Here is a 72,089-nt window from a genome sequence, read left to right as displayed (position 1 = left end):
GTAGTATACCACAATATTGTGTTCAGATATTTAATGTTCCTAAATGTCACAGAAATTATAAATAATGTTGAATGACGAGTTAAAATAAGAATTGTGATGGGTGGTTACGAAAGCAGTTCTGTTACGAACTTGAATGTTAAATAACATCCTAAGATAGATTTATCTAAATTGGTAAGGTCAATGACATTGTCTTTATCTGTGTAAAAATATAGAAAAAGAATTTTTTGTAGCCCAAATAGATACAATGATACATATACATTATGTAATAAGAGGTGGTGCTTTCTCTATAATTTATGTCTTCTTCACTCATTACTTACAAAAACGAGCTGAGGATTTTACCAAAAGTTCCAACAGCAGCAGCAACAGCAGCAGAAAGATTTGGCTTTTGAATATATTATATAAATGTATCATCACTATCTTGCGCCTTTAACCACGGTATAATACCAATGCCCTAAAATACCATAAGATTCTGTTAGAGACAATGTAACATACAGTATTTATTTGATTATGCCCCAAACGAAACTGTTACTTTCGTTCAATTTGGAACTTATTACCAGACCACCAAATTTGCCCATTTATGGGCACTATCATCTTGAATACACAGCAAAATATGCAGTCCTCTTTAGTCTAGATAAACATGTGTTGATGTAGGTTTGGCGCGATATTATGTAGTAGATTGGGCTTGTTACAAATTTAATAATTGAATCAACTCATTCATAATTTTCAAGATTTTGTAAAAGAAATATTTTCCACTGTTTTGACTTTTAAGATACTTTGAAAAGTTCAACAAAGTTCGTCTTACGTAGCTTGAAACACCTGCAGTGATTTGAAAAGCGCGTATATCAAAACACATCTTAAATACATACACAGTGAATACAGATTACTCGCTACAGTTCACCTCAATAATTCACAGTAAGTGTTCAAGTGTGAATAACTCTTTAATTCTTTCATCCCGATGACTTATGACGAGTATTCAAATTAAAATTTCAAATTCCATGTTTATCGCTTGAGAAATTTTGAAGAAGTTGGAATAATGTAACTTGTATATTGATGCGAGGAGTTTTTTACCAATTGAATTACCCGGCCTGAAATTTAATGAAATAGATCTTTTGCCCCAACTGTCATTGAAAGTTATAGCAAGCAAAGTTTTCATGGTTGTATTTCTTAAAATGGTCGAAAGCTAACATTGTCTGTCGGACCACAGTTAGTTTAAGTTCACTCTTGAAACAATTTGCAGCTAAGGAATCGATGTCAACCTTTTGCAGTTGTGCCATCTCGGAGCGAATATATGCAATAAGAATCTCATTTCTGGAGATGTTATGTAAAATTCAAGAAGTTATTTTAGCTTAATCATTAAAAATTAAGACAATTAAGGACGTTATATGTTTTCAGTTATGATATGTTTTCGGATGAAAAACAGAAAAAGTAGGCCTATGGAATGAAACGGCTTTGTTCTCCTTTCTGACAAGTCGCGACAAACTATAGTTCCAATCAAGACAATACAAAACACATTTTATCAACATTAAAAAGCAGCAAATTTGTGTAAATTATCTCTTTTAATGGTATTGAATTTGGTGATGAAGTTTGTACTAGTGTTGTTTTGGAATCAATAAAGCTCATTATTAGACCTATTGTATGTGGTATTACTGCGGAGAGAGGTCGTTATTAAACAGGTCTTATCCAAATACAGACGTGAAGCACTTGCTATAAAGAGGGAAATGAAACAACTATTGTCCTGTAATTAATATCGCTTATATTACTAACATGTCATGTCTTCATTCAGTGGGTGGAACTAACTACAGGAGGTTTCGAGATATCGGTGCTTATTCACGCAGAATGACCAAACACCTTGGGCAATGCATTTACGATTAATTTCCGATAAATGTTTGAAATAAAAATGACTGTCATATGTTGCATACAATGTGCACATAAAGCAAATGTATATTGTCTACTAACGGGGTTTTCAATTTCAGATCCAAATCATCTACATATGGATACTAAGCTGGTAACTTCAGAAAATCTCTTCGGGAGCTAAGTGGCATACCATTAGAAACAGCATGTAATTCTACAATGATGGCAAACAGTGCGATTGATTCCAAGGTTAATGTAGCAACTTGTCCTGGATAACCTCAGCCATTATAATGACAAACGTTGAACAAAGCCTTTACGTTCCTGAAAGGTTTTATCATATTTGTCAATAGACCTGTTATGTTATACTGAAAATATATTGTAAAATACTCATTTACAAATTTATTACAACAATCAAAACTCAGTTATTACATGATCATTACGTAAAGTAAGTGTTAAATTTGTTTAATAGAGAACATAGCAGGTCTTTCACAGAAATTAACCGTAATGTGATGATATTGACAACTTTCACTGGGTTAGAACTTCAATAAATTACTAAACAAATACAACTATATTGTTATACAGGTGAAAATCTAATAATATTTAATCAGTTAAATTGATGATGACAATATTAGTCAGAAAATGATACTTTTTCACAATACAAGTTGGATCTGTTGGTCCATAATTGGAACTGCTACTAAGTGTATTGGACGTTTGCTTACTAATCAGGAAGTTGTTGGCAAGTTCGGGGTTTAAAAGCATATATTACAAAAGCGTCAAAGACAGTAACACTCCATTGATGTCCAGTATAAAACAAGGCAGTAAAACATGAACACTACTTTTTAGTCACATTATTTGATGGGTAGATGAATATGGAATTGTTCTCAATAATTTGAACTACCGCAAACATCGAAAACCAACACATTACATCCGTGGCATTTGTCACGGTACAGAATAATGCCTCCAACTTGAATACTTAACCGATAAGAAAATTGGTCACAACCATCCTAATTCCAGACAGGGAAATATCTAAAATAGTAAAATTCAACTTAAACATTGTGTATTCTTGAAGTTGGACCATGTTGAGGATGAGATTCGGCAAATAGGGTTCTATACTTGGCAAGATGGACAAACATCATTTAAGAATACAATTTGAAAAGATTGCATCTATTTATCATCTGATCTTGGGTGGCCATTATCTTCTTTTCAGCCACCACCATTACGTCGTATTACAGGCAAACATTAACATGGCAAAGGAAATGTAGAAATCCACCAACTGTGAATAAATGAATAATATTTTCATATTTTCTACCAATTTTTCAAAAGAAATTGTTAGCCAAAATATCTTTATTGTACCATGACCCAAATTTGTATGAATGTCGTCTTTTACATCTAATGAAGCGAAAATATATATGATTATCATTGAAGGTTGAATGATATAGTTAGGATGTAAAGATAGTATAGAACGAGAGTGTTTGTGAAAAAAATTAAACATACGCATCAAAAAATCTTTGCCCTTTTAAACTCGTAATTTTTTTAAAAGAGGATGTTCCTAACCAGATAATTTATGAACGATCTCTGAAATTCAACATAGCCTACTTATCTTTGATATCTAATGATCTAAATGACAATAATATACTGGCTCTCTTTAACCTTCTGAATGATCATGATGTAGTAACTTTCTTTAACCATTTTTGAAACCATGATCTGAATGACGATAATGTACTGGCTCTTTTAAACCTTTAAAACCATGATCTGAATGATCATGATGTACTAACTCACTTTAACCATTTTTGAAACCATGATCTGAATGATCATGATGTAGTAACTTTCTTTATCCACTTTTGAAACCATGATCTGGATGATCGCAATACTTATCCTCTTTCTATTCAGGACATGTAAAGATAATGTTATAAATATTTTACACGAGGGAATTGAACTCCTATTAATTTTCATTTCATTGCACAATTTTTAAGTACTCGTTTTAGAGCACTTATTTAAGGCCATATTCTTCCACTAGAACCGTTTAGAAGTTATATTGTGAAAACAATAAGTGAAGTCTACGAGGCGTGTTATGTTAACAATCGCCTTTCTCCAATCTGATTAAACTTCTCTCTATGATCAAGTACTGGTATATAGTTGCTTTATTACACTGGAGAGGATTTTATGCAAATGTTAGAAGCTTTAAATGGATTTCATTTCCTACAGCTTTCTTTCGAAACTATTTACTCATTAGCTTAGCTAATTAACATTTAGTAGGCAAAAACACGTTCAAATGCAAGGCACACAGCTTCAATTCAATATGAGACAGTTCAATATAACCAGGTCTGCCTTTAATTGTAATGGCCCAATTAGCTGGTCCAATATCGTTTATAACGCCCGCTCGCGCCATCTACAAATCAATATCTAGTCCGCAATTTTGTCATATCCTTAATTGTGGATAAATAAGTCCTAAGTGTGTTGATGGCGAGTAATGCACTATTTTACTTTCAAGAGGAATTAGAGATATTAAGCAGGGTTTGGAGTGGAATGAAATTCCCAATCACTTGTCACAAGTTAGAGGAAAATAGAGTTTCGAGCTGCCAATCGCCACACGATATTTATTGCCTCATAACCGCCTTGTTTAACTTTCTGAAATTGGTTATAGTTTGTTCACCAATAATGGCTGAACCGGAGAAAAAATTTTCTCCGGGTAGGCTATTATGTTTTCATTTTAGGAAGATTATACTTCATGTCAAGATGATGCCTTATCATGTAGGTCAGATCTATAGGTGAGAACTGTTTCACATCCTCCAAGTTGGTCAAGTATCATTAGAACAACTAGATCAGGCAAAAGAGGCTCGGTTTTTATTTGTATTTCAGTCGACCTGTATCAGCCTGGACCCCAATGAAAATCCTATAACGGATTACCAGCTCAATGGTTCAAAAAATGCGCCAATCTTTGCTTTATTGAATAGCTTGTATGCATACACAATAAAATATCCAGTACGATAGTACGACATTATTACTGTAAAGTACGTTATAATAGTAAAGTTTCAGTGATATCTGTGTTTACGCTCCTGAAAAAAATGGATTGCCCCTTAAAAAAAATCTGATTATTCCATCAATGCAACCAAATACTATACAGAATTGCCCTTCCGGATACATTACATGTTACTCAAGTCTGGTTACGAGCCTGTGTGTACGATGCTTATGAGGTTAGACTTTGTTCCACCATTCGATATGAACTTACAGCAACTATCAGTACGATATTGTTTTATTCCGTTTCTAAAAACATTTGTGGAATTCAGGATGGAAAACATTTATCACTGTACCGGGGTAAATGGTGTATATTATGCAATGGAAAGTGCATTCACAGAAACGGACTATAGTTAGTTTTCAAACCGCAACTAAGTGCTGTAGTTCTTCGAATGAGTTGCTGACTAAATTAAAATTGACAACTGTCTTGCTTTAATATGTTTCAAATTAAATGCCTCGTTTATGTGACAGTGCCGTTCGAAATAACGGAAATAGTGCCATTACAAGACGTGATGGGATACTAAGCTAGCACGTGAGATTAAAGAGAAATTGAGCTGTAAATCTTTCTTTACGCTTTGTATTCCCGCCGTTTTTGTCAGGGTATTATTTTTCAATATTCGTGTACTTTGATCAAGCAATGTGGTGATTAACAATCGATCTAAAATCCTGTCTGAAAGCTGGTAATGACTCTTTAAATCCAATTTACTTTTCAAGGCTTATATATTATTTTTTATTTGTCCATCTAAAATAATCATTTGTTTCAATTTATCGTACAAGTATTATTTACTGTAAATACTCATCACGATTCCTTTTAGGTATATTATGAAGCAGTTAATTTGGAAATAAATAACATTATTTGGTGAAGTCTGTTTCTTGTGAGTTTGTTCTTATGTCTTTAATGGTATTCCTTATGGGAATAATATAGTCCCTTTTTTATTTTCTTACTATACAGGTGTCTTATTGAAAAATAAATCGGTGCAACTATACTGCTATAGGTTTGATGATTGAAATGGACATTTAGATTGTCGCCACCGCTGGTGGGTGAAATTGCAGGTAAAGCAGGAGTCGGATTTTAATCTTGAAAAGTATTGATATATTTGATATTTTCCTCAGTGTTGTATACAAAAAGTAAATATGATAGAGTAAAAAAGAATCCTGTTTTTAAAAAAGAAAAATATTGCTTTTTATGCAATTTCTCGATTGACGTTTTATCAAGGCATTAAAGTGTCAAGAAGTGGGTGATTGATTTTTGAAGTAGAGTTACGAGGTGGGTTTGATTTCTATCAATTATCATTGATCCCTTTAAACAGTTTAACCAAATATCTTTAAGATGTGTTCAAATTAAAGAAAATAAAGAAGCAATAGAAATAGAGGGGTCGAGATTGGGTAATAAATGTAACGTTAGCGGTCCTCATTTGGCCAATTTGACAAAAAGGACAGCGTAACAATTAATGTGAGAGGTTGGCACATCAGGACGTTATAAATTTATATAACAAAGCGAGAAACAATAGAGAAGACAGAAGTATAATACAGATGAAGTAGGCGATTAAGATATTTTGGGAGGATGACAGTGTCAAACTAGCTATGAAAGAAAACAAACGGGTGTCTATCCCATGTTGCACGTGTTTCAAAGATTTCTGGCCGATTGAATTTTTGGATTGGTCTATACAACTAAAGACTTAGACCATATTAACGTGATTTTACGCATCTTGAATTGATAAAAGAATCGCACTCAGAAAAACACTTTTCATATAACTAGTTGAATGGTTATAGTTAATGGGTAACCATCTAAATCTATTCTTTATTTTATCATTTATTTTACTTAGTTGACAATTTTCATCTACTTAAAAACAGAGTGGTTGAAAATTAACTGAGAATGGAACACTTTAAAAAATATCAAAAAGGTCTACGAACCATCTTCAACCAAATGCTTGTGTTTAAAGTTAAAAGGAACATAGAGATTAGAGCCAACACGGATAGTCTTGAAGGTTTAGCAGTTATTTCTCTAAAAGATTCGGAATCTTTGTAGTAACATATCTTAGATAAAATCAGTGTGGCTGCCAATTAGGTTATTTAACTTTTCCGGTTTCAGTTTAAAAGTGCTGCTTGGCAGAAGGCTGGCAATAATACAAGTAAAGAGGGTACTTGCTGGTGGGTTATGACTAATTATTTGGCAATGTTAAACAACAATACATCTATTTGCTGTATTAATGTTCAAAAATTATACCAGTTTGGGTTTTTCAAACCCCGACTTAAAAGTATGTAAAAATGAATATTTCACTTATTGTCACTCTGTTGTAAATGGATATAAGTAACGATATACACAATACATTTCCGCCTATTTTTCTCCATAGAATCTTCTATATTGTATATCAAATGGCAAGAATAATAAGACAGTGCATTGTTATTCTTACCAATACATATTGATTGATTTATAGGATCAGATTTTACACTGATTATATGCTTGAACTGTTTCATTCATACTGTATCTAATTTAGACAAGATAGGGTGAATGTAGGCTTCTAACGACACCAATTTGCACGGGGCAGTGCCCAATTCATTCATTAATACTGTCTAGTTTGTATAGTTCTTAGTAGACAATAACTTATTCATTGTTGTGAGATAGTTTAGCATACTGCATTGGAATCAACTATTTTATATCGCCTAGCTGATATTTCATATATCACTAAATTTGCTTAGCATTTTCATGCGAAATGTTTTATACCACAATTGTACCATTTGGAAAAAGACGTACGTACACAATGTACAGGTAGATAGTAACTAAAAATGCAACTCTCAAAGTGTGTCCAGATTACAAAAAAGTTATAACCTTTGCGTGAGTGTTAATTCCATTGCATCTTTAATATTTATTTGTGATGATTACGGAGAATAAAAATAGTAAAAAAAAATAAAAATTACTGGTCTCTTTCTCAAACCAAGATTCTTCTGGCAAATATGTTACACGGTTAGACCTAGTCTGATCGAAAATGAAACTTATTTTCTCGAAATATCATTGTGACACTTTTTATCACACTGTTTTATATAATTTTGACTGCAGGAAACAGTAAACCATATTGGCATCATATTCTATGCATTCTTTATATTACATGCTAATTGAAATCTATTTAAAAAAAATAAGAAATGTGAATATTAAATGTTAAGAGAGAGAGAATAAATGGAGGGAAGTTTGTATAAGATTACTTCTAGTTGATTGAATCCTTGCACTGACTATGATTTATAGTTACCTTTAACGACAAGAGGTTATGCCCTTTTACCCACATCTGTATAAGAAAAGCTTGACTGCTGTATTTGACTTGGTGGTCCAACTTTTGACACCTGCATCGTTTCAATACAATTGTGGATATTTGTGGTTGGCAGTGTTAAATGTTTTACATAATAATGAGGCAATAAGGTACCCATACAATCCATTTAGTGTGTATTAGAAACTAATTTGCTAAAAAAAAGTTGCAAAGGCTTTCTGGCTCTATTCATTTCTGAAATTTCACCAAATGCTAGTGGTAGTCAGTAAGATAAGATTCAAATACAAATCGCGTTAACAACCCCCGACTGTCACAAGATAGACATTATCAAATTTAAGATAGTAAATAGATGACAAGAATCAAAAATATATTTCTTGTTTTGGGCGGCTTTAGAAACTTTAATAATGTACATTACAATGCTGAAAAGTCACAGGAGATATTAATCCTGGTTGCAAAAAAAGTTCAAAAGATGTTATTATTCCTTTAAATCCGTTCAAATTGAAAATATCGATGAAATAAAATATTCTAATTAATTTATTGAAAAACATCTCCTACTGTGAGGATCGTCCATATTTGTCAATTTGTGAATGGTTTAGAAGTCAGTTAAAAGTTGATTGATGAGAATTTGAAACCAGGTGGAGAATTGAAGACCACAAACTGTAACCACACGATATCAATTCTATTTATTCTTCATGTAAACTTTCAAACACTTGCAAACTCAAAAACGCTTTCATACGTCTCTCGAAAAAAATTCAAGTGTCGTTTCATAAAGTCTTCCGCTCGACTGACTCTGTAGTCATCTCAAATCATGGTGATTATAATTTCACCAGACTTTCTATTTAATCGTGGAAGAATAGAAAAACCTTATTCATGAATTTGTGTGACAACAATCTCAATGTTATGCTGCCGATTCCATAGAAACAAATTGAAGCAAATAGCAGAAGAAAAGGTGAAATAATTTAAACAGATGTTGATGATAAACGTCTTAGTAGAATAGGCGGAGATTTTCTTTTCAATTTATTTGTTTCTTTCGCTTATTTTCTTCTGTGACTAAAGGTGGGCTCGGTCGATTGTCGATTTAAAGCATCTTATCTGATCCGTCGCAGTAGAAGTAACTATTTTGTCGAGAAATTGGCGAACTGCGATCAACTGCATGGTCGCAAATTCCGACCACTCTGGTCGTCGACCCAATGTTTACTATAGAAAAAAGCCAGCGAGTAAATCTGAATCTCTCAGTAAGCAGTCTTTAAAAAAATCCGGTTGGTCCATGAATCTTCATGGCGCAGAGGCGAGATTTTGTCCTTGATTTAGAATTTTGTTTACTTTGCCAACAATTATTAGGAGAATTGGTAGAAGAAAGGGTATACAGGAGCTGAAAAAAATCACAAGATGGGCCTGTATTACCTTGACCATACATTCTATAAATATATATAACCAACTGATATTTTATAACATGTAAGCTTTGATTTACAAGACATGTCATATTTCTAAATAAAATCATCATTTAAAATTTACTGTTTATATCTCTAAGTACTTGACTTAAGTTATAAAATTTCAATTGATGTTGTAAATTTTCAAATTTTATGGTATTAGTAAAATATATTATGATTGTTAAAGAGTTGGATAGTTATCTTAAAACCATCGGCATGAAGAACTGGTAACATAAAATCTAGTAAAATATTGTACTAAGTACATTTTTCTTAAAGCGTGTATAAACTGAGTTGCAAAGACCATCACGACATGCTCCTGAAGGTTTAGCATTCCTTGCTTCACCAGTCACAGTATAAATAGTAGTGGAACTCTTTTCAATAAAGGCTTTGTCCTCAAAGTCTGAAAGATCAAAGAATGTACTTTGAGTCTTTCCATCTTATGTGGATCTTTTGAAAGGCGTGTGGAAACCTGAGTCGCATAGTGTCATCTGGTTTCTGAAATAGGTAGCATACCACTGAAAATGGCGTATCACTACATTTAGGATAAATACATGTAGTGTGTTTGAGTCCTTTAATGTGTTCAAGAGTTTTTAGGTTTGCATCATTGGAGACTTGATTGTAAAAGAATTTAAACGGCCATATATCTCCGACATGCGTGTATCATCGTTTCATGTATTTATTACAAATGATAGATTTCATTAAGTTTATATGAAAACAAGTATGGACTAATTGACTTGTTGATATTATATTTAATGAAATTAAATAACTGCTTCTTTTTAAATGTCCTATACACCATTTGACATTAATATCGGTCATATCTACTTAGAATAGATGTATAAAATTCGACGAAGTATTTGCTATTTAGTGCGAACTATTAATCTTATCTTTAACAAGATTAAAGTATGGTTGACAACTAATTGAGTAATAGACGACTATAGTGGAATATTTTAGTCAACTCATAATTACAATGAACTAAACACCTATAATCCAACTATAATATATTTACCCAGGCATGTTTTACTATAAGCTTAAATCAGTACATAACTTAATCTTATTCTTCCACCGTGAAAGGAGGCATACAACCAGGTGAACCTCTTTTATAAGCCTGTAATAAAATTTGACTGTACTAACTTTTAAAAGGTTTGCATCTTGTTGTGAGTAAATATGTCAAATAGGTGAATCGGAGGGGTGCCTATTGAATTATAGTCGGGTGGCTTTCAGTCCTTACTGAATAAAAGTAAACATATCTAACAATAAACCCACTGAACTGCATGGCCTGGGTAAACACCAGGTTACTCTTTGAATTGTCTCCCTTTAAGCTAAAAGCCATAATAAGGATTGAGGGTTAACTACCTAGGACTAAAAGTGTCAAGATCTTCGTCGACCCTACAAATGTAATTATTACTATTAGCTATTTGTAAAAATGTCTGCTGATGATAAAATAATAGTACAGTGCTTGTAAATATATAATCACAATCATTCTTTACTACTTATACATCTATATTGTACATCTAGACAGCTGTTCTTAAGGACGAGGTGCTTTGAGGGAAGAAGGAATTATCTAGTTTAAGTTTATACATTGAAAGGCCAGAATGTACACATCAATAAGTGTGTCTTATATCAAAAATTAGTTTTAAAATATAGTTTATCTGATTTAAACCGCGTAAAACAATTTATATATCATTTGCATTACTACTATTTAAACATTTAATTATTTCATTAGTCCACATAATATTAATATAGATAAATACAAGTGTTGCGTGGTTGTTGATCGAATTCGGGAATATTACGAAATGGTTCTCTTCTGGATGAAATTGAATTTTAAGGTAGAGACGAAAGCAGTAGGCTATCATTCCAAAACTTTGAAAGATGATCTGCTGTGTATAAATCACGAATCTTATGCAAAAATCAGTTTATTCGTACGTTGTGTATCTCATCATCTTGTCCAGTTGACATATTTATTTTTAAATTGAATTTATTCTATTGAATTTCTACCAATGATACTATTGTTCATTCACGCTTCATCACAGCTGAGTCCAACTCTTTCGTATTATTGTACAATAATAGTCTTAGTTTAGAAATGGTTGAACTATGAAAAGGCGTGGTTGATGATTTATTGAGATCAGAGGGTCAGGATGTATAACAATTACACAATGTCCCAACCCTGATTAAAATACATCCTTATTATACTGACCATTCTTCATCTTTAATTGACCATTATATGATGTGAAATTCAGCAACTGGACTCAAGATGGTCAATTATTCACCACATCAAATTAATTCAATTCTCTCATTATTTCCCCTTTTTACCCTTTTTAGACCAAACTTTCTTTATGGCCAGAAGAGAATATTTAAAGCTCATTTCCGGATCATATATCATATTTTATAACTTTTGACTATTGTTATCATATTTTTATGAAGTCCCTTTATATTTCCTTCATCTTTTGAAGCTTGTAGAGAAGTTTGTAAGATGGCTTTGACAAATGTTAATTTGTTGAAGGTACAGCTTAAGGTCTGACGGATGTATTTGAACCAATTATTTAGGAAAAATCGTTGACTTATCAAGTTTGTTTTCAAAATCAGGCACACTACACCACAATTCTTTGAAAATATTCCAAATATGGCCATATTCAAATTTCAAACAATTTTCATCCAAAAATCAAACAGAAATCATATGATATATATAAATCATCAGTATATTTTCTTTGACAACGGCTCGCGTATTTTCATCGCTTATACTAGATAACAATTTCTGTACCATTGTCATAGCTCAAAAGAAATCTTTGTCATAGCTCACCTTCATTGGATCAACTTTACCAGAAGATTTTACTATTATCTTGTCCAGTAATAACGATAACATATAATCTGAGGACATGACTCACTGTTCACAATGAAAACAAGTGAGACAGAAGGACCCAGATCTTGAAAGTTATTAACATGAGTTAATTCTCTCCAATTATCTTTCTCGTAAACTTTACTCAGCTATTCAATCAAGTAGACATCAAGATCAAGTCACAAGTCATTCAACTTGAAATCATCAACAATACCACTCAGATAATAGTTTGCCAGTCACTTCTGTAGAGTTCCAAACGCTTCAACTTCCACTTGGGATAAGCACATCTTTTATTCCAGAGGTGCTATATTATTGTGGTCCTTGAACAACTCGAGGCATCATATTACCTGCGTGTTGAGATATATTAATTCTAAGCTATGACTGACTCCCTGTGATAAAGAAAGGCGACCCCTGTTAAAAGGGTTTTAACGCTTATATCAGGTTCATACCAATCAACCCCCAGACTATACTATTTGATGTCATTTAGTAAGAAAACTATCAAAGATTTCAACAAGGTTTTTATTTGGCCTTTTATAGTTTAAAATGGAAAATGGAGGAGTGGGTTCAAATCCGCTACTCCTCGAGATTTTCCCTACTGTGTCCATTGTAAAACACCAACATGTTGTTTGTGACAGCAGAAAGTCACCCAGAACAAAAACAGAATTGGAGGATTTTGGCTGAAAGAATACAGTTTTTATCAATATCTTTATGAATTGATAAACTATGGTCGGGGACATTGTTGAAGGAAGCTGGGACATTATAAACATGTAATTTAACATTTAAATAACCGCTGAGTGATTTCAACCCTCCATTTGCTACTTAAGTGGATATACAAGTTTACACCTGACGTATATGTATAGTGTTTGTAACTGAGGTGGTATTGTGCTCTCACTCACTAATTTGCTACAGTAGAGGGACCATTAAGAAGAGAAGAACTGACGGCTCTGGCACATAAAAGAAAACACTTTATGGAGCGATCTACCCCCTGGAATGTCGAGATGACAACATCATTACTTGGTATGCCACACGAATAAAGGGGTGGGCATTCACAGCTGGACCTCTCTGTTGGTGACATATACAAATATTCTATAGTAAAAAACAAATGTAAAATGTTTTGTTATTATTGGATATTAAGATATAAATAATGTAAAAGACTTACCAGTTGGGTGGATGGGAGGGGTAGATTCACTGTGGGATTAACATCAGCTTCTATACCTGCACGTGTTAGGGAAGGTCAACACGTGGATACTGTAGGTAATCGAAGTTCGAACACAGAAAGTCTGAAGTAAATATGATAATTAAACCATCATACCTTCATATTCCCGTGTCAGTTGCGTGAGAAAAGTTGAAAATTTGATGAAGTAATAAAATAGTATTTAAAAATTCAATGAAAGACAAAAGCACGTGAAAACACTTAATAGACTGAAAGATTGAAAGCTCGTGAGAACATTCACGCATCAACACTCTAATGCACGTGCTATTCAGAGAAATAATTCACGTGAAGTTTTGAAGATGATGATAATTAAACAGATTGTTAATGTTTCATCTTTAGTAATTAACAAAAATCTTTACTCAAACAAAAATCGATGCTTTCTTTCTTTCCGTTTGTCTGTCTTTAGTATTTACCTTCTCAGGTGAATTTCAGTCAGTTTTTATTTCGTTAAGTGCTTTTCGATTGTTTACTTTTGTTATATTTTGAAGACAGTGGAATGAAGAGCCCTGAAAGAATTCACCTGTAATCAATTTGATCTTAAAAGGATTGGTTTAAAGAATGAAGGTTTAAGCACTGGCCTTAGTGAATGGCAAGGAACTGGCTCTTTAGCTCCTGAATATTGTAAAGTTCTGATTCTATTTATGTTACAATTGTAAGTTGAAGATAGCTTGCCAGACAAGGTGATATACGCCCACTGAAAGCTGTATTTGAATTGAATTTAATTAACGCACCATGTAATAAAGCACGACAGCCATCTCTAGCTGAAATATTATATTATGATATGGCGTTTCTATGAATCATTAGTAGGAGGGGCCACAGAATTGTCAAGGGGGATTCAATGATAAGAAATTTGAAACTGGTTTGGGTGAGGGTATAAAGTATCTGCAGGCTTCGACGCCACCACTCCCTCCCCCATCCTATTTAATACTAGAAACGTCACTATTAGGTCATTCATCTCGACTAGAAATTCGAGAGTGTTTTACGGCAAAAATAGAACAGAACCAAGGGTCAAATTGCGTAGAATTTTGATTATTTTTCCACAGTATAAGCTCAAAAAATATATCACAAAATTGAATGAGAATTGAAACACTGTAAATATTTAAAGTCACTTATATAAAACGTGTTTTAATTCTTCTGATTACATTTCAATATATCTTTAAAAAATTTATCCTTGGCAACGAAAGGTGTATGTGAAAATATATCATTCTGTATCATTTCACCATGAATAGATGCTATTTAGTAGTCATTGCAATATTTAATGTCTTGCTTACTGACCCTTAAAATTAGCCCCAGTCATTTCAAACTAAAGCACGTATTATTAATATTAGCTTAATTGATATTTGACGTTCTTTGTAAATAAATGAGAAACAAACAACAGTGTTCCAGGTGTTAAGATGCATAAAGCCAGGAGGTAGGAAGAAGCATGTCGGTCGTCCACTTTAACTGACCCTTGGTCAGCGGCAAGATCAAAGTAGGCGTTACCTGGCTAATTGTAATAGGTGACAATAATTAGTTAATAAATACACCAAGAGTGTCATATTGGAATAAAATAGCTATAGAAGACACGATGAAGATTGTTCAGATCGATATGGGGTATGTTTATCTACATTATTCTTCTGTCATCTTTTTAATAACTCAACATTAACTCCTTTAAAGGTTATTATGTATCAAATAGCTTGCCCCGCCTCAAATCTTCAACTATTCTTGAAACAAATTCTTCAATTAAGCTGTCAGTGCTTGATATTTTAAGAAACTATATTGCAAAATCTTCGAAAATATATTACACAGCCTTATTCAAGTTGTTAGGCTACATGCCATGCATTGAAATTGGCTACTCATGGATACAGTATATATTTTAATCACCGGGGAATCACCTTTCAGTCACTCGTCTAAACTGCATAGGTAATCTGTGACCTTTAATTCCCTACCAGTAACTGTTGCTATTTGTCTCATTGTTCCGTTCAATGCCGCAGTGTGCAATAACTTTAAGTAAGTGTCCACGTTTCATTTGTACGGTAAGAAACTTTGACATGCGATGATACGTATGTAATATAGATAAAGACTTGAGTTAGTTGCATCAAGGGAGACAACAATATGACAATAAGTAAAATAATTATAGCCAATTACATGTCATGATAATGAAGAATGAGGGAATTTTAATAGAATTTTCAATATAGACATATCTACTATTCACAGGTGTTCCATAAATCACTTTTACTATTTACCTATATCACTAAGAGGTGTGAAAATTGCAGGGGAGTTATAATATTATGTGTGTCAAAATAATAAATCTTGTAGATAAAATATATAGTATATCCAACGAGGAAGTATCCAAAAAATACCTAATAATAATAATTGACAAAAATATGTCAATAATTCATTAAGACACACATGGTTAAATATGTCACAGTGATGTAAAATGATAGGCTGACCAGGAAGAATCTCCACGGAAATCGATATAAAAAATCATTATAACATGTATATGTACCACAAAGCAGTATCGATATTGAACATCCATCAACCACCAATGTATACATATAAAGGGAGGTAAGCCTATGGATGTGTCAATTCAGACAACAGTTTTATTTTCATCTCGCTGCACACAAGTTTTGTGATCAATGTTATAAGTAGACACAGTAGACCTTTCAAAATTCCGGAACTTTTATTAAAGATGAACCTCAATGCTTTGTTTACTTGCAGGGAAGGAAGGAATAGAAATCTCAAGAAGTTGTGCACGTCAAAAATCATTCGAATCGCGAAAGAAGGCTGATGTGAATATCCAACAAAGCGTGGTCCGTGCCGTTCTCATTAGCCCAATCAGTAGAAGTAGAAAAGTAAGGCGTAAAATTCCTATTGCAATCCTTCATTCGAAGCAGGTTACCTAGTTTCAGTTTACCGCTTTATCGACTGCCTCAAAATGCTTGTTGGTTAAAGAGACTGTCTCCTAGGAGTTACAAATGTACTAAAAATAAGTCCAATTGTTATAAAATAACCAATGCCATGATAAAACAGTTCTGCATACCAAACGTTCTATGTATGTACCCTATATCATGAGAACTTTCCCCGCTGTCTTAAGATAAGAATAGACCGATGAAAGGCCAGTATAAAAGACAAAATAACTGATTGCCTTATCTTTACATAGACCTAGATCCCATCATGAAGTATCTACTCCTTGCTTTAACGGTTACAGCTGTAGCAGGACAACTTCCTCTACCATGCAGTAAGTTGAATTTTTCAGGCATTTATGATATCGGACCGTGTATACTCTGACTCCTATCTTGCGTCTAATTTTGATGGACATCACCAAGGGCAGCCACAGCTCTGGGAAATAAAGAAGTAAGTAAAACTGCAATGGTTTCCATCGTAACATAATAGTAATGTAGAAACTGTAATGAATGTCCTCAATAAATCTGGAAAAACATAACCGAAAGCCACCATAAACTAATCTGTGCTTGCTCTGATTATTCTTCTCTTTACGTTTTATTTCAGCTTCTCCAAGACAATTTGAGTCTCGATTTGCAAGGGTAAGTATCTTTAAATTTACGACCAACACAGGTTATAGAGTTGAGATATACAATATTTCACTACTTTCAACATCTGTTAGGAACAGGGGTTCGACATGAACAGATAGATATATGGGTTTGCTTTTGATCAGATTCTATAAATTGTGAATGCATGCTCAACTGTTCAGTTTTCCTTTTTAGTTTGACCGTGAAAAGAACTTTCAGGAGTTTGCCAAGGTTAGTTATGATGAGGATCAAAAGAGAGTCAGAGAGATCGAGGAGGTAGCAATTGGATCCACTAAAGATTACTATGATGTTCTCTATCTTCATAATATCGTAAGTAATGTGACAATTCCAATTAATATAATTATATATTGTTTGAATTTAGGTTTTGTTTTAGAGTGCATATGTATGTTCAGAATGTTTCGTTTCAGTGTGATGCTGATGAATCAGTAAGTGCACTGAAATTGTAGTATTAAAAAGAAATGAAATTCATTCAAGTGTTGAATAGCTTAGTAAAGTTATCATTATCTTTATACTTCCTTTCTATCTTCCAGGGAATTGAATACAGGTTTAATTTGAGAACACGTAAATGTAATGTTACTACCATTAGTAAAACATTTATACCATTCAGTGTACCAGGGTTTGCTAAATTCGCTGGTCAAGGTAATATTGGTGTTGCTGGTTTCACCAATGAACATGTCGATATTCAGTTATTTGAAGGAAAGACACCAGAAGGACGTAAGATTTAGAAGACAATTTTTTTTACAATTAAACAATATGGCAACTATTGTGTCAACAAGCTATGATGGACAAGTAATATAAATGACACGTTTCATCACAATAAAATCTATATTTCATGTTTAATGTTATACATTCAACAAAGAATCTCTTCTTATCCAGTACAGATTTTGCTCTTATATATTATATTATAGGTCATCATTAAAAATTCGTGCTTTGCGTTTGATTCGACTACGTTAAAGTGTGCATTCAAACTTTTCAGATCCTCTGTTTATAAGTGTAACCTCACCAGACTGTTTCCCAGTAAACTTTGGTTATTACAGCCCAACTGTAGGATACGATCATAGAAAGTAAGTAAAATTTGTCATCAAAACCATGGTTGCACCTGCTTCAAAAAAGTGTTTACACAAGGGTCACCAAGTGAAGTTGATAGTTATAATTAGATCTTGGTGAATATATTGTAGACTGTTACCCTTCCAATGCAACTGATCACACAACTAAATGGTCGATGACAGCCTCCTATTGTTTGTCAACTGACCAGCGTTTTCAGAGTGTCCATAATTCTACTGTTTTTTTTAGGTTCTGACATCAAAATTAGTTTTGTTGAAACTATTTATTCCAGGGATACCGAAGGACCAATTGAAAGTATAATCAGACTCTATTTATATAATTTAGTATTTCATCAGATTAAAAGTATCATTAAAAATACATTTCTACTTTCAGTTTCTATGATGTGACAGTCGGTATTAGAGATCCAAATGTGTTTATTCCCCCAAGTGAATGTATTCAATAAATAGTGTTTAAATAATATATGTATCAGTTTCTATTACATTAGTCCATTTACTACACGCCCCGATTCTGTCTGCTGTTGATGTGGTCAAAAGCTACTTCAGATTATCTAAATAATGAACCCGTCTTAATTGAATAAAAATAACACATTTTCGGGTGATGAAATAAAAATCCGGGTCTGTAATAACACTGCTAATATCACCACTGCCATGACTAGTCAGGTGGTCCAGATTTAACTGAGGCCCAGTGCTGATGATCGTTGGTCGATCCGAGTATGGGCTACACTTTATCCCTCTGTGCACTAAGTGGATGTAAAAGTACGAGCGTGGTGAGACTGACTTGCTTAACAAAGGCCATGGGCGAGGGGGGTTTGGGGTGATGTTTGTTACTTTGTGTTTATCCTTGTTGTTTACACACTAGCAGTGCAAAACATAATCCTTGCTGCCTTCGACTTGCTGTGTATCCTCTCACACTAAATATTGTCTTGTACTTGCTGTCTTCGACTTGATATATATCCTCTCATACTAAATATTGTACTTGCTGTCTTCGACTTGATGTATATCCTCTCATACTAAATATTGTACTTGTTGTCTTCGACTTGATATATATCCTCTCATACTAAATATTGTACTTGTTGTCTTCGACTTGATGTATATCCTCTCATACTAAATATTGTACTTGCTGCCTTCGACTTGATATATATCCTCTCATTCTAAATATTGTACTTGCTGTCTTCGACTTGATGTATATCCTCTCATACTTAATATTGGACTTGCTGTCTTCGACTTGATGTATATCCTCTCATACTAAATATTGTACTTGCTGTCTTAGACTTGCTGTATATCCTCTTATACTAAATATTGTACTTGCTGTCTTAGCCTTATTGTATATCCTCTCATACTAAATAGTGTACTTACTGTCTTCGACTTGCTATATATCCTCTCATACTAAATATTGTACTTGCTGCCTTCGACTTGATGTATCCTCTCATACTAAATATTGTACTTGCTGTCTTAGACTTGATATATATCCTCTCATACTAAATATTGTACTTGCTGTCTTTGACATGCTATATATCCTCTCATATTAAATATTTTACTTGCTGTCTTCGACTTGATATATATCCTCTCATACTAAATATTGTACTTGCTGTCTTCGACTTGCTGTATCCTCTCATACTAAATATTGTATTTGCTGTCTTAGACTTGATGTATATCCTCTCATACTAAATATTGTACTTGCTGTCTTCGACTTGCTATATATCCTCTCATACTAAATATTGTACTTCCTGTCTTAGACTTGCTGTATATTCTCTCATACTAAATATTAATAATTTTACTCGCTGTCGTCATCGACTCGATATTCGCCCTTCCGGCTAAATATTGTGCTGGCTATTTTAGACTTGCTGTATACATTCAGAATTATGCTTGCCGTCTTATGCTTGGGCTAAATATTGTACTTCCTGTCTTAGACTTGCTGTATATCCTCTCATACTAAATATTAATAATTTTACTCGCTGTCGTCATCGACTAACTGTACAGTCGTCATTAGCCCATATGGTGCAGAACAGTAGGACGTAAAACTCCATTCAATCATTTTATTTCGACTTGCTGTATACACACTCGTGCTAAATATTATGCTTGCTGTCTTCGACTAACTATATACACACTCGTACAAAACTTTGTGCTTATTGTTTTCAGCTTGCTTTGTACATTATTAAGAATTATGCTTGCCGTCTTCGAATTGATGTACGCCCCTTGGGATAAACATTGTGCTTACTGTATAGCCTACATACAGAATTATTCTTGCCTCTTCGACTTGATATGCGCCCTTCCGGCTAAATATTGTGCTGGCTATTTTAGACTTGCTGTATACATTCAGAATTATGCTTGCCGTCTTATGCTTGGGCTAAATATTGTGCTGGCTGTCTTATAATAATAATAATAAACTCTTTGTTTTACATGGGCCAGAATTAGGCCCAATACACAAGGACATGGTCCTGTCTAACATTCAGCCCAATATATAAGCTAAAAGTCAGTGAAAGAGCTGCAAGCGGGCTATCTTCGACTTGATGTATACGGTACTCGTACCAAACAATGTATGAACTTTTTTTGAACAAGATGTACACACTTTCGAGTTCTTGCTGTCTTCGATTTGTAGTTGCTGAATTTGGTGTACAGGTTTAAGTAGCAAAACATTATTTGGCATGTAATTTTATACAAGCATGGGCATGTGCTGCACGATGGTTTAATAAATGAGCATGAATAATCTTAATTGATGCCGTTAAGAGTAACCACCAATGCACAGACTCATTGTCCTTGTCCTTCCATTTGTCTTTTCTCCCATAAAGACGTAATACGTGTTCACAAAATGCGGTCAAAAACTGTGCATGCATTTTTTTTAAGAAATTGGGCACAGATAAAATTTGTCTGGCATTAGTGAACTCTTTGACACCTTATCATGAGATTAATCCACGTGGACTGAAATACTTCATAACTTATCATTGACCTACAATTTAACAATCTTATCTATCAACCCAGCAGTTGGTATTCTGTCAGTGTGTTCCACGTCTTCAGATCATCATGAAGGTTCTTTTAGTTTTCTGTGTTGCTGTAGTTTCTGTTTTGTCACAGACGCCTAACCCATGTGGTAAGTTGACACTTATACTTCTCTAGTAACATTACTGAAAGCACATGTCTTTTGGTCTGCAATTTTGTGATTTTCATGGATTCTCGTGAACTTTAAGATTAAAATTTGTTCTTTGGTCATTTCATGAATAAATTATGTTTTATTTCAGTATCTCCAAAGCAATGGGAAGGTAGACTGTTCAGGGTATGTTCATTTTAAGCATTAGGAATTTAAGGTCGTTACATTGAGGTTAAGCAATGTTACGAAAGCACAAGCACAGGCATGTAGTCGTAACCTCTAGTGGTAGAGCAATGTTTGTGAATTTAGTTTGAATAATAATATAGAATATATGAAATGCAAATCCATAATCTTCCGAATCTGAAATATATGGAAATCATAAGCATTATGATTATTTTCGGAATATTTAACAGCAAGGAATATATTTTCGAAACAAACTGAGTTTGTGAGTGTTTATATAAACTCAATACTTGTAAAAGTTATTTAAATGAAGCTTCTTCGCCTTTGGTAACATCAGAAAAGTTTGTAGTAAGTTGTCTTACAGTGGTTGTTTTGTTGCAGTATGACCGTAGCAAGAATTTTCTTCAAAGAGCCAGAATTAGTTATGATGAACTTGACAGACGTGTGAGAGAAGTTGAAGAGATTGAAATTGGTCAAACCAGAGATTACTATGATGTGCTTTATCTACATAACATTGTAAGTTTGTCTTAAGCCAATTTGGTTGATACATTACATTTTTTGTTGAGATAATGTATCAGTTGTAAGAGGGAAGTGGATTGAAGTGCCTCGAAATGTTTGTTTACGACATGGGAATCCAATTTCATTTGGAATAGGGATGAATAAGTTTCAATTTATGGATATTATTCACTTCGTACATAAAAGGTTGCTTCATGTTTATCTTCAGGGAATAGAATACAGACTGAACTTCAGAACCAAAAACTGTACTATTACTCCATTAACACGACCATTCATCCCTGCTGGTCTGCCAGAAGATGCCAAGTATCGTGGTGAAGCTACTATTGGACCTGCTGGTGTACCAGATGAGCATCTTACCGCTGTTCTCTTTGATGGTGAATTTGAAGGAAGTAAGTATAATAAGACACCCAGCGTTCTATTCGATTGGAAGTACACATAGCTGTCAAATGAGAGCATTCAAAGAAACATTTGACCCCTCTGTCTGCATGTTGCGTTTGTAAGATTTTGGTAGATCGAGTACTGATTCTAATCTTTATGATACCAAATCTTCAATATCAATACTCTGCTGAATATATTTTAACTTTTAACATGCTAATTCTTTCAGACCCCTACTTTGGTGCTGTAACCTACCCATCCTGTGCCCCAATTGAAACCGGTTTCTACAGTAACAGAACTGGAACTGTTCATTCAACGTAAGTATACAAGTCACATAAGGTCAAATGGTACTTAAAATTCTTTAAAAACGCAGTTTATCGTCAAAAGGTGTACTGTTATCATCGACGTTTCAAAGTTTGTACATACATGTATCTCAATTTGCTTGCATAACATATTCCAGTTTCAATCCATCTGAAGTTTTTAGGCTGGACATCTGTGTCATTCTAAAACACAATTGTTCTCGAGATTTTCTCTTGTACAATTTCTGTTTTACTTCTATTCTCAAATAATTGTAATATGGTTTCTTTATTTCAGCTACTTTGATATTACTCTTGGTATTACTGATCCTAGTGTATTTATTCCACCAAGTGAATGTACCAGTTAGACATCATGTATATCTAATATAAAAAAATAAACATCCTCATTTCTTGTTTAGTTCATTTTTGTTCGGTTTGAAGGGTAATGTTATTGATTTAGTCGTCAACAAGCCCTTGCTAGTCCATCTCCAGTTAATGGACTTGCCATGCTAAACTCTGCATGTAATCTTCAACATTTTGGTCACAGAACATTAATATTATAATAATATTGTACCTAATGTAACACAAGCCGCTAAGTCCACAATGTGGGAGTATTACTAATTGATAAATGATCACTAAAAACTGATCCATATATGGATCGTATACCTATCCAAAAGTCCACATGCTGGCAAAATCAAGGAGGTATAAGACATGGAAAGAGCCCATTTGCCACATTCATTCATTCAACTTAGAGAATGAAATACATGCCAAAATCAGGTGTCAACGGAAAGAACAAGCGATTTCTACCTTGTGCTCGGTGCCATCTTATATAGAATTCACCTTTATTCAATTGAGATATTGACATTTAAATAACAGCTTTTTGCTATATATAAAGTTCGACATGTTACGGTTGATCACATGGCATCAGTAACTTCCTCATCTTTTGATTTGTAGACAAAATATAAATAAGGTGCAATTATATCAGGAAAAGTACATACTAATTTAATTAGCTTTAAGGAATAGAAGCAATTTGACACCATTTTACAGATTAGATTGACATACAAAACTAAATTTGACGTATATATCTGAACCTTTCGTCAAGAGGCATTTCAGATAAACTGTAATCTTTATCTTGAGATACATTGAAAGCAATGATCCAGCATTAATATTGATATTATAATGAAAATCGTACTGAACGCAATAAAATGTCCTTCAGCAAACCGAGTAGAAAGCAGGACCTTATTCTCAATTTAAAATCCTTTTACAAGCGGAAAGCTAGATAGATATAGGATTTATATAAAGTCTAAATTAAATTCTGACATATTTTATATTACATTGTAATTAGAATCTATTTAATGCTAGTTTTCATTTAAAACATGGTTCTACCATTCAGAAACCCGTCCCCATTTGACTGAACTTTGAACAAGAGATAGTCAATTATTTACATGTCAATTTTAACAGATACGTGTCTATGATCCAAATTTTAACTATATGCGTAAGTCAGGCCACCTTATATTAAATTTTGGGGTGTGTAAAACGTTCTTTTTCAATAAGAGAGATAATGTCCTTACATGCTTTAAACATCAATACTGTCCACAATACTGATGCCGTGGAATATTCTTTTGGGCTTGCCAGTTTTCAGGAAATAACACGAACATGTCACAAATAGCTTTAATATCAACTTAAATACTAGAAAAATACACAATCATAAAAGAGGACACACTCAGTACAGATGTAACGCAAAATTGACAAGTGTCGGTTCAAACGGAAAAGTTTGAATGGTTGTATACAGTATTAACTGTAGTGTGAAATGCTCTTAATTGTAAACCTTCGTACTAGTCCTATTTCATATTACTTTTTTTCGAAGTAATCTTAGGACAAGTTTTTAAAAGGTTTTTAACACAAGTGCATAAATCGTCTTTTTTGTGTATTTTAAGATAAGACAGAAAATGAGATCTTGGCACCTGGTTTAAGAAGTTTACATGTTGGAACAAGAGCAGTTGTCTGTCAACATGTTAAGGTGGTTGGTTTGTTTCTCTCTTCTTGTTTGTGTTATGTCTCAGACACCAAGGCCATGTGGTAAGATTATCGTTTGGAAGAATGTAAAATTAGTTTTATTTTAAAGTCTTCAAGAATGAAACAAAATTGTTTTACATACACACTTAAAAATAGTTAAAATACCAGGTAAACCTAAACTAAAGAAAATCTAATTTTGGTTTTGTAGAAAGTCCGAAGGCGTGGGAAGGAGATGTACACACTGTAAGTTTAAATTTTCTACTTCTATTGAGATGGGGGTGTTGTGCCAAACTTTTCTCGAGTTGGCTACTTTTTGAGCTTAACAATTTGGAAGGTTAATTTATAACTACCTATCCTTTTACATGGAAAGGTGAGCGCATATTCTAGTTTGTTGGTCGTTCCAATTCTCTTGCCGTCGGTCTGTTATGCTGTATTTCGCTATGTGCTTTCTAGACAACTTACCTAGACAACCCTTTATCCAGTTTGACGAGTCCAAAAAATTTAGAAGAAATGCCCGAATCACCTATGATGAAGAAAACATAAGAATCAGAGAAGTAGAAGAACTGGCTATTGGATCTAAAGATGATTTCTTTGATGTTATCAGACTCTATAGGGAGGTAAGAAAGTTACCCTTTTTCCCAGTAACGTCTCAAATATAAAGAAATGTGACCGCTAAGGACTAAACGAGAGACGCAAGATCGAGGTTACGGCCGCACCCACTCTTAACATGGTAAAATACTTTTATTGCCAGACATACACAATTCTATAAGTGTGTTGTCATTTCTTAAGTTTTAGTTTAGATCTACTAACATTTGTATTTGGAACTGCCAGATTGAGGTTGAAATTGTGGTCTATCTGTAAGGGACACTACTCTATAGTTCTCAGTTCTCAACTAGATGGGTGGGGGAGAGGGGCGTGGACTTGATCTTTTGGGTTCTCTTCTGCATTCTAAGATCCCATTGGAAATGGATTTAATGTCTGTTATTAACTTTTTCTGAGGTATTTGTGCCCGTGGACATGGTTCAACCAGAACCTATGGTAGTTCAGTCACTACTTGTTTTACATTTTAGGGTGTTGAATATCGCTTAAATTTAAGAACCAAGGTATGCAACGTCACAACTTTAACTCGACATTTTGTTCCCATTGGGTTCCCACCAAATGCAAACTTCAGTGATTCTTTTGTCATTGGGATATCAGGGTTTCAGGATGAAGAAGTGAGTGCCATATCTTTTGATGGTGTTTTTGAAGGTGGTAAGTATATTTCGTTTTTTATGCGATTAGCATTAGTATTTTAAGGAATACTATTAAGTGCTGGGCAAATCTAAAGAAGTGCATTTAGACTTAATATCAATTTTTATATCTCAAACCGTGGTAAAATACTCAAGATTTTCAGTAATGCATTCATTAATTTGGTCGGAAACCATAGGCTTGGTGTAATAATATATTTATTTTTCATGTTTATAGTACAATTCTATGGTATTGTAACAACCCCAGATTGCTATCCTGTTCATCTGACCACTCAAAGTCAACAATTCGGTTTAGCACAAAGTCAGTAAGTTATCTGTTGATTTTTGGGAAAACGATTCATACATAATAATGCCAACTTAATATATCATATCCTATTGTCGCGGTCGACTTTGCTTTCTCTCTCTAGCGCTGTAACTTCCCCCCAACCTCATTGCCAAATTGCTTGGATTACTTTGCTCTGTCAACATCAAATTTGATAATGTGTCTTAGATTTCGGGCTCCCAAGCGCTAGTTTTCAAACAAACAATAAATGAGATACTTTATAACATTACAAAGAGTTTATTTCCGGAAATTTTTCTCTGTCAAGATATTTGAACCTATCGTAATGAAAAAATGTCTATATAGATGCGATACACAAAAAATCTCATATCACACAACTCTACCACAGCTGACAATGTCTTCTGGTATTGTATATAAATTAGTGTCCAAAAGAAACGATACCAACTTATTTTCAAAATTGTTTTTTACTAAGTGAATTGTCTAATATGAAAACATGCCAATTCGTATTGCACATCCCAAACACAGCATAGTCGATAAAAATACCGGGAACACGTGATCACTTCCGGGAAAAAACGTAAATTTCATGAAAGTGACATTTCCCTCTCTAGCATGTTCTGCATGTGCATAAAAACTGTATAAAACGGCTGATCAGACACGTTGATATCACAGCAACAAAAAGAACACAAGATATGCCCCGTTTGACAGCCATCGAGAGAGAGAGAGCCGTTGGAATGGTCCAACAAGGAGCGACAAACGTCGACGTCGCCAGAAGGTTGGGCTGCGCACGCATCACTATCACCAGGTTGATGCAGCGGTTACGTCAGACAGGTCAGACGTCAGACAGGCCCAGGAGTAGAAGACCACGAGTAACCACGCCCCGTGAAGATCGTTACATTCGGGTATTACACCTGAGGAACCGCACCGTAACAGCGACGTCCACGGCAACTACAGCACTGGGACACAGGATCAGTCGACAGACCGTCTACAGGAGACTACGGCAGTATGGTATCCGGCCACGTCATCCCTACCGCGGACCGCTCCTGACGCCTCGACACCGGAACAACAGACCGATCTGGGACAGGCGAGTTCGAAGTTGGCAACGGCGGGACTGTACACGTGTTATGTTTTCTGATGAGAGCAGATTCCTCATCTTCAAAAACGATGGACGGCAGCTTGTATACCGACGATTTGGTGAACGTTTGGCGCCTAACTGTATCCAACAGGTCCGGCCGTTTGGAGGTGGAGGGTTAATGGTGGCATATGTGGTGACGTCAAAACGAGGCTTGTCGTAATTCCTGGAAACCTGAATGCACAGCGTTATATTGATGGTGCCCTTTATTCAGCAACAGCCTCGTGGGCTCCTTTTCCAACATGACAATGCAAGGCCACACACAGCAAGATTGACACAGAACTTCCTTGCCAACGCCAACGTACAGGTTTTGCCATGGCCCGCATGTTCACCGGACATGAATCCCATCGAGCACTTATGGGATCACCTCGATCGGCAAATCCGACGTCGCCGTGTGCCTCCAGTAAACGTCCAGGACTTGGAACGATGTCTCCTCGAGGAATGGCAACGCATCACTCCCAACGTCATCATACGTTTGACGGCATCAGTCCGTAGGCGTGTTCTGGCATGTATTGATTCTCACGGTGGACATACCCGCTACTAACTTGACGTTGTGACGTGTGGTGTGACATTTCCCGTTGTTTCTGATCAGTGCTCTAACGAAATGTTCTTTTTTCGACCCCACCCATCTTTAAAGGCTTGTCATATTGGTTGTACAGATGTTGTGAAAGGATTTCTCAAACACCAATCCCAAACTTCTGCATTGTTTAGTTTTTCTTTTATGTCGTTGCAAACAGGTAGTATCGTTTCTTTTGGACACTAGTTTATGTTCAGAATAAAGAGAGCCAATACAGCATACGAGCAATTGTCACCAGCATTGCCCAAATCTTAAGTAAATTGTTCAATTGTATGTTTATGAAACGTCCCCAAAAAAGTTCACGAACATTACCTACTATCGCCTATAAAATGTTTCTAGAAACCTTGTAAAATCCACTATGAATTAACATTATATTTGTTGTATTTTCGTAGAGTTTTGGGTTATTATAGAAATCACTATGGATATACTTTCAGATATTATAATATTAAAGCTGGAATACCAGATCCTAATGTGTTCATACCACCTCCTGAATGTACTCGTAAATAAATGTAATCTCGTCAAGCAATATAATGTTTCTGATTACATGATTGCCTTAATTTCTACCGGGATTTCCTTTCACTGAAGCATCATCAACAAAATCTGAAATAAAAAGAAGCCGTTGCTGTTTTAACAGATTGATTTATATATGGTTCACATCACAAGAGCTGGGAATTATCACCATATGTCAACATAAAATTAACTGATATGCTATTCGCAATCTTACGGACATTAATAAACCTAAAATTGGTTGAAACACATTACCTTTAATAGTGGAAGTTTGTCTAGCATACAGTGGCTTGTCTCTGATAACATCACTGTAACTAGTATATTCTTTATGATATACAGGTCGACTTCCAGGATAATTAGATTCATATTCAATACGATCTCTTATCGGGTACTTGGATTGGTAACCTAATGGTTCTTTATAATACCCACTATTGTACCGTCGGTGGTAATTATTCTGATATCCACTGAAATGTTAAACATGGAAAATTACTCGACCATTCTGTAGCTAAAAAGGGTTCGGGGTTCTTAAGCAAAACAAACCATAACAATAAGTAATATTGCGACGGTAGAAGTGACTCGCCGACGAAAGTAATAATATGTCTTTGAACGACTCAATATGTTTTGTACTAACTCAAACGTGGAATGGGCATACAATCTTCAACTTCAATGCAATTTTTGACGGAAAACATGGCATAATTAACAATAAACAAAATCTGAAGAAACTTATAAATAAAATTACTTACTACTCGTCAGAAGATGGATAAACACTCGACTCTTTTCTGAAACCAAGAATACGCTTTCATGATGTTATCCAAAATAGTTTCATTTGTGAGCCTACATAAGCTTTTAATTAGCAGAATACTATAGGTTACAGTTAGTGGAATAATGCAAAAGATAGTTACCCTGGTCCACAGCAGTATCCAAGCAACATCCTTTTGATACAGAAATAGAACGCAACCAATAGTAATATCAGTAGCACAATGGCCAGAACAACAACTATAGCTATATTTGTTGGTTGATCAAAGAAGGTTTCTTGTGTCTTGGAAGACGCAGTAGGGGATAAACCAGGTTGGTCACCAGTCGCAGTAGCTGATGATTGTATACTAACAGGTACGGTAACGTCACTTAGAAAGCGGACTATTATGACCCCAGTTGATGATAGTGGCGGAGATCCTTTGTCTGTCGCTCGAATTGTAAGTATAGCTGTAGTGTCTTGCATTGAGCTTGGAAATTTCTTGGTGTAGTGTACTTGACCAGAAGCTACAATTGAGATATTAAATTAAAAAGCGGAAACCAAGAAAGTGTATTCTCCTGGTTTATTAAAAACGTAACTGTCGGCATACACAAGAAAAATTAATTTTTGGAATTAAATATAGAATTTCACCAAGTTTATAAGTGTACTCTACGAGTTCTGTCGTACTTACGTAGTATGGAAATGAAATCTGAGTAGACAGAGGGGTTAATATTCAACAAAGCAAACTCAATCTCACTATTCGAACCGCTGTCATTATCTGTAACTTGTAATTTTCCAACAGTTCCTAAAGTATAAAAAAAAAATTGTTTAGTTACTTTTATTTATTAATACATTTCTATTTTTTTTTTCGGTAATATACAATCTGTAGTCTAATTAGATTAAATTTTATGGTCAATTTTTAGGTCGAAAGGTAAATTTGACGAACGTCTTTAAACCCTAACTGAATTGGCTATATTAAAAATAAAAGCTAATGAAAAAACAAGGAACTAAAGTTTTGTCTAATTTTAGTAAGGCTGGGTATCAATGGACGTTTTGCTCTTAATAAAAACATATTGTGAACAAATCCCTAGCATATAAACAACTAATGGTGTATAATTCTGACGGATAAATAAACATGTATTTACCAACAGTAGTTGAAGGCGTTACATCAACGCCCTGATTTGGCAAAAACACAGGAGAATTGTCGTTCTTGTCCAAGATTGCGACCATGATCTGTGCGGAACTCGATTGTCCGGCACTGTCTGTAGCTTTAATCTCAACCTGAACACTGCTAGGCATAGCACCATTGTCCACATCATAATCCACAGAGAAAGTAAGATATTGAGCATCTGGTGATGTAAATTGAAATCGTTGACTTTCAGCATTATTTACTATAGATAGAGTGAAACTATCCCCTTCTGGATCGTTTAATACCATACCCAGTTTACAGGTTGATACCCGTGCCTGCAATTCATAATGGAATTTTGGATCACCACGACTATTAGTTGTGGCTACTAAATAACCCATGAAAACGCCCGATTCGAAAACCAAATATACTACTCTCCATCTTTCGTCTGGAGAACATGTCTTTATTGGTACATGAGTCAATACAAGTGATTCAATTCCGAAAGGTTCTTTGCTAATACATTTGATCTGGTGTGACATGTTGGTTTTCGCCTTGTTATCAAGCTTTATAGGAACTGGACATTATAATCATATTCAAGATATCAACATTGTGTGCAACAAAAACATCCACGGCATATTTGGGCATTTTCTAAGAACATGTTACACCTAAACTTCAAATTGGGCTATATACAGATTGCAGAAGTCGAGTTTTGAACCATTGACATGGGATTGCAATTCTACATTAAAAGTCTTCCAATTAAGGGCTATTTTCATGGTCGGGTATCTTACACAGCTTTCATTAATTCTAATGATGTTAAAGTGGATTACCTGTGATTCAGTAAGTTGACAAGGATTAGGTTGTGTAGTAAATACTGGTGGTTCATTTATATCAGTGATATTAACAGTCAATATATCAGTACCATCAGAATACAAATAATCATCAAATATAGTACACGATATAGAGAAGGATTTAATAGATTCGTAGTCCAACCTGCTCGTGCCATCTGGTTTACCAGCTACATAGATTCTGCTTCCTAGAATGTCAAAAAAAAATATCTGAACTGTCGAAACCTTTATGTTGACAAGTAAAATTAAATTTGAATCTCTGAAAATGAAGAAACCAATTTCATCTGTTTTGCAAGACGCGTACCGGTACATCACTTAATTTAGGATTATTTTCATGAAGTTAAAATATATGGCACTTCTTTCAAATATTAGTACACGATCATATGCAAAAGAGTTTAATTTCACAATATATTTATTTAAATGAGCTGATGGGCGTCTGTTTCTTAAATTTGATATTGGTATTTTAGACTTATAGATATTTCTCGCTCACTGAATAGAATATTTCTGTTCATTGAAACACGCGTCCAAACAAAAAAGGAAGTGTAGATTCCTTAGATGAAAATTGCCAGATAAAATATATCTAAAAATAATACAGATCGACAAAACCTTGAATCTATATAAATTGTATTACCTAGAGTAAATACTGAAGCTGAAGTAGCAGGAGTGACTGTACAGGTAGGGTTGAATATCTGAACTCTATCAACATCATTATATTTTAATAATATCAACTGAGTTCCAGCTGGAGTATTTTCAGGTATAGATATACTTTCTGGTAAATTTGTAATTTCTGGTCGCGAATTAAGGTCTGAAAATCAAGAACAGGAAAGAGATGACAATTGTCTTAAACACTTTGAATGAAAATAAAACCAGGTATTGATAGTAGTAGCAGGTGGTGCTGTTGATCTATTTTATGCTTGCTTTTAAGGAGCACTCTTGGAATCTTCCAAAAAATATTAACATCTGAAGTAAAACTTACCATTGACAATGACTCTTATGATAAGTTGTTTAGATTTATCCCCATCACTAACATTGACTGTTATAGTTACAGGACTCACAGCTACAGCAAGAAAATCAACAGCTGCTAAAATTTCATGTGTGACTGAAATAGACGACAACTTGTGTGTAATTGAAGTCAGTAAAACCCGAACTATGAGCAACCTCGAGCTAATTTTCAATGTTGTTTTGGGGACCGATATAACCATCTAGGAAACCTTTATATGTTTGAAATGAACTACTACTCTCCTCTCAAAAAAAGTTTTTGGACTTGACTCAAGTGTTCTAAGATTTAAACATGATCTAGGAGATGTCCATCAGCAGAATCATCAAATTGCATTGGTCAGTCTCTGCACACAAATTGTTTGGAAAGAAATAAGATGCATGCCCCTTTCCAATTAGCTAAAAATTTACACTTTTATCTTTTATATACTGAAAACAAACCAAGAATTTACTACTTTCTAATTAACTTATGTCTTCATAGCAGATGGACTGCAGAATCTTTATATTCTAGTTACCTGGATTTATATCAAAATAATTGACTTGAGGTGTAGTTTTATAATCATAAGTTAAGGGATCACCATCAGGATCATTAGCTGTTACTGTATAGAGTAGGTCATTCTTGATTATGGCACTAGCATCCGTACTCATGTTTAACCCAGCTGAAGAAAAAAATGGTTTGTTTATAAATATTAGAAAGGAGCTAAATTATCCAAAGAAATATTGTATTTATTGTTTCAAATATATATTTAGATACATAATAACCATGCATTGATACACAGGGGTTGGTAGTCAAGTCAGTATTAGGTTAGATAATCTTATATAAATAAGAGTTAGATTATGCGTCACATACCTGTAGGTACACCACCCTGTGTTATGATTGGTGCTTGATTCTCTATTATATTAATAGTCAGAATATCTGATTCTATACCAGTGATACCAGCACATTCTACTGTCACTTCGTAAGTATTGTATACATCATAATCAAGTTTTTGAGGACTTTTCTCATTATAAAACACATACCATTCTGAAAAGGGGTAAGAAAGTGTACAAGTTAAAAAGGATTAACAATTATTAGACATATACGACAATGTAAAATATGGGCAGTGAAATGAACCTTTACTCGAATTTTTTCATAATCTTAACTTTATTAGAGAAAAGAATATTCATGTTCATAAGGAATACCGATTTTCTCCAGATCAGTTGAAGTAACATACTTACGGATGTTGTTTGCTGACACAGTTGTAAAACTTCGTTGAAAAGGGTAGTCTGTAATAGCAGTTGCTGGTGGAGAATCCACATTCACAATGTCACAATTGACGATAGTACCAGCTGGGGTCACTTCGACCAACGTCAGATTTAAGCTACCTTTCTGTCTCTCTTTTAACGAGATTGTATCTGGGTTTAATGCTATGCCAGTAAGCTATAAAATTATATATCTGAGTTTAATGCTATACAAGTTAGATATAAAAGTATATATCTGGGTTTAATGCTATACAAGTAAGCTATAAAAGTATATATCTGGGTTTAATGCTATGCCAGTAAGCTATAAAAGTATATATCTGAGTTTAATGCTATACATGTTAGATATAAAAGTATATATCTGGGTTTAATGCTATACAAGTAAGCTATAAAAGTATATATCTGAGTTTAATGCTATACAAGTTAGATATAAAAGTATATATTATCTGGGTTTAATGTTATACAAGTAAGATATAAAAGTATATATTATCTGGGTTTAATGTTATACAAGTAAGATATAAAAGTATATATCTGGGTTTAATGCTATACAAGTAAGTTATAAAAGTATATATCTGGGTTTAATGTTATACAAGTAAGATATAAAAGTATATATCTGGGTTTAATGTTATACAAGTAAGCTATAAAAGTATATATCTGGGTTTAATGTTATACAAGTAAGATATAAAAGTATATATCTGGGTTTAATGCTATACAAGTAAGCTATAAAAGTATATATCTGGGGTTAATGCTATACAAGTAAGCTATAAAAGTATATATCTGGGTTTAATGTATACAAGTAAGCTATAAAAGTATATATCTGTGTTTAATGCTATACAAGTAGGATATAAAAATATATATCTGGATTTAATGTTATACAAGTATGCTATAAAAATATATATCTGGGTTTAATGTTTTACAAGTAAGTTATAAAAGTATATATCTGGGTTAAATGTTTTACAAGTAAGCTATAAAAGTATATATCTGGGTTTAATGTTATACAAGTAAGCTATTAAAGTATATATCTGGGTTTAATGCTATACAAGTAAGCGATAAAAGTATATATCTGGGTTTAATGTATACAAGTAAGCTATAAAAGTATATATCTGGGTTTAATGTTATACAAGTAAGCTATTAAAGTATATATCTGGGTTTAATGTTATACAAATAAGATATAAAAGTATATATCTGGGTTTAATGTTATACAAGTAAGATATAAAAGTATATATCTGGGTTTAATGTTATACAAGTAAGATATAAAAGTATATATCTGGGTTTAATGTTATACAAGTAAGCTATTAAAGTATATATTTGGGTTTAATGCTATACAAGTAAGCTATAAAAGTATATATCTGAGTTTAATGCTATACAAGTTAGATATAAAAGTATATATTATCTGGGTTTAATGTTATACAAGTAAGATATAAAAGTATATATTATCTGGGTTTAATGTTATACATGTAAGATATAAAAGTATATATCTGGGTTTAATGTTATACAAGTAAGCTATAAAAGTATATATCTGGGTTTAATGCTATACAAGCAAGCTATAAAAGTATATATCTGGGTTTAATGTTATACAAGTAAGATATAAAAGTATATATCTGGGTTTAATGTTATAAAAGTAAGATATAAAAGTATATATCTGGGTTTAATGTTATACAAGTAAGCTATAAAAGTATATATCTGGGTTTAATGTTATACAAGTAAGCTATAGAAGTATATATCTGGGTTTAATGTTATACAAGTAAGATATAAAAGTATATATTTGGGTTTAATGTTATACAAGTAAGCTATAAAAGTATATATCTGGGTTTAATGTTATATAAGTAAGCTAAAAAAGTATATATCTGGGTTTAATGTTATACAAGTAAGATATAAAAGTATATATCTGGGTTTATTGTTATACAAGTAAGCTATAAAAGTATATATCTGGGTTTAATGTTATACAAGTAAGCTATAAAAGTATATATCTGGGTTTAATGTTATACAAGTAAGCTATAAAAGTATATATCTAGGGTTAATGCTATACAAGTAAGCTATAAAAGTATATATCTGGGTTTAATGTATACAAGTAAGCTATAAAAGTATATATCTGGGTTTAATGCTATACAAGTAGGATATAAAAATATATATCTGGATTTAATGTTATACAAGTATGCTATAAAAATATATATCTGGGTTTAATGTTTTACAAGTAAGCTATAAAAGTATATATCTGGGTTAAATGTTTTACAAGTAAGCTATAAAAGTATATATCTGGGTTTAATGTTATACAAGTAAGCTATTAAAGTATATATCTGGGTTTAATGCTATACAAGTAAGCGATAAAAGTATATATCTGGGTTTAATGTATACAAGTAAGCTATAAAAGTATATATCTGGGTTTAATGTTATACAAGTAAGCTATTAAAGTATATATCTGGGTTTAATGTTATACAAATAAGATATAAAAGTATATATCTGGGTTTAATGCTATACAAGTAAGATATAAAAGTATATATCTGGGTTTAATGTTATACAAGTAAGATATAAAAGTATATATCTGGGTTTAATGTTATACAAGTAAGCTATTAAAGTATATATCTGGGTTTAATGCTATACAAGTAAGCTATAAAAGTATATATCTGAGTTTAATGCTATACAAGTTAGATATAAAAGTATATATTATCTGGGTTTAATGTTATACAAGTAAGATATAAAAGTATATATTATCTGGGTTTAATGTTATACATGTAAGATATAAAAGTATATACCTGGGTTTAATGCTATACAAGTAAGCTATAAAAGTATATATCTGGGTTTAATGTTATACAAGTAAGATATAAAAGTATATATCTGGGTTTAATGTTATACAAGTAAGCTATAAAAGTATATATCTGGGTTTAATGTTATACAAGTAAGCTATTAAAGTATATATCTGGGTTTAATGCTATACAAGTAAGCTATAAAAGTATATATCTAGGGTTAATGCTATACAAGTAAGCTATAAAAGTATATATCTGGGTTTAATGTATACAAGTAAGCTATAAAAGTATATATCTGGGTTTAATGCTATACAAGTAGGATATAAAAATATATATCTGGATTTAATGTTATACAAGTAAGCTATTAAAGTATATATCTGGGTTTAATGTTATACAAGTAAGCTATAAAAATATATATTTGGGTTTAATGTTTTACAAGTAAGCTATAAAAGTATATATCTGGGTTAAATGTTTTACATTTAAGCTATAAAAATATATATCTGGGTTTAATGTTATACAAGTAAGATATAAAAGTATATATCTGGGTTTAATGTTATACAAGTAAGATATAAAAGTATATATCTGGGTTTAATGCTATACAAGTAAGATATAAAGGTATATTTCTTGGTTGATGCTATAAAGGGTAGGTTTTCAAACACAGGGACATTTTGATGTGTCACAGGCTATGAAAAAACACCTACCCAAGGACAATATCATTTATATATATCATCTCATGAGTACACATACACGGTCCTGGCTATCATTGTTTCTCCAGTACTTGAGAATTATTTGCAGCGTTTTATACTCTATTACTACCCGGGACCGTGTCCGATATTCAATCCTAGTCTCACTTTCGATATTTAGGGACATCGTTTTCATGCAAAATACGATTTTGGGACAAAACAGGTTGAAAACCACTGCTATATTGTAAGCTTTAAAGGCATATCTATTCGTTGAATGATATACAAGTAAGATCTAAAAGTACATCTTAAATATTATACAAGTCAGATATAAAAGTAGGCCTACATCTGGGTTGAATGCTATACAAGTCAGATATAGAAGTACCTGGGATGAATGCCATATATTCGATTTGGAAGTATAATATCTGAATGCTATAAAAGTAGATATCTGACTATAATGCTATACCAGCAAAGTATACAAGTATAGATATGTGGGATCGTGCAAAACAAGTAATCTATAGAAGTTTATATCTGAGGTTACAATGCTGAACATGTAATCTATGAAAGTATTATCTGTGGGGAAATGCTACAATAGTCAGAATATCATATCGGTATTTACAGGCTAATTTTGAACGAAACAAAATGTAAGCTAACGCGATCATTGCCAGAGAGCATGCCATGCTTACATCTGATAAACCAATCACAATAGTCATTTCAACTTCACACGAGCACATTGTTATAAAATATTTAATGAGGAGTATAATAATGCGAAAATTACGCATCTTTAAGGACAACATACAAAATACGCAAATGCCTTTAATAAAATTCTTGAAAGTGGTACAACGTAACCTACCTGGCAAGTTACATCATCGAGCAAGAGACTTAGAACTAATAACAGATATATCTTAATGACACCCATTTTTCAAAACAACACGACTACATTTCGTCTGAAATCAACAAAAAATTCGGACCTTTTTCAAAATGTTCCTTTTACAGGTGTGTATACACTCCATGGATAAGTATTCGGTCGAATTGATAATTTGCTAATTAGTTGTCGCCAAAAACGTCAAATTTATCAGGACCTCTTTCGTCGGCTTGATTTGGCTTATATAAAAACTCGCTTGTTTTCTGAATGGTTTTAGATTTTTGATAAGAGCTGAGGTTTGTACTCGACTTTCTCCTTAGTATTAGATTCCAATTACAGAAATTTTAACCGTGAAAGCCAACAAGAAGTCAAAACTTACCAAAAAACGTTGTTCCCGACATTACATTGATTGAGATGGTCAAAATAAGCAAATAAAATCAAAACAAGACGTCACTGCATATCAATATATAAAATATTATTAAATTCAGTATAATACTAATATACAATGAACAAATAGGTTAAACGATTTGTATTGTCATGTCAATGACATCTGAATTGATCACAGTGTCTATTCTTTATTCAATTCACCATACTATACAATACTTAGTAGATCTTATTTGTAAGGACACACACATACAATGAAGTCAAAATACAACGTGGACCTTCAACCTTTTTTCAAGAACTCAGATTAGCTTTTGTGTTCTGTAGGCTGTATGCCAAAAAATCATCCGAATCACCCGTTCTCTTTATAGCTATTGATAGATCTTGATTCCATCTACAAATTTGCCAATGATAATTTTATTTTCTGAGTAGCCCAGAATGCAGAAGTTGTTATTGTTAATACCCATGTCAATGACAATCACGCAGTTAAAAGTTAAAAACGTCGCACATTTCACAGGTTTCTATATAACATTTTGTTGTAAGGGAAAACATCGTTGTCTGCATCGCAAGGCCATGAAATATGACCTTGATTATTATATCATGATAAAAAATATATCAGAAAATCAGTATACTTGACTGACAAACGGACAACAATGATTTTTACAATATAAATATATAAAAAGATATTGAGCTAAAATTCGTGTCAAGGAAGATCAATTAGAAACACCTTTTATTTGTAAACTATACATGATTCTATGTCGCCAGTGCTGATGAATAACATGTACATGAGATACCATGACATCTGTATTTGTGATGGCTCACTAATCTGGATTTAACCATGGGTTCGGAGGTAGTGGCTTCGAAATATTCAATCCATTAGTTTACATGTAAGTGGTGTAGGTTAGTCACAGACTAGGGAAAGGGCAAAAGTATCCGTGTAATTCTTATATGCTGCTTGTTATAGATTACTCTAATGAAAATATATAGTTGCATCAATATTGGTTTTATTAGCCGATACAGTTGACTTTCAACTATAACATTCCCTTTTCTTATTAAAATCTCCCGCCCAGTTCTCTTGTAATAGATAAAACCGATCATTCTCTGCCTGCAAACATCACCAGATGATGCCATCTGTAATAATTGCACGTGAGAATGATCTGGAAGTGAGGAAAATAAGATCTTTTAAAGTAAGCTATTCTATTGTTGAACTTTGGCCGAACTGGATTCAAATCCATAAAATAAATATATGAAATTAGCTCATCTGGTAGAACAAATACATGGACTACTGAATCAAATGATGTCTTCATCCTTCTGAACTATATATAGGTAGCAGACGGGCTGACTTTATATGGAACGACTATCGGGGCGGAGATTCATATTGACTACAAATTGACAGTCTGCATCATGCAATTCACAGGAATACTTAGAACCAACTTTTTACTTAGATTTGAATGTGAGTGCTATCATTGTGTTTATATACATAGTTAGATTGTAACAGTCAATGTGGGTGGTGGAAATCATTCACAAATTATCAGGTCATATTGGTATTGTGGACATAAAAATCTTTTATATCAACTGTATTTCTATCAATCATGTAATTCATTTATTTACCAGTACATCAAAATATCTTTCATTCATTAGTTGTTTTAAATCTACAAATTGGATTTACATTACAACATTAATAGAACCTTATTGTATCTCACTATTTAAAGAATTACAACTACCAACTAGCATCAAACACATTAAATATAGTATAAATACTTTACTTTTAACAAACATCAAAAATAGTTACAATTCTTAATAAAGATATCACAATCTAGCTGGATTCATTTAGTAATACTACTTATACTAAATAAACATACTATATGATAACCGAAATTAAGGCCTCAGATAATTAACAAGTAATACCAGTTTTAATAGAATATAAGTTAATTCGATCATCTGATTACATCAAAAGGACCCCAAATTCTATTTATAAGCATTTGGTCGAGATTTCTAAAAGTCTCATGTCACAGGAACATAGACTTCCCAGGAAATTAAAAAGATTTTAGTCACGTCAATCCCATTAATCCAACAAATAAAATAGATCTATCATATTCATCTGAACATTAAAGCTCATGATGACAGAAAACACAAGGAAATGGTTGTCAGTGAACATAGGGCTAAGTAAAGATATCTCCATTAAAAGTTCTTATCTATACAATCTGTGATTCTTAAAGATATTTAATATTTTAATGCTTGTAGTTCTCTAAAGTAAAAATGTGTATATATCAATATTACCATAAAACTAATAGCATGTAGGTTCCACAAACACAGCTAATGCCTGATGCAAGTAATATCTGTTATTACCATCTTAGTGTTCTCTTAGTCAATGCTCTAGTGACTGTTAGTTATATCTATTTACATTAGTTTTGTATCAAATATACAATTTGAAGGTTCAATCACAGATTAGTGAGTTTATCACTAGATCTTCAAAGTTGAACCCTGTTCCAGTCACATGGTGAAGCACAAAGATCTACTAATACACCTTTATCATAACTCACCATCATCATCAAATTGGTACTGGTCCCATACGTTATCGAACAGAGTTTTACACTTGACTTTAGAACCTAATTTAGCACATAATAAAAATGATCCTGACATCTTTCTATGTAAGGAATAGGTTTCCTCAGGTGGAGGAGAGAGTCTATGTTTTAACATGATTGGTATAATATTCTGTATTCTATTAGTTGTACTTTGTGTGCTGAAGTCAAATTCTTCATTTTTAGAAAAAGCTTCACCAAGTATCATTACTGCATCAATATGAGCTTCTTCCATTACCTTTCAAAATAATTTGAAAATCAATTAATGAACATGATTTGTCAGTATTAAATTTTTTAGCTCAATCAAGACCTCTATGTCTATGTTTATGATTAATAAAACCTCTTTTAAAGATAGAATTGTGTCTAAATGAGGGTAACTAAATTATTAGAGATGCACAGGAAACAAATATTAAACCAAGTACTTGTAATACCGTATATTTCTGAATATAATGCTTGCTTTTTACCCCAAAATGGACCCCTTACAGAAGGGGTGCACACTATACACAGTGAAATAAATTTTGAGTTTTTTTTCCCTTCGAAAATACTGCGAATCGATGTTGAGGATCCACCTTCAATGCCATGTTGGTATGCGCATTATACACACTTGCGCATTATATTCGGAAATGTACGGTACCTGCTGCCCTTTCATCTGTACTTTGTTGCTTGTAAGTCAAGAATATTCCCTTAAATTTGCCAAAAAGGGTTTGGCACTTAAGCAACTTTACATTATTGTCAAAATGCATCATAAAAAAAATCAGAATCTTCAAAAATTATAACAAAGAGAATTATGAAATCAAATGTTTAATATTTACTTATTATGTTTAATATAATTCCCATGCATGACAGACTGTAATTCCTATTTCATATATTTTCTCTTCAGTCAGCACTTTGAATAATATATGATTTGAGATAAGAGTAAATATAACATACAAACCTTTGTTTCATAACCAGTTAAAAAACCAAGTTTCTGAGACCATGATAATATTTTTTCTCTATCACCAATAGCTGCTGCCTTAATAACTCTGATATATCTATCTACAAATACTTTATCAAACTCTCTTGTAGCACCAAAATCTAACAATATCAACTGAAATGGAATTACAAATTATTATCACAAGAAAATTCTTCAGTTCCTGTCAGTTATCTTTAGATAGTATTGGTTGGTCTAGCATTAGTACACTGTCAGTAGGTGTTCTGCACAAAATGTATTTTAATCTTTATGGAGATTTATCAAGGCCTGAACAGTTCTAGCATTAAAATAGGAACTGAAAGAAACCAATCAAAAACAGTTGACAGAAAAATAAACCTAATGTAATTGTACATAATAATTAAAAGTATAATGGATCTGAAGTAGTCTGACATTAGAAACTTTATCAAACAGTCTAATCCAAACCAATGTAAAAATACAGACAATATGACTAGTATTATCAGACCTTGAATTATTCATAAGATTAATTCAATCCTCAAGACTTATCACAGAGTAGACTGAATTACAAAGGGAGATTCCAATGCAATTCATCACTTGACTTTAAATATAAAATCTAACACTCTCCAAAAAGGAAATACAGGTATTGTTAATTTAATATTCATAATAAAACCAATATATACATATTGAATTATCATACTCACCTTTTCAGTTTGCTCATTATAAAAGAAATTGGACCAGTTAGGATCAGTCTGCATAAATCTAAACTCAAATAATTCTAATAAACATAATCTTAATATTGATTCACCAATCTGCAAAATAAGAAAAAAAATATTATTTAGAAAGGTGCCAGACTCATTTCAAGATAGTGTTATATGTTTAGCAGTGAAGTTAGTCAAATATCAAGATATATTTAAAGTTTGTAATTAAGAAATAAAATGTAATTATATTTAATAATGGTGTCAGGTCAAGATATATTTATATTAAGTGTTGGTGTCAGGTTAATATATTTATATTTAGTATGTATAGTGTCAGATCATGGTTGTTGGACTAGAATAAAGATAAAATTAGGAATGATGTCAGGCCACTACAAAATATGATCAAGGAATCACTTGTATATAATTGAACAACAAATGTCCTATAGGTGGAGGAAGCAATATTATTTTGATATTGAATTTGTTTCATATTGCCTCATATTTTGTACATTGTGTAACACAATTTGTTTTATGAACAATAACTTCAATCAATGCACTACTCTTGGCTTCCCTTATAGTTTCCTTTTTGATGTGTCATGAATATGATCAGTATGGTATTAAGTCAGACTTAAAATGAACTATATATGAATATGAGTAATATTGAATAAAAACAGACGTCTATGAGACCAGTAAAAAACTTTGTGAAATGGTTTGTGTATCTTCTATTTTATTGAACACTTTCTTAAACCTTTAGACCCACTGCATCTTCCTTAGCTTAGGCTATAATGTGGTTGTGTATTGTCTTAGCACTGTTCGTCCGTCTGTCGGTCCACAATTGACTTATGAATACGATAGAGACAATAGTTTTTATCTGATTTTAATTAAATTTGGTGTGATCATTTATATTAATGAGCCCTTGACGCATCAATATTTGTTGTCTTGTTAACGCGACATTTTAAGGTGACATTTTATGTCATAATTTTATTAAATTTTGTGTGTTAAATCAACAATATCTTGCACAAATTAGATTTTTGGTATGATTTGACACAGATTGGTGACCGCCCTTGATATACTGAAGATAGCTTGCCAGATGATAACAAAGTCTGTAGTGGTTTAATATGTGAAACAAATCATCCAATTGTTACTAATTTCAATATGATATATATATATATATATATATTATACATTATAAAATATGTTGGGAAGATATAAGATAGGGTAATGACAAAAGGATGCAAGTTTCAACAAACAGGAAAATGAGAAAATGTTGAAATAGCTGGTTTCTGACCAACATTTCAGAAAAATAATCAATGTAGGTAATATTTTAATGTTTTGATGTATGTCAGCTAAATATTTAGTTTATAAATAATCCAATTATAAACGTATTACCTAATATAATGTATAATTTATTAAAGGAAATATTTATGATATAGATAAGTTTATATTTACATTATAATTTTATCTATGTACCTTAACAGAACACAGATGCAAATATCTTTACGTACCAAAAAGAATATGCATAACCTAGAAATTGCAATTCTAAAAATTTGGTTTATATGAGCTCTTTGACTTTAAATTGTGTTTGGAATTGTTTAATTAAAGCACTGATCAATACAGAATTGTTTATTTGATGAATAAGAGTTCATTTTTTTTTTGTTCAATAAAAAAATCAAGTATACAGAAATTTAAAAAAAAAATGATCTTTGGAAACTACAAAATATACAAAATAAAATAAGTCAAACAATTGAAAGAATTCGCACGTGCATGAAAGACACTAATAAAGATTCTTTGGCAAAGGAAAGGAAATAAAGCATCTTGAAATAATCAACCATCCAATTAAAAAGATTTTGAAATCATTATTTAAGATATTATGCAATGCATCACAATTATCTATTAACAAAACATTTGTTTATCATCAATCTGCTTACTGTAATTGTGTGTATTTACCTTTCTTTTCTCACTTCCTATAATCTTGAAACAAAACAGATAAAACTGTAACATCTTACTGGAATTTTTACAACAATATCAGAGTATCATTTACAACAGTATCTTTTGACAGCATCTCAAAGACAGTATCACTTTGACGGTATTCCAAAGACTGTATCACTCTCACAGTATCCTTAAGACATTATCACAGAGATGGTATTAATTAGGCAGCATCATTTAAAAAGTATCACTTTGACAGTATCAACTTGACAATCTTATTTTGACACTTTCCCTTAATAGATTGATAGTACCACTGAGATAATTCCTATCCAGCAACAGCATTTAAACATTATCACTTGAACAGTAACCCATCCACAATATCACATTGAACGTAATGAAGTGATACCAATTAGGCAGTATCATTCACAACAGTATTACCTATGACACTATCCCATGACAGTATCACTGAGATTGACCCTATTACCCAGGTTTCTTCCCACAGTATCAAAATGACGGGAACACAGAGATGGTACCATTTAGGCAGTAGTGATTATAGACGGTACCACTTTATTACTGTCAAGTGGGAGTTTTTCTTGCAATTTCATTGAGATGGTACCATGGTATAATTTAGGAAGTATCACTTTAACAGCATTCCATCACTGAGATGGTACCATGGTATAATTTAGGAAGTATCACTTTAACAGTATTCCATCACTGAGATGGTACCAATTAAGCAGTCTTTTTTTTTTTTAACCAAAGTACAAATACAGAACATGATGAAATGGAAAAATAATAAAATATGATAGAAACACAACATTTATGTATTATCACCTCAGTAGTCTTTAATGAATAGTAATAATAAAAACTGTTTTTACATTAGAATAAATGTGGTCATGAACTGTTAAAACACTTTAATACAAGACCTTTAGTAATGATATGGTACATGTAACCATCCAGTAACTACAATCAAAACCATGTAAGGAACATCAATATTATTAAGTGGAAGTCACAAATATTTTTCTTGTCTTCTAATATTCAAATCAGTGAAAACGTACAGGTGATGTATTGCTCTCCTCAATAGAACCAATTGATGGTACAGTTTGTATGGATATTTTTTCTATTTGACTTTGAGAAGGTGCCACTTTTAAACTTGATCTTGAAGATGTGGTCAATCGTCGTATATTAGCAGTTGATAAACTTTTTATACTACTAGATACAGTCAGATTCTCTATATTTATAACATTTGTATGAGAAAAACGTCTTATTTGAACAAGTTTCATGTATAACACTTTTTTAAAAGCCTGACGAAACTCCTGTCTCAGTAAAGCATAAATAATAGGATTGACCATAGAGTTACTGAAACTAAGACATAGAGAGAAGTTTTTAATGATATCTAGTTGATAGTTAGATAAAGACATCAATCTAAATGGTGCTATTAACATGTATGGTAACCAAAATATTACAAACATCAACAACACTATCGCCATTACTTTAGAAGATTTCAAATCTCTATCCATTTTCTGCTTATATTCTGGAGATCTATTGACAGCGGTTTCTAATATTTTCCGATGTTGTCTCTTTGCCTCAATAAAAATTCTGATATAAAGTAAGGTTGCCAAGAGTAAACAAACTCCTAATAATAGAAGGGCAGCAAATACAACATAAGCCGGAGGTAATATTTTATAGAAATCACAGACAGAATCGTCCTGCCATAAATTCCAACCAAATATTGGTAATAAACTTGTGATGGTAATATAAATCCACAGTATCATTATAGCTACCTTGACACGAAATGGTGTCACCAAACTATTATAACGTAAACAATACACCACTGCTATATACCTGTCTATTGATATAAATAACAGATTTAATAAGGAGGCACCACATGACAGTATCACAAAGGCATATCGAACTAAACAGGCAAACTTATTCCTGATAATATTTCCAGGCTCAAAATAAAAGACAACATACATAGGAATGGTAATGGCACCAACTAAGAGATCTGCAACTGCTAAACTTACTACAAATAAATTAGTGACAGTTTGTAGATTGTCAAAACTAGAAACTGCCATAAGTACTAATATATTACCACCTAATATAAACGGTATAAATAAAACATTCAACGTGGCCACTACTTTATGAAATAAGAGTAAATCTGAAGAATTTGTCACATTAGTTCCAATAATAGCTGACATGTTATCACTGACATTGTGCCAGAATACTGCTTGGGAAATTTCCATTCTAGATAAAGTAGTCTTTTCCAAAGTTAACTTAAGTGAAATGGCAGATTTGTAAGTTTTTGTACCAAACCTGAAAATTTACAATGGAAATCCAAAATCTAATTATTAAACGATTTATAACTTGCACATTTTTTCTTAAGTGCTTTTTTCTTCAAAAACACACAGGAAATCTTAATTAAGTAATAAATCTTCCAGATAAATATCTCTGGTGACACTCATTCCTTAGAATTCCATTAGAATGAAGAATAGAAAGGCTGGATACAAGATTGACTCTAACCACTTTGTACTGAAGTTGTTAACACACTATCTATATACACCACTCAACTTCCTACAACAATCTGATTGGCTACAAACTATACAGTACAGATAACTTTTCCATGCAACTATCAAAAATATCCTAAAGCACAATATTTATTTAGCATGAAGTGATTCCCACTGGAATTTTGTAATAAATTAATTGTTTGTTTATCCTGAATCAAAGAGTTAAAAATGTAATATGACACATTAAAACTACTATTGTATATGAAATATGAAGCTTATTATATATCTATATAATAATATCTCAACAATGATCACATTTCCCCACCCCCATCCCCACACAAAAAAATGGACAATTCTCCACCCTCTATTTATGGGTAATCATGTATCACAAGACATGCAAATTAAAATTAATATGCTTTAATGTTTCGATAATTCATTTGAGGCACTTGTCAAATCTTTTCAACATTAGGTTTAATGCATTATCTCAAATTGCATGATATAATACTGTGTTCAGAGAACTACAGTTAAGGCAGCTGGACTATGAAGTGTTCTTTAAGTCTTTGACAGGTATAAAGGTTAAGCATTATGGTGGAAGTTATAGGGAAGTTCAGAGGTCATAAACCTTTACACATGCGCATTAAGAGAAAAATAACAATAATGGCAGGAACAGGTTTGGAGGAATGTGCAAGTGCACACATGACATATGCAGCTTAATGTTAGTTAGATGCGTTCAGACGGTCAAACTAAACTGACTTAACTATTCAACCCATCCGAATGTCAGCTCCTCCAACCAATTTCATAAGTAAAGATTCATCAACTACTTTAATTTAGTGCATGTATTAAAATAGTTTTTTTAGTCCAGCAAAGATATTTGCATATATTTCCAGCAGATTCAAAACCCCAACAAACAGTTGATTTTATGAAGTGCAATTATAAGTATAAAATTTTTTGAAATATATGGATGAGCCAGGTTTTCTTCAATAAAACATTTATAGCTGTATAGTTGATAACATACAGATTGATATCAGAATGTCTTTTATATTGGTGCAAATAGGCCATTGTCATTTTTTTTCTCTTGAAATAAAATATAGCAGCCAGTATTACAATGAAAGGTGTATATAATATGGATCTAGGAAAATTTTACAGACACTACTTCCTTATCTCAAAAAGGACAGGCAACATTTCAATGTCTTGAAGTTATAAAATCTCAATTATCTTTCCTTTCTCAGACACATATTTTTTCTTTTCTATTTAGACAATAAGAATAATTTTGTGTTTGAATAGGAGGTAATAGATTTATAACTTTTATGACATTGAACAGAATTATTTAAGGTCTCGCTGTATAATCAGAGTTAAACAAACAAGAAAAAATCATCTGGAATTCATTTGAGAACATTAAAGATTTCTCTTCAAAATTCTTGACATTGAAGTTCTCAGGAATCTTCCAACAACACACCTTTATTGGAGGAATGAATGTTGAGTTTACTTTTTATCCTAGTTTGGCCTCAAAGTCTGAGATTTGATAAGATCTTCCAGCCTGATTATCCCCATGAGGGATGTTGGTCATAAATGATATGTCTTACCAATACAGACTGGAGTGGAAAGTGTTGGAACTGATAGTTTTCATATTGAGCAATTTGATTAAATCTGGCATCCTGTATTACACAAAATATGCATGGTAAAGTTCCTTCAACAACTGGAAATTGAAAGAAGTAGCCTTATGCTGCTTTCCTGATTAAATTCCCTAGCTTGTACTCTCCATTCTTGTGATGCAACATCTATTGCCCTAATCCAGAGCAGAACAAACTACTGTGTGGTTAATCTTCAGATCTATAACTTAAAACTAGTTGGAAACGTAAACCAAATTATAACTAGAACTGTTCTAATAACAGTACTGATGCAGGGCGGGTTACGACATTCAGGTACATACGAAGATGGTCTATTGCAATTACTTTATGTAAATACCTTTCTGCATCTCTAAATGCAAATATCCAAAAGTGCCTGAAGTTTAAAGTATATTTACTAGGAATAAAAGAATATTTGTCAACTAATAAAGAATAAGTTTGATGAAATCCGGATAAGAAATAAGAAAGTTGGTAATGTGCATGCGCTCAACAAAAATTCGAAAATTCCATTAAATTTAGAGTTTGATTATACACATACATACCAAGTTTGATGAAAATCGGATAATAAATAAGAAAGTTTGCAATGCGCATGTGCACTACGCAAATTCGATAATTCCATCAAATTTAGAATTTGTTTGTACACATAAATACCAAGTTTGATGAAAATCGGATAATAAATAAGACAGTTGGCAATGCGCATGCGCACTTCGCAAATTCGATAATTCCATCAAATTTAGAATTTGTTTATACACATACATACCAAGTTTGGTGAAAATCGGATAAGAAATAAGAAAGTTGGTAATGCGCATGCGCACTACTCAAATTCGATAATTCCATCAAATTTAGAATTTGATTATACACATACATACCAAGTTTGATGAAAATCGGATAGTAAATAAGAAAGTTGGCAATGCGCATGCGCACTACGCAAATTCGATATTTCTATCAAATTTAGAATTTGTTTATACACATACATACCAAGTTTGATGAAAATCGGATAGTAAATAAGAAAGTTGGCAATGCGCACGCGCACTAAGCAAATTCGATTATTCCATGAAATCTAGAATTTGATTATACACATACATACCAAGTTTGATGAAAATCGGATAAGAAATAAGAAAGTTGGTAAATTAAGTGGAGGTATCCCTTTAATGTGCTTCCATTATTAATATACCGCAACAAGACTCAAAACATATTAAAGGAATGTAAAAGGAAAGGTGTCTTTAAAACAACTTAAAATTTGATTTCTATTGGGGTTGACAGCCAGGTTAATCTAATTAGCCGATTTATCTAATAATAGTCCCATGTTAAGTGAATGGGGTTTTGAATTTTCATTTAAGGTATGCATGTTATATATCTATGGAAAGCTCAGAATCTCTACATTACAAAATCGAAAGAATTATTGCCATATCTCTATTAGGAACCGAGATATAGCACTTTAAAGGCTCAAAATGGTCCATATTTAGACCCCTATAGAATGGGAAAGAGTTGTCTGACCCCAAAGGTCAAAAGGTCATCAGATAGACAAGGTCACAAATTATCATCACAGTTAATATGAAGGTCACAAGATATACGACTTCAAACTTTGAAAAAAAACATCCGTTCGTATAAAAAAGGCAAAACCGAAAATCAAAATTTTGCTTCCCACGAATTTTAGACAAATATTCATAGTATCGTTTGACACAAAAATGACACAAATCGGTTAAAAAATGGCTTCTGAATAGGAATTTTCGCAAAATGAGGCAAACCAAAATGGTGGCCGAATTATTACTTCCGGTAAGTATTTTTTTAGTTTAATAGGTTTGTATTAATGACACTAATATCATGCATATGTTAGTTTGGGCATAACTCAATTCCAATGGAAGTGACGTCACCGGAAGTACTAACTTCGAAACTGGAAGTGATGCAAAAATTTTGAATGCGTTTTTTTAATTCCCCCATGCTGGCTGTTTACACTATATAAGTTTCAAATCTGTCCGACAAATACCAACCGAAATAGCATATTTCGATTAATTTCGACAAAAAAAAGTATCGAACTAATTTGCGAAAATTAAATTTTTTTCAACTGCCATCATGTGTCCATTGTTATAAGAAGTAGAATAAAGGAAACCCGAGCAAAATCGGTCGATAATTACGCCCACTAGAGCCCACTTTCTGTTTGTTGCTAACGTCGCTTCATGTTGCTCAGAAAATTTTCGTTTTACATTCAGTATGCAGTTAGCCACGAGTTAGAAAGTGTGGCGAAATCCGTTTTTCGATACCTGTAGCTGTTTCCGAGAACTGAGCTCCCGGAGTGAAGAAAAAAAAAAAAAAAAAAAAAAATAGCCAGAACGAAAACAAAGCAGGGCGTTCAAAGAACGCCCTGCAACTAGAACTGTTCTAATAACAGTACTGATGCAGGGCGGGTTACGACATTCAGGTACATACGAAGATGGTCTTTTGCAATTACTTTATGTAAATACCTTTCTGCATCTCTAAATGCAAATATCCAAAAGTGCCTGGAGTTTAAAGTATATTTACTAGGAATAAAAGAATATTTGTCAATGAATAAAGAATAAGTTTGATGAAATCCGGATAAGAAATAAGAAAGTGTAATGTGCATGCGCTCAACAAAAATTCGATAATTCCATCAAATTTAGAATTTGATTATACACATAATACCAAGTTTGATAAAAATCGGATAATAAATAAGAAAGTTTGCAATGCGCATGCGCACTACGCAAATTTGATAATTCCATCAAATTTAGAATTTGTTTATACACATAAATACCAAGTTTGATGAAAATCGGATAATAAATAAGAAAGTTTGCAATGCGCATGCGCACTACGCAAATTTGATAATTCCATCAAATTTAGAATTTGTTTATACACATAAATACCAAGTTTGATGAAAATCGGATAATAAATAAGAAAGTTTGCAATGCGCATGCGCACTACGCAAATTTGATAATTCCATCAAATTTAGAATTTGTTTATACACATAAATACCAAGTTTGATGAAAATCGGATAATAAATAAGACAATTGGCAATGCGCATGCGCACTTCGCAAATTCGATAATTCCATCAAATTTAGAATTTGTTTATACACATACATACCAAGTTTGGTGAAAATCGGATAAGAAATAAGAAAGTTGGCAATGCGCATGCGCACTACTCAAATTCGATAATTCCATCAAATTTAGAATTTGATTATACACATACATACCAAGTTTGATGAAAATCGGATAGTAAATAAGAAAGTTGGCAATGCGCATGCGCACACTGCAAATTCGATAATTCCATCAAATTTAGAATTTGATTATACACATACATACCAAGTTTGATGAAAATCGGATAGTAAATAAGAAAGTTGGCAATGCGCATGCGCACTACGCAAATTCGGTAATTCCATCAAATTTAGAATCTAATTATACATATACATACCAAGTTTGATGAAAATCGGATAGTAAATACGAAAGTTGGCAATGCGCATGCGCACTAAGCAAATTCGATAATTCCATCAAATTTAGAATTTGTTTATACACATACATACCAAGTTTGATGAAAATCGGATAGTAAATAAGAAAGTTGGCAATGCGCATGCGCACTACTCAAATTCGATAATTCCATCAAATTTAGAATTTAATTATACACATACATACCAAGTTTGATGAAAATCGGATAAGAAATGAGAAAGTTGGTAAATTAAGTGGAGGTATACCTTCAATATGCTGCCGTGAGCTTAATTTCATACCATAACTGCACAAAGATAATTTTTAAGAAATATAAAAAGCAGGGTATCTTTAAAACAACTTAAAATTTGATTTCTATTGGGGTTGACAGCCAGGTTAATCTAATTAGCCGATTTATCTAATAATAGCCCCATGTTAAGTGAATGGAGTTTTGAATTTGCATGTAAGGTATGCATGTTATATATCTATGGAAAGCTGAGAATCTCTACATTACAAAATCGAAAGAATTATTGCCATATCTCTATTAGGGACCGAGATAGAACACTTTAAAGGCTCAAAATGGTCCATATTTAGACCCCTGTAATATCGGAAATAGGTATCTGACCCCAAAGGTCAAAAGGTCATCAGATAGACAAGGTCACAAATTATCATCACAGTAAATATGAAGGTCATCAAAGGTCAAGGTCATGAGATATACGCCTTCAAACTTTGAAAAAAACAATCCGGTCGTACAAAAAAGGCAAAACCGAAAATCAAAATTATGCTGCCTAAGGATTGTAGACAGACATTAAACGTATCGTTTGACACAAATGTTATGCAAATCGGATGAAAAATGGCCTCTGAATAGCAATTTCTGCAAAATGAGGCAAACCAAAATGGCGGCCAACATGTTACTTCCGGTGCGGATTTTTTTAGTTTAATAAATTTGTATTAAGGCTGGTAATATAATGCATATGTTATTTTTGACATAACTCAATTCCACCGGAAGTGATACCACCGGAAGTACTAACATCGAAACCGGAAGTGATCAAAAAAATTTGAATGTGTACTTTTACGTCTCTATGCTGGCGGTCTACACCACGTAAGTTTCAAGTCAAACCGTCCGACAACAACCGAAATAGTATTTTTCGCTTAATTTCGGCAAAAAAAGGTATGCAACGAATTTTCGAAAATCGAAAATTTTCAACTGCTATCATTTGTCCTTTGTTACAAGAAATACGATGCAGAAAACCCGATCAAAATCGGTTGATAAACACGCCCTCTAGAGTCCATTTTCCGTTGCAATTTTGCATAATGTTGCTCAGAAAATTTTCGTTTTACATTTAAACTGTGATTAGCCACAGGTTACAAAACGCCATGAAGTCCGTTTTCCCGTACCTGTTGACGTTGCCGAGAAAACCGGCCTGCCGTAGACGAAAAAAAAAAAAAAAAAAAAAAATCAATACGAAAACAAAGCAGGTCGTTCGCTTACGAATGCCCTGCAAATAATCAATTTGAATAAAATCCAATGTCTGATTCATCTCCCTTTTATCTTTAATTAAAGATTGTTAGAAGAACTGATTAATAAAGATAACTTGACTCAGTCTTGAAGGAAGCATGAAGCAATAACAAACACATCTTAGATACTAGACTTTCACAAAACACTCATTAAGTGTAATGATAACAAAAAAAATACTCAAAAAATCTTAGTGGGTTTTAACTCAAAATAGCCTAATATGAACTATTATTGTCAATTTGATGAGCTTTTACAGGAAATGAAACTTTACAAATGTCAAATGCTGTCTATGATGTTATCCACACAAAACAATGTTATAGACAAGGTTGTGAATATTACATTAATTCAAGTCAGAGAAAAGTGTACATTTGGCATTTAAGTAATAATTAACAGCTTTCTTTTATCTTCAATTTCCATTTCCTTATCAATCATTGGGACAATCAGATGAAAGTTTTTTTTAAGAGATAGAGAGAAAGAAACATTTTAAACTATGTGTGTCAGTATCACATTACGATGAGAATGAAATTGTACAATAAAAACTACAATGAAGTAGATATAAACTACCATTATACACAGTAATTTCAATCATTATGTTGCCTCTATTACAATTTTTTTACAGTGGTTATTTAACAACTTTATTTTCTCAAGCAATTACAATAGTTGTATAAAAGCGTCAATTTTCAGTTTCTGAATTTACTGATGCCTTCAACTCATACATATTTATGACAGACCTAAATGATGCCTCAATGAAGATGCTTCCGATCTCTTCTGTATTTTGTTCTATATTAACAGAAGATACTTCTCTGTTCTTTGCAACTGTTATATGCTAGTTATTTTTGAAAGATAATTCTATTATTTGACACTGGTCTACAGTTTTGTTTATATGTATTTGTGTATAACTATTTCTGAACTCTCATCCTAAAAGTTAAAGTAAACTTCCCATGTTTTGAACCATATACAAATAGCTTGACTCTTAACCCTTATTTCAGACAAAGACATATTGACAAATGAAAAGAAAAGAAAATGTTTAACAAATATTTGTACCAGTTGAACCTCGTGTTAAAATATTAATCATAGTAGTGATAAAAGACAAGTACAAGCTGGTAATGATAGAAACCTAATTAGACAATATGATAGTTCTAGGTTGTAAGACAACTCTGATGTTTTCAGTCAGGTTTTATATATATGTGGATACAAGAGTAATATAAAAACCCATTCCATCCCGATTAACTATACAATTGGTAGAGTTAGCATCCACATACACCAAAAGTTTTTTCATTTCTTGATCTTATACCTTTATACCCAGTTTTATTAAGATAGTGGACCACGCCCAAAGCGGCATGCGGATGGTAAATATTAAAGATTTTGGGGCAAGGGCAATAACTCTGCTTCTTACGGTCGAAAATAGCTCAAATTCGAACTTGATCTTGGATTTAAGAATATGTCTACACAAACCGAAACCGTTCAAATTTCATTTGATTCCATCAAAAACTCTAGTTTTTAGAGCGTTTACAAGCAAATGTTGACGGACGGACGGACCGACGGACGGACAGGGGTGCCAACAATATACGTCCATATAGAGAGATGTGGGCGTATAAAACTTGATCGAATACTAAGAGCTGTAGCCATTTGAATATTAAACAAAAGATGGGTAAACTAACTGATAAACTTTCCACCTGAACTTTTTTGCTCATACATATATTATATAGAAATAGAAAACTAAAGAAGCATAGGTTGAAATAAAGATAGCTTGCCAGGCAAGGTAATATACGCCTACTGGCAGCTTGATTTTGAATAAAAATATTTAGCAGTACAGTAATAATTACCAGTATGAAATATTCAACCTTCAGTCTTACACTTCTTTTTAACTTTTTGGGGCGATACTGAATAATAGTTTTGTAAAAATCTGTCATTGTGTTGAGTGTTGACGAGCTAAAAATTGAATGCGTTTTCAGGAACATGGGCAATAACTCATTCTAAACATTTTAATGATTTTCGAAAAGGTTAATCTTTGGTTAATAACTAACACTCACACTAAGTTTCAGCAAAATCCATCAAGAATTGTGCCGACGGACTGACATAGGTGACAACAATATACGCCCTCCCATTTCATATGGGCATATAAAAGGAAACTCAAATTAGAACTTTTAATGATTATAAATACACATACCAAATTTGGTTAATAATTGTTAACTCTAACAGGAAGTGTTTAAGAGGAAGTGGATGAATAGACAGACACGGACGTTAATAATATTTGTCTTCTGGGAGATGTGGGCATATATCAAGTGGTGTTCATATTAACTTATATTTAGTTTGTAGGTGTAGAAATGTAGTCTACTTTATATATATATATATATATATGTACTTTAACTATTAAAGAAGAAAGTATTTATTTCTGGTGAATCAATGACTCATTTGAATTCGCAATATATCATCTGTTTAAAATATATTAATGAAAAGTAACAGATATACAAAGAGTTCAGTCATTTTTTTCAAATTTCACTTATTATCATACAATCTAAATACATCTTATTGTCAAGTCAGTTATGATTTGAAGTGTATAACAGAAGTATGAAAACATATCTAATCAACATACAGATCTAGATGTTGCGTTTCATGTTTTGTTTGTTTCACTACGTAAATCATAATGTTATCGGGTGAAAAATTTCATTGGACAGATTTCTTCACATTGCAGATGCTAAACACAGAAATCCATTAAGTCTAATTTTATGTTTTATCATTCAAGACCAGTAAGAAAGTGTCAACAATCAGATGCATTTCAAGGTTGTCAGTACAAAACGTCATCAAAATTTGATAACAATGTTGACTGCAATATGTTTCCACATTTTTTATTGTATGCACATAAACAGATATCTAACAAATGGAAGTTAATACTTACCATATTACGTTGTCGTTGATCTAGATTAACACATTGATCTAAAGGTATACCATGTATAAATTCTGTTGTTAATATTTGTTTAGTTGATAATTCATCTATAACGTCTGGTACATATAACATAGGATCATCTTTTAAATATTCCTTGAATTTTTTACCACATTCTGATTCTCTGATATAGTCTACTTCCCAGGCTAGTTCTCTTTTAGCTACTTTCATTACATTATCTACATACATAGCTACAATAATCAAATATTTCCACTGTTAAAATAGATACATAGCTTCAGATATACAGATAATAAACATAGAAACAGTTAGTTGAACTGACTAACAAAAAACTGTCAACAACGTACTGTGACTATTGCAGTGTAAAGTGTAGAAACATCTAAAAGCTACAAAAATCCATCAAATTTCATGTAAAAATTGCATCTCTCTATACAACCTTCCATTCTTTGTTTTGTCCCTTTAGACTGTACAATATTACTGCTGTCACTATTGCCACGAATTTCAGGGCTTCTGTACAGTCAAAACAATTAGTACAAGCTGAGAAATGAGACAACTTTCTTATTAATTTCCTTACTTATCATATTCTTGGGAAGTTACAAATAAATGTCAAATAATAATATAACAAGTTTTACCTTCTGGGAGAATCTTCCAAACATTCAACACGGCCATCAAATTATTAATATCACTATCAATACTCTGAGCTACACCAGGATACTGAAGTGGATAGCAAAGTCAGGTTATTCATGTCAATAACCATACCTTGAATTTTTCTTTTATTACAGGTTTGCATTTGATTGGATTATAGGCCAACGGATACAACCAATCAGAGCCTTTAACATAAGGACTTAAACAATATGGAAGCACACATAACTACTAGTTTTCCTGCAGCATTGTCATCTCATGATTTGATTTACAAAAAATTGGTCCTAATGAAGTAAGGGTGTAACTATTATTCTATTATATTATGTCATATATAACTAAGAAATATGATGAAATCAAATCCATTTTTTCCTCAAATTAGAATTACCAAAATTAAGTCCGTGAAATATGAGATTTTAGGTTAACAATTGTAAAGAGAAGGGAGATAACTCCAATAAATCTACCTGAATTTTTATTGCTATTTCTCTACCATCATGTAAAATGCCTTTATGTACCTGACCAATAGAAGCTGCTGCAAATGGTTTTTCATCAAATGATTGTAATTTTTCTCTCCAGTTGTATCCTAGTTCTTGATTTAATACTTTCTATAAAATATAAAGTTTTACAATAAATCATCATAATTTCAACTCATTTTTTTTGATGTTTGCCTCTAACTTAAGCAATCCTCCAATTGTTCTGATAGAGCTTATGTCTGAGCCCAAAATTATATAAATTTTATACTAATTCAATATATCAAATAAGCATGATTGTTCTATGATACTGATTATGCTATTTTATATCCATTGATGTCAAATATACAAAACATAGGGTGTATATGACTTACAATCATTTGTTTTGCAGGCATGAAATCAGCACTTTGTCTAACTCTTTCAAATATTCTTTGTAGCTGGGGATTTATCAAGGAATTATCTAAAGAGAAAAATAAAAACTTTTTCAATGTTGTTAATAGTCATACTGATTTCCAACAATTCCAATTATGAGAAGTTTGTTAAATTCAGGTACCAATGGAGGCGAAAAAACAATGGAGAGCTCACTCAGTTTCATTGTGATGAGCAACCTAAAGAGTTCAGTATATCACAATATAATGACAAGCATAGACATCAAAACTTGACATTACTAACATTCTCCTATCTTAACAATATCAAGACATTATGAAGATAATTATGATATCAGCATATTGCTGATGTCATGAAGTAATTATGCATACTAGGGGTGTACAATAAGAGAATGTTTAAGAAAGAAAACAGAGATTGTTATTACTTTATCTGTATGTGAATTACAGAAAAACCATCTCCTTACCTTGAATACTTAACATTTGACCCAATTTCAATGCTGCACCCCTTACTCTACACAATGTATTCACAATTCTTTCAGCATTAGCTTCTGTTAGAAATGGTGATGAATCTAAGATGGCTGTACCTTTTACTGAAAGCAAAGTCAATAGACAATACAAAAAGCTTCTTTGAAAAGTCAACTCGAGATTAAAGATAATTTTAAATTAGTGATAATTTCACTAATCCAAAATACCTGATGCCTCTTGACAACTTAGCTAGCCTAAAATCAAAAAATTTCCAAACCATTTATGTTGATTTTCTTACCTCTTTCCTTTAAGCCTAAAGATCTCTTTGTAATTTCTGAGATAGCTCCAGCACCTAGACCGGCTGCTAATCCTGAAATTAGTTCAAGAATTGTATCATTTATTATTAACAGCAAATTATCAATAAATATTTTAATTATGAACAAACCCTCAGACCATATACAGTTAGAAAATGTCATTGAAGTGCACAACAAGGGAAAACAAGTGGGAGGAGGAGGAGGGCGGGGGTTTGCCAACTAATTCAGCCTCTACTGTGTTCCCCATCATACCGACTTTTAAGACCCCTTTTTATTTTTCATATAGGCCAAGTGGGTAAAGGAACATTTATACAAAGCAGGTTTTTCTTTATTATAGCACCGGACAAGTCGGTAGGCCTACCACCAAAAAAAATTTCCGCATTGTAAATGAATAGTCCTTGCTTTGGACCTAGGCCCGTGCTTTCTATGAGTTAAATTCTCATTTCACCTCAACAACAAATAACAATACATGTAATAGAAACATAACCTAAATTACCTCCATAACTAACAAGACGACTTATTCTTGATGCTGGAACTTTTCTTTCTCTTGCCCTGGAGCTCAGCTGTAAAACCATGTGTAAGATTTAAATCACATAATTATCACATTTGTTTTTACAGAAATACAACTTAATTATCAGCTTCATCAGGGCATTTCAGCTGGTTCATTGAATAACTGAAAATCATACTATGGTGCTTGTAATGATCTCTATAGTGATTTGATAAAGATAAGAAAATATAACTTACAGACTGTTGGAAGTTGGGAGAATAAAAGGTTTTAGGAGGAGGTTTTACTGTTTCTGTATCATCAGTATTTACAGAAGGTGAAGCTGAACCCAAAGACTCAAATTCAGGTGGGCTTGTTTGATTGGTAGAAGAGGTAGAGTATGTTGAAGACACTCTTTCTGGTGGTTCATCTGTAAAAGCCTGAGATGAGGTGGACCTGGTTTCAGCACTTGAGAAATCTACATGAGGTACAATAGGTTCTGCTGCCGCACTTTGAATGATAATATTTTCTGATAATCTGTCTTCAGGATGTTCTATTTCTATCTTAAAGTCTGCTTGATCATATTTAGCTTCTTTATATTGGAGATTTTGAGCAGAAGATGTAGCTTTAGTTTTAACACTGTCCACAATAGTTGATGCTTGTTGTGATATATCAGCAACTCTGTCTTGCAAATTTTTCTAAACAAAAAAAATCATTATATCTGAAAATCAGTCCAGAAGATATTAAAAAATGAAGGCTGAAAATGAACTTACTATTTTAAGAAATGAATACTAATATTCATCTAACATGAAGTCCTTTATATAGTGCACAGTTTTAAATACAGTGCAAATCTTAAACAAAAATAATATGTGAAAAAAGTGAAAAATAAACATTTACTGCAACTTCTTGTTGTTTTATAGTAGCTGAACTAATAACATCTTCAACTTTGTAACCAACACTACCAAACACTGATTTAAAACTAGAATTGTTCCATTTATTTTCCACCTCCTTGCCTTGATATTCAGCTAATGCTCTTGTTATTTGTTCCAATCCTCGTATAAATCCTCGAAAATCGCCCTTTCTTGACATTTTCTGAAAAATAATAAAACAAAACCATCTCAAAATCATATCAGTTACAATACATTGATATCCATAAATATTATTGATGGCTATATATCTAGTTTAAAAATTATCAATGCCCCAGCACAATCCCAGATAAAAATGAGGTAAAAAGGGGTCTGGGTAGATTTAAATTACATGTACAATTACTTTTCTAAAAAAATTACTTTAATTTTGAATCACATTGAAAACTTGTTTGTGTTTCAAAAGAGAAGCATTTCATTTGCCTCATTGGCCTCTCTATTGCTCCACTTAGGCCCCTAAGTCGTCACAATTAGTCAAAGTCGTCAGTCGTATTTTCTTCACCAATCGCTGTTGAAAACCTGTACGCAAGTAATTGTACAATAAAACATGTAGCTCACTAATTAATCACTTTTATTTAGCTTAGCTTTCTTGAAAGTTGAGTTTAAGGGTCCTAAAGAAAAGGTGCCCCTTCCCGATTTTGAATCAACAATTAAGCTTTTATAATGCATGGAATATGATTGTAGTATTGGACTATCAATGCCATATTGCATCATAAATTAAATGCATATCTTTGAAAGTTCCATGATTGAACAGTAAGCTGAATACATTCAAGAATGTTCTGCATGATATATGTTATATACATAAAATCATATAGTTAATACCTGAATAGCATATCACTCACATTTTTTTCAACTAAATTTATCAATAAATTGCAATTTTTCATTTCATATGTGACTGACTTCATGGTCAAGCTCCACGGCCTGTACAATACTCAAAATGTTTCAAATATGATTTCTAATGTCAGGTTTAGTGAAAGTATAGATAGATATCAATTCTTGAGTAGTTGAAAGACATAGTATCGCATAGATATAAAACCTAAAGGAGTGCCCTCTGCATGTGCGGCTTATGCAACAACAACCACTACTAGGCCTAATTTACTGTTAGCCGAAATAAACGTGACAGTACGAATAAATAGTGAAAAGATGCAAAGCAGGCTCACAGAAGTTTTGAAATTGCTTGTTCTGCATGTTACATAAATATTACCTCTCATAAGTTTTCTCAATGACATAAAATATTGGTAAAATCTTTAACTGAGATGTGTTTACAGTTCTTACCAATGTCAAGGCAATTCTTGAGGATTCCGGACGTGACGTTAATCTATAAATAAACAAGGAATCTCCCTTAGGAAATATTTAAAAAAAAAAGAAGATGGCAACAACCACAAGGCTGTTAACAACAAAAGGTCTCCCAACTACGTTGTTGTCAAGAAAAGCATTCAAACATTTGGTTGTTTGTTACCAAACACAGAGTTTTTTAAAGGTAGCTGGATGGTTTTAAATTTGACTTATTTTCTTCTTGTCCTATTTTCATTTTGCCATGGTTTTTGTATGCTGTCGTCAGCAGTATCAATCTGATTCTGAATCAGTTTTTTGAATCAGTGTGCGACCTGAACTGCCACTGCCAGTGCCAGAAATTTTCATCACTGAACCAGTGCGATAATGATACAGATTTTCAAAGAAAGATAGCTTGCCAGGCAAATTAATATTATGCCCTCTGCCAGCTTTGATTTTAAATAAAAATATTTGGCAGTACAGTAACAATTACATGTACCAGTATGAAATATTCAACCTTCAGTCTTACAGGTCTTTTGATCTTTTTGGGGCGATACTGCGTAATATTTACCAGTTCTGTCAAGAATTGAGCCTTTTAGAGTGTTTACAGACTAAAACTTAAACTTGTTTTGAAGAACAAGGGCAATAACTCAAACTAAATATTTTTGTTGATTCTTCTGATTTTTCGATAGAGTTCATACTTGGGTGATAACAAACACCCAAACAAGTTTCGTCAAAATCTGTCATTAATTCAACCTTCTAGAGCTTGTACGAGCTAAAAGTTGAACACATTTTGAAGAACAAGGGCAATAACTCTTACCGGTACTCGGTATTTTACGATTTTTCTAATTTTGGATAGGGTTCATCCTTAGTTGAATTGTGCTTTCTAGAGTGTTTATGTGCTAAAAATTGAATGCATTTTCAAGAACAAGGGCATTAACTCATACCGGTACCGTACCGGTACCGGTAATTAATATTTTTTGATTTTTCTGGTTTTCAGTAGGGTTCATCCTTGGGTGAAAACAAACATTTACACCAAGTTTCGTCAACAATTGAACCTTCTTGAGTGTTTTCGAGAACAAGGTCAATTACTCCTGCTAATTATGTTTCGATTTCTTTGATTTTCAATACCAAGCTCATACCAAGTATGTCAAAATTGATGTCCCCTCCTTCTGTCTGATGATGGCATGATCTTGAAAACAAACATGGCTAAAAATGTCAGCTGAGCAATAATGAAATTGACAAAACAACTATGGCACCGTACCCAAAAAGATTAGACTAAAAGATAATTCTAAAACTGACTTATTGTAGATAGGAGACAGTCTTCCTGATATCAAACTATATCAAGATACACCTGATAATGGTATAAGTGCTAAAGAATTGTATAAAGGAAAGAAAGGTGTTTTATTCTCAGTGGTTGGGGCCTTTACACCAGGATGTACTCACGTAAGTTAAATAGATGGGAAATCTATTTTAACATTCACTACTTTTTAAACTGATATTATGCAGATTGAAGTGAAATCAATTTCTTAGATATAAAAATGCATGTTTCTGTATTGTGGTAAAACTATTGGATGTGTTATAGCATTTGGTATGACATCAAAGTGGTCAGATTCAACCACAAAACTGACATACCATATACCAAATGTTACAGAATATTGGTAAGTATATAGAAGGAAAATCTTAGATTCAACCATACCTTATGCTTTTTAATTATTATGAGACTAATAGTTCATATTGGAAAAGTTTTGACTGCTCAAGTTTTTGCGATGTATCATTTATGATTTGTATTTTAGGCACATATTCCAGAATATTTAGAAAGTGCTGATAAATTTAAGGTAAACTGTCTATTGATAAGTTTTTTTAAGGATATTTTAACCCTATTTTCTGAAATTTAACAATCTGTTTATTGGAGAATAGTGTGAACATCCTGGAATAATTCAAAACACAAACAGTCTGTATTTTGATGTAGAATAAATAAAAAAACAAACTATTCAGGCCAGACCTTCATTATGTTAATTAATACTTAAACTATCAAAAATAAAATGTTTGTGTAGAAATTTCATTTCAGGACTTGGTTTTGCCTTCTTTTGTTAGTCATTCCCTTTGACTTATACTCAGTCAACTTGAAACTTTATGTATAAATAAACTCTATTATTTGTTATTTATACGATTAGGGTTTACTTACATTCAATTGACTTTTGACTTTCTATTTCTATTCCAGGAAGAAGGTTATGATCTGATAGGTTGTGTGTCTGTAAATGATCCATTTGTTATGTCAGCATGGGGTAAAAATTTACAAGCTGAGGGAAAGGTGGGTGTGCATTCTTATTTAAAAATTACCTCTTTTACACATTTACCTGTACATGGTATTGTGTGTAAGTTAGATCAGATCTATCACAACAGGTTCAAGCTTTATCTGAACTGATGATACAAGAGGTATAAATGACAGCTATTGCAAGTGATATCCATAGTGAGATCCTCCACTGAACCTCCTTGGTTCATTCCATGTATGAAAGTTAAACCCCAAACTAAATTGGCCTTCACTACATGGTGCTAAAAGGAGAAAAACTATTCTTACTCTTTTACTTTTTATCCTTAATTAAAAGCTTGAATGGGAAGGTGATAAAAGATTTTTCCAAATTCATTTGTTTGAAAGAAGGGAATGGTATTAGACATACTTCAGCTCAGTGATAATACTCTCAATTCTACGGTATAACAAAAAATAATCTTTATTTTTTTTATTAAAGATTAAAATGCTAGCAGATACTAATGGTGAATTTACTAAAGCTTTAGGTATGGAACTGGATTGTACTAAATTACTTGGTAATATTAGATCAAAAAGGTAAGTATAAATATATAGGTTCTCTTTAACATCATCATTATAACCTAGTCTATTATCTTTTATCACTTTAGTAACCTGTGTCTAATGCTTGGTTTGACGTTTAAAATGGTATAAATATTAGTATTGTAAGTCTTACCACAATCACAGTATTTGTGTATTTTAATGCAAAAGTAAATTTTCAAACTTTAACATGTATGATAATTAGGCATCATAATAATGATATACCATAATAAGATCTGTTTTTTTTTGTAGGTACTCTCTAGTTATAGAAGATAGTATTATACAGACTATAAATGAAGATCCTAAACATTCAGGCCTTGTTTGTTTATTATGTATCCGAAATCTAAAAACAAAACAACAAGTTATGTCTTGACGAAATATGTATTTGATATAACTTTCTTTTCAGAATTGGAAAATTCCATTTTTTGCAAATTTGTTGCCTCCAAGAGGTTTTTCCTGATGTATTTTTAATGTACAAGTATTTTGATTATTTTGGTTTGTGTTTTTGTGCAAAGATAGTACTATGTTTGTTTTAATCTGACTTTATAAATATCTAAATATTTTGCCTCAATACTTACAAATATCTAGTCCAAGCTTGTTATTTTGTTTTGAACAGAACTCTAATTTTCGAAAAATTGACTCCTCCTGTTTTTTTCTTTAAGAAATCTGTTCTTGAAGTCGTAAAGTCTTTTGTCCAATTTCTGTTTTTTCACATATTTATTATTAAGATCGTGAAAAATCCAAGCATTAAGTCACAATCGATAAAATAGTTTTTAAACGATTACTTAAGTATTTTAAATCTCAAGGTCTCCATTTTTACTGTTATTAGCTATTATGATAACTCAATTTTGATAGGACCAATAGATCCAATCAGCGTTAACTACACATATTTCCGTCTAGAAGACGCTGTAGAAAATTTCTCATTATTCTGATTTTGCTATAATGATAATAATCCATAATTTACATTTAACAATTGAAGATTTCACAAACAAAGTTAATTTTAATATGCCCACATCTCTCTATGTGGACGTATATTGTCGACACCCCTGTCCGTCCGTCTGATTAAATTTAAGGCTTTTTCAAGATGTAGGCCTCTTACGTCAGTTTTGAGGAGTTAACCTCTATACAGTAAGTGCTTCTATCAACATCAATTGCTTGTAAACACTCTTAATACTAGAGTGTTTGAAGGAATAAAATGAAATTCGGTATGATCATACATATTCATGAAACGAACATCAAGTTAGAATTTGAGCTATTTTCGACCGTTAGAAGCAGAGTTATTGCCCTTGCCCCAAAATCTTGAATATTATGCTATTACTCTCTTAGTTTTCAACCGATTTTGATGAAACTTAAAATGGACGTTTCATTTTTACCATCCGCATGCCATGGTGGGCGTATATGGCCGTGGTCCACTATCTTTATATTTCTGATGGAAAATTTGTCGCCATTTGTAAACAGAACCTTCTGCGCATGAAACAGAAACAGAAACTATATAAAGGGTTAAGATAGTTTCATGCATAATTAGCACAATTCTTTACATTGAAAATAAACTGGTCTAGACCTTTAAGATTCCACTTTTCCGACTTTATCTGTATGCTATCTGTGATGTCATAAATGAAGGTTATTAAGATTTTGATGAAATCATAAATCCTGGATATCTTAAGAGTTACACAATCCAAGGTAAAAAAAAGATTATCGTTAAAGGGATACAGTCATCTTTATGTAAGCTTGACAACTCAATGGAGCTCAATTTCAGCTATCATCCATTTTTACATTCTCTAAGAGTTATTTCTATTACTTACGATGTCATGATATTAGCCGGTAGAATTGTAAGTTTTTTTCCTGAAACTAATATGGACGCCTGAAATCTGGCTCTGTCAGCCACAGTGAATGCAAATTTTTAGATGAGTGTATCCCTTTTTATACACTTTAATTTTGACTTGGGTTATCTAATACTATTTCCACTGTAAGATAAATTATGCCTTTTTCACACCTCCTTTCTCTTACATGTTTTGTATTATTATATTATATTTAGAGGTTCTTTGTAAATAATATCTCCACATCTGTACCTCTTTTTCTTTATAACACTTATTCTTGCTTTCAAGGAACAAACGAAGTGGAAACCCATTGGTGAAATCCACAATATAACATATCCCTATATATTAACTAGTATGTAGATAAATCCAGTCCAAAAGAGAATCTTCAAAGATCTGTGTCATCCACTATATTCCTACTTGCAGTAAAATAACTGAAGTGAAAATCATTAAAGGGTTTGTAAAGAGGTTTTGTAAACTTTTTATGTATATCTGGGACACTGTTAGCATCAATTTGCACCATTCCAATAGTCATTCCGACATCTGTGATTCTTGCAATAACACTAAAACTAAAGCCTTTTATGACGTCACTAGGAGGAGCTACTATTGATATCTATGCAGTTCCCCTCTAGTGACATAAAACACGTTAGTTTTAGTGGAATGGCAAGAACCACAGACTTCGGAATGAAAATTGGAATTGTGCAAATTGAAGCCATCAGTGTATAGTTCCTCAATGAAATTATGACAAGTAAAATTGGTTTATTAAAGAATGGTGGTGCTTGGTGTTCCTTCACTCTTTGGTTCTTTTGACATAATTCCTTTTTTCTGTTAATTATATGATATTATTTGCTATGAATATCATTTCTACCTACTTTTATTGTCACTGGTGATATTGATAGAAAAAATTCAAATAAACCAAGAGTATTTTGAATTTGCTTTTTATTTAGAGATCTAGATAGGCTTGTTCTAATAGATTCTATTGAAAACGTGGGAAAACTATTTCACTGCTCAACTGACTGACGGACAGGGCAACGACAATAAAAAGGTATAGCTGAAATTGAGCATCATCAACTGATAAAGCAAATATTCCTATCTCTGTATATGTCACACACACACATGATTGCATCTTGGAATAGAATTCATCTAAAGCATATGAACTTCAAAGAATGGATCAAATTACAACAAAATATAATGTTATTTAAAATACATATTAAATATTACACTTCATAGCATGCATAATTATTAGATTTGAAGAGTTTATATATACTTTAATACACAAATAAAATTGACAGAGTTGTATGGCTATAATATATATTTACAATTTGGCAAGTGTAATATACTATGTACAATAAGTATGTATATGATAAATACCCCATGCCCTCAAAATCATATCTTAACTTTTGATATATGGTAACATTTCATTGGGAAAACAGCCAAAAAAAACAAAACATTTCAATAGAATGACTTTCAATTGACTATCAAAGAAATTGTTTTTTGTTTTTTTTTTTAATTCTGATAGATTTTCTAAAACACTTAAACCCTAATTGGAATTTTGTTGTCTACTTATAATCAAAAGACTCCTTAATAATAATACAATTAAATATCAGGTTTAATATATAGAAAAAAATATTCCCATTTTTACTCAGTATTACATGTGTTACCTTTCAAAATATATTCCATTACATAATAAAAATATACTTATGACACTATTCTTCAAATCAAATGGTATTGACAGAGAGATCTGATAGATTTCACAAACATTGCAATGGTCGGAAAAGTAGCTCTAAAATTTTACATGAAAAAAAAATACTTAGATAAAAGTACTAGTTTTAAAATTGCAATGTTCCTTTCCCAAAAAAGTTAAACCATCTTGGATATTTTGAAATATAAATGCATGTACATATAGCTTATTTGTTTCAAAAACACAAACATTTAACCCATATTTCCTATTGCATTACTAGAAAGGATTTTTTTTTCATTCTTTTCGTTAATTGAAAAAACTAGGACAACTTGTGTCAAGGGAAGTGAAACTTAAACAAATACTCATTAGGTGTTTCAATACAAACTACAAACAAAATCATAAGTCATCTGAATTACCAAAACAAATGACTTAGAAAGAAAAGAATAGAGTGTTCATTCAATTGACAGAGCAGTTCACAAGTAAATACAACGAACTATTTGATATTTACTTCCACTGACCACAAGGGTGAAATATTGTCTGTCAAATTCATTTTAAATGTACAACATAAGTAACTTTGAAATCATGGTTCAGGGGTTTCATTTTGGATCATGAGATATTTCTGTAGCATGAGCAAAAGCACGATGCATCATACTGTTATGTAAATTTTTGATAATGAACTGTTTTGATTTCCAGATATACATGAAATTTGAAAATTTATATACACCCAGGAAAACATGCTACAAAATTTCATCACTATGGAATTAGGATGATACTTATCAATGGCAGTCATTACTGATCAAATTATTACATCAAGGAAACTCAAAATATTATTGTAGGCTACTAATTTGATAAAAAGCTTAATTAAATATGTTGTACTCCAAAATCAATGAGTTGAACACAATACCCTTTTAGAAAACAATAAATTATATATCAATGTGATCAATAGTTTTTTATAATCTATATTTGATTTGAAGTTGTCAGTTACTTAATATTTTCAATAGTTACATCCTTACTAGTCACTATATTGTTAATTGAGTACATACTTCAACTAGGGTCATCCATTTTATTATCTATGAGAAAAACATTCTCCTCTTTCAATATAGTGGATAATTCAGCTACTCCACCTATTTCACTTCATACAAAATCATATTAGAAGATCTAATATGAGTTATTTATGATCAAGTGATAAGATACATTTAGAGTTTTTCAAAGAATACAATATAATATAACAGATCAGTAATTAAATTCATAGGTCAATCTTGTTGGCCAAGTAGACAGACTACACCCAATATGTCAGATATCTTGCCAAGATTTAACTTTGCAGCTTTAATTTGATAAACAGTGGCAGTTTAGACTGTGGTTACTTCCATGATATTATCAAGATTCTCCCATGTAGATGGTACCAAAATCATGTGGTCATGTGTCTTAACTGCCAGTAATGTTGAGATTAGCCTGGAAGCAAGTCAAACTTTCAAAGTACGTTGATTTAAGCAAGCACTACTAGCTGGTCAGGGAAATATTTTGAAAACAATATCCCTTTACTATTTATATTTAAACTCTTAAGAACTTTGTGTAAGAATATTATAATACAGCCCTATAGTAACCTATTTGTCATATCAACTCAGCATTCCAAAAGAAAATCAATGTGTGAAGATACTGTGATATGATATTAGTCAATATTGATACCTGTTATAAACCACTTTATATAGACACATTGTCAATATTGTAATATCCAATATACTCTTTACCACATATTGTGACCTACAATAATCTTATACATCTCCTAACACTCTAACATAACACATGAATAACTGAAACTAACACAAAAATAAACATAACAAGCTTTTCAACTCAATTTGAGAACATGCATACTGTCTTGTCAGGTTTCATACATGTCAAAATAAAGTAAAATCACATAGAGAAATATATTTTGATTCGATACCCCTTGGCTATTGGGTTAATGAATAAATGGAAAGTCAAACTATGTCCTACATATCCTTCATTGTCCATAGTCTGTGAAAATGAAATAAATTTTTTACAATGAAATAATAAAAGAATATCAACCAGTTCATCATAAAATTCTAGGCATAAATTACCATATTCATCATAGTTAGATCATAAAATATTTTATACTGACAAATACATGATAGACTCCAAAAATAATCTAAATTAATATTAATTTCTTTGTGACAAACATAATAGGCATACTTTTAAAAATTTGTGATCAATTTCATGATAAAATAATTCATGTTCAAAGGCCAGATCATGTTGTTTTTAAAAAAATAATTTGAAAACTTCTGAATTAAATATTGCCAAATTAGTTTTATGTCTAAGCATGAGTTAAATTATTTTCCAAAGTTTTTCCAAAATTTAAAGTTAAGTAATACTAAATGTATCTGGTGACATGTCCCAGAAGTACTTTTATCATGAACCTGATAAAATAAAAGTCTTAGGCAATACTCAAATATACATACTCATTTGAAGTGTATATAAATTATACTAACTTTAAGAAAAGGTTCATGAAATTGAAGACATATTTTGACAATAAGAGCTAGAAGAAGTTTGACAAGGGTGCATTAAAGCTTAGAATACCTTACAATATCAAGGCCGATACCTTGGAAATTATTTAGAAAAGTTTGTATAAATGGTAATTAGTACAAGTGCTGTAAAGTGCATCACCTCAGGACTATGTGAAATGTGAATTTGATTGAAATCCAAAGACATTAAATATATGTGTCATTGCCCATTGTCATAGCAACCCTTTGTTAGTACATTCATAACTAGTAATGAATAAAATATTCAGATTAAACTAAGTTATAGTGTACTCTGAAACATATAACACCAAGACAAAGTACAATGAATTCATACTGAACTAATATTGAACATTAAGTGTGGTATGATTGAATAATCTTTAAAATTGATAATATGAATAGATGCATAGATTGCAGAAATGTTGTGTAACCCAATAAGTTTCAACCCTAAGGTTCAATATGGTGCTCATATGTATTTTAGTACGCTGCCAATTTGAGTTTCTGAAAATTTCTAATTACCTTTGTGAAATAAATAATGATTATGATAAAATACATTCACTTTGTTTCTCTTCATTTTCAATGTCATTTTCTGTAAACATGTCATTACCACGAATATTTTGTATGACAGGAGAAGAATTTCCCTCTTCTAGTTCATATGTTGGAGAATGTCGTGGAGAAATAGAGGACTGGCGTTCTGTTACAGTTTGTTCACTTATCTTAGCTAAAACTTGAATCTGGTTTCTAATAGAATGAAAGAATGGTTTATAACCAACACATTCAGTATCCACCCACAGTTCTAGATATGACAAGCCTTCTCTCATTCTAGCTACCATATCCAACTGAGTATCTGTCAAACTGGCAGTATTCACAGTTCTGGAAACACCAAGAGTATCTCTTAAAACTATTGCTATCACCAAAGCCCACTCCAAACAACCTGCTTCCAAAAATATTTGTAATAAATATCGTAATTCTATCTCTGATTGAGGGGGTCCACGATTTGCAGCTTCCTGCGTCATCGTTTCCAGATCGAGAGTCTCTTGTTGTTCACATCCTAAAACTATATCATTCACCAGTTCATATTCACCTAATAAAGAGCTACTATCTGAGATCTCCATAGTAGCTAAACTACTTTCTTCAGTTTTTGATAATTGAGGTCTGAGCAGTACATCATCAGATTGTGATTGAGACATACATGTAAAAGAGTCAGGTGGTGGAGGCACTGAGGAACTAAGAGAAGACATAACAAAGCTACTATCTGTTCCATTAGCAAAAGTTGGTGATCCTAGTATGTCCTCCTCCAGAAGAGATGACGATGCTAAACTAGAAACTGATAGAGCCATGTCTTTTTTCATTTGATGATATGTGTTGTAAGTTAGAATGGGTAAAGGCCAATCAAACTGTGAATGCACATCTCGAACAGCAGTCACAAAATCTTCCAATTTAGCAGCTCGAACTCTTTCTCTTCGTAACCATGACACTAGCTGAAAACCTTGCATATTGGCAGAATAGTATCCCAAAGTTCTTATCTGGTTTGTACTCAAAAGTTTTCGGGCATGTCTAGATAATATCATATCAATGTATACTTTCTCAGCTGAAGCTTCATTGGACTTGGTACGTTGCAGAGGCTTTTTACTGGAAATAACCTTTGAGTCAGACACAGTTTGTTTGAGCTTTTCCTTTGGTTTGGGAACATCTCTAGAAATTGCATCACCAGCAACACTGGCTGTACGTACTCGTCCAATGTTACTTACATTACTATAGCTAAAGCTACCATTATCAGAGGGTGTAATTGGAGGACTAGGGTAACTTGACTGATAATTTGATGATCCAGACATACGGTTAACTGAACCATGAGGTGGCGAATCAACATCATTTGGATCAATAGCTTGTAAAAACCGCACTAAATCACGACAAAGTTCCCAACAATTAGATTCTAAAGAGGCCTCAAGAAGAAGTGTGGCATGTTGGCGACTCACTTTGGGATTTTCTAAATTTTGTAAGATTATTAGGTATGAAGCTGCAGTTTCTAGATTTCCACCAACTTTTAAGCATTCTTCAAATAGATCTTTAGGATTTCCAACTGTTGAAAATAAATAAGGCCACAATGCAACTTCAGTCTTTCTAGCACAGTGAACAACTGTTTGTAAA

At 32.5% G+C, this 72,089-nt stretch overlaps 7 protein-coding genes across 7 annotated transcripts in view; 4 read left to right on the top strand and 3 right to left on the bottom strand.

Annotated features, from left to right (window-relative positions):
- The first annotated feature begins 16,750 nt into the window (after nt 1-16,750).
- Nucleotides 16,751-18,655, top strand: LOTGIDRAFT_233900 (hypothetical protein). The gene is made up of 6 exons (XM_009060916.1): nt 16,751-16,822; nt 17,092-17,126; nt 17,307-17,441; nt 17,663-17,846; nt 18,109-18,196; nt 18,570-18,655. The coding sequence occupies exons 1-6, from the start codon at nt 16,759-16,761 to the stop codon at nt 18,637-18,639; spliced, it is 576 nt and encodes a 191-aa protein (XP_009059164.1). The 5' UTR covers nt 16,751-16,758; the 3' UTR covers nt 18,640-18,655.
- Nucleotides 18,656-21,183: 2,528 nt separating this feature from the next.
- Nucleotides 21,184-23,069, top strand: LOTGIDRAFT_218124 (hypothetical protein). The gene is made up of 6 exons (XM_009060915.1): nt 21,184-21,284; nt 21,433-21,467; nt 21,843-21,977; nt 22,186-22,366; nt 22,582-22,669; nt 22,947-23,069. Exons 1-6 carry the CDS (start codon nt 21,218-21,220, stop codon nt 23,014-23,016), a joined length of 576 nt encoding a protein of 191 aa, XP_009059163.1. The 5' UTR covers nt 21,184-21,217; the 3' UTR covers nt 23,017-23,069.
- Nucleotides 23,070-24,656: 1,587 nt separating this feature from the next.
- LOTGIDRAFT_233898 (hypothetical protein) lies at nt 24,657-28,421 on the top strand. Its single transcript, XM_009060914.1, has 6 exons — nt 24,657-24,727; nt 24,873-24,907; nt 25,147-25,281; nt 25,735-25,915; nt 26,129-26,216; nt 28,332-28,421. The coding sequence occupies exons 1-6, from the start codon at nt 24,661-24,663 to the stop codon at nt 28,402-28,404; spliced, it is 579 nt and encodes a 192-aa protein (XP_009059162.1). The 5' UTR covers nt 24,657-24,660; the 3' UTR covers nt 28,405-28,421.
- Nucleotides 28,422-28,659: 238 nt separating this feature from the next.
- On the bottom strand, nt 28,660-37,686 carry LOTGIDRAFT_164389 (hypothetical protein; the record flags this gene model as incomplete). The annotated part of the gene is made up of 12 exons (XM_009060913.1): nt 28,660-28,868; nt 29,148-29,183; nt 29,307-29,664; nt 29,829-29,942; nt 30,283-30,601; nt 31,091-31,296; nt 31,740-31,913; nt 32,085-32,207; nt 32,620-32,763; nt 32,955-33,128; nt 33,323-33,524; nt 37,621-37,686. Coding segments are annotated over 12 exons (2,125 nt in total), but the record flags the coding sequence as incomplete, so codon positions are not given.
- A 2,777-nt stretch (nt 37,687-40,463) lies between these two features.
- LOTGIDRAFT_218121 (hypothetical protein) lies at nt 40,464-58,966 on the bottom strand (the record flags this gene model as incomplete). The annotated part of the gene is made up of 10 exons (XM_009060912.1): nt 40,464-40,833; nt 41,530-41,682; nt 42,225-42,332; nt 56,115-56,350; nt 56,750-56,831; nt 57,221-57,361; nt 57,601-57,686; nt 58,077-58,196; nt 58,376-58,447; nt 58,888-58,966. The coding sequence occupies 10 exons, from the start codon at nt 58,964-58,966 to the stop codon at nt 40,546-40,548; spliced, it is 1,365 nt and encodes a 454-aa protein (XP_009059160.1). The 3' UTR covers nt 40,464-40,545.
- A 2,187-nt stretch (nt 58,967-61,153) lies between these two features.
- Nucleotides 61,154-64,452, top strand: LOTGIDRAFT_233896 (hypothetical protein). The gene is made up of 6 exons (XM_009060911.1): nt 61,154-61,278; nt 62,382-62,516; nt 62,867-62,908; nt 63,295-63,384; nt 63,821-63,915; nt 64,168-64,452. Exons 1-6 carry the CDS (start codon nt 61,168-61,170, stop codon nt 64,286-64,288), a joined length of 594 nt encoding a protein of 197 aa, XP_009059159.1. The 5' UTR covers nt 61,154-61,167; the 3' UTR covers nt 64,289-64,452.
- Nucleotides 64,453-70,480: 6,028 nt separating this feature from the next.
- Nucleotides 70,481-72,089, bottom strand: part of LOTGIDRAFT_123886 (hypothetical protein) — a gene marked incomplete at both ends in the record, with an annotated part of 4,254 nt that continues 2,645 nt past the window's right edge. Inside the window, 2 exons of the mRNA XM_009060910.1 lie at nt 70,481-71,673; nt 71,749-72,089. The exon at nt 71,749-72,089 is cut by the window's right edge and continues 2,645 nt beyond it. Of these exons, the coding sequence (XP_009059158.1) occupies nt 70,481-71,673; nt 71,749-72,089 (1,534 nt within the window). The remainder of the gene's footprint in view (nt 71,674-71,748) is intronic.

This window comes from Lottia gigantea, assembly GCF_000327385.1.
Source record: "Lottia gigantea unplaced genomic scaffold LOTGIsca_45, whole genome shotgun sequence".
Lineage (NCBI taxonomy): Eukaryota > Metazoa > Mollusca > Gastropoda > Lottiidae > Lottia > Lottia gigantea.
The sequence above is the reverse complement of the archived record's forward strand: the minus strand, read 5'-3'. Positions and strand labels throughout refer to the sequence as shown.

Bases quoted from the DNA above. Each gene is read 5' to 3' on its own strand.
- LOTGIDRAFT_233896 (XM_009060911.1), top strand. From the start codon at position 61,168: ATGGCAACAACCACAAGGCTGTTAACAACAAAAGGTCTCCCAACTACG. The intron at 62,517-62,866 runs GTAAGTTAAATA...TTTGTATTTTAG, and splicing joins TTACACCAGGATGTACTCAC to GCACATATTCCAGAATATTT. The intron at 63,916-64,167 runs GTAAGTATAAAT...TTTTTTTTGTAG, and splicing joins GGTAATATTAGATCAAAAAG to GTACTCTCTAGTTATAGAAG.
- LOTGIDRAFT_233900 (XM_009060916.1), top strand. From the start codon at position 16,759: ATGAAGTATCTACTCCTTGCTTTAACGGTTACAGCTGTAGCAGGACAA. The intron at 16,823-17,091 runs GTAAGTTGAATT...GTTTTATTTCAG, and splicing joins ACAACTTCCTCTACCATGCA to CTTCTCCAAGACAATTTGAG. The intron at 17,847-18,108 runs GTAAGATTTAGA...CAAACTTTTCAG, and splicing joins AGGAAAGACACCAGAAGGAC to ATCCTCTGTTTATAAGTGTA.
- LOTGIDRAFT_233898 (XM_009060914.1), top strand. From the start codon at position 24,661: ATGTTAAGGTGGTTGGTTTGTTTCTCTCTTCTTGTTTGTGTTATGTCT. The intron at 24,908-25,146 runs GTAAGTTTAAAT...CCCTTTATCCAG, and splicing joins GGGAAGGAGATGTACACACT to TTTGACGAGTCCAAAAAATT. The intron at 25,916-26,128 runs GTAAGTATATTT...TCATGTTTATAG, and splicing joins TGATGGTGTTTTTGAAGGTG to TACAATTCTATGGTATTGTA.
- LOTGIDRAFT_218124 (XM_009060915.1), top strand. From the start codon at position 21,218: ATGAAGGTTCTTTTAGTTTTCTGTGTTGCTGTAGTTTCTGTTTTGTCA. The intron at 21,978-22,185 runs GTAAGTTTGTCT...GTTTATCTTCAG, and splicing joins TGCTTTATCTACATAACATT to GGAATAGAATACAGACTGAA. The intron at 22,670-22,946 runs GTAAGTATACAA...TCTTTATTTCAG, and splicing joins ACTGGAACTGTTCATTCAAC to CTACTTTGATATTACTCTTG.